Consider the following 72,089-nt stretch of genomic DNA (forward strand, 5'->3'; position numbering starts at 1 on the left):
TATGTAATATTATTGTACAACATGACTATATATAGGTATATGAGGTATTACATGATAATCATAACATAAAATATAATTATTTATTTATTAAATCATTTATAAAACGTTACATCGACTTTATGCATAATTTATTTTTATATGGCCTTAGAATTATTTGAACATTTTTGTAAATTTAATATTGTGTTTAAATGTTCCTAAATAAGTTTATAGTACTGCAGGTACCTACTAAAAACTTTTATATCGTTCAATATTTGTTACTTATTTAAAAGTGCTTTCCATAACAGTAGTTGAGTAAAAATATTAAATACTTTATATTCTTATTTTTATATATTTTATATTCCAGTTCACTGTTAAAATATGTTAAAATGTTACAGTTAAGATAGGGAATCCAATTCACTCCACGCCTAAGCTAATATTTACATTATACATACTTAAAAAAGAAAAAACGATTTATCTATTTCATAACGTATTTACATTGGTTTGAATACGCACTGAATACAATTCCTAAATAATTACAAGTATGCCACTAAGACTTGGCAAAGCACCAATTAATATAAATTAACATTTAAAATTTAAAAACTTTTAAAAGTATTTTTATATGTAAGAAAAAAAATCGATATAGAAATTGAAAATAATGGCGTTTGACACATTATATAGTTTGGTTAAAAAAAATATCAAGTAAAAAGACACATTAGACAAGCATAATATCGTATTATACAACATACATTTATTCCATTACGGCATCACCCATTATAATATACCTAAATAATACGATATTATATTCTTTATCATACCCTAGACAGTAGACAGTAAGCTTGAATGGCGATCGACTTTGTGAGGGTTGAACGAATGCTTAGGCCTTTAAGGAATCCAAACTCCCTAACACATTCCCAATAACAAATTGTACACCATAGGGGAAACCGAACAATACCTAATATATTATATGACTATGACTATAAAACAACGGTCGACTATTACAACTATTAAAGTCATTCATTACTAGGAAACAGCTGCTGCCTGCTGCCAATTGATTGATTATGAGAACATTTTGGATTATAATACAAATTTGAAAAAAAAAAAACGATGAACGACACAAAAGATGTTTGTAAAAATATAATATAATATAATATAATGTATTATATAGGTAATATTATAGCTATGTATAATCAAATGACTTTGAATTTATTTATGCATGACGTATAAATGTATAATTATTTTACGATAAATAATAATACTTAAGTACAAAGTAGGAAAACTAAAACAATTTAAATACAATTGCAGTGTTATAATATAGATTCATTATAAAGTACAGAACTCGATACCTTTTTCCATCCAAGCGACGTAATAAATTATAATTTGATTTTGATTTTTATAGTCATCAGCGATTTTAATAATTAAAGTATAAAACTCAATAAAAATAAAATATCTACTGTGAATTAGCATACAATAACAAAATTATAACGGATTTTTTAAGTTGATCAATTAATTATTTTTTATCATTGGTGTCCATTATATTTCTGATATAAATATTCTTTCGTAATTGGAGGGACGAATTTAAAAGTCCAGGCAAGAAGCTGAAGTTTTGAGGTATTCCTTTGAGCTCTGCGAATAATACGTGCTGTGGTATATTTCGTTCCACGGCGTGCTTTATTACAGAACTGTCCCAAGTTCACAATTTGAGACGTTATTTGAGGAATTCGATTTTTAAAATGAAATATAGAGGTTTAGGGTGAGTGCGGTGAACAGTCAATTGCTTGACCTAGTTTAATATTCACATACAATTAAATATTTTGAATATTATTAACGATTATCTGTTAAAATGAGATCAAAAAACGTTTTTCTTGTGTAGTCTTTTGAATTTTGTATAAGTTTGTACTACATTTTTGTCTTTTTGATTAGACTTGACTGAGAACCAACATATATACATGAATCCACGATCAAACCAACACTTGCCGCGGCACGTAATGTACTACTTTTGGGTAATTGCATCCTGTCCGATAAACAAGAGAGGGTGACCGCATTTCACATTTCACATTCACTGCTTACAAATACTTCTATGGGCGATGTGTAAAAAAATCATTGACTATTCAGAGAGGGACTTTTGTTATCCCCCCTTCACACTCCTTCCATTTTTCACTTTCAATCTGTCGCTCGGTCACGTGGTGTTAAAGGACATGGCACATTGGTATCGCTCTAATAAACCAACAACAATTTAATATTGGACAATATTAACTTCCTAAAAAGTCACTTGGATTTAATCACTCGCGGGAGTTGATGGGAGAAATTTCCTAAAAATTGTTTGTACAAATAATATAACTATATAACCTGCAGGTATCAACATTAAAAGTGTTACGTAGCGGTATCGATTTAACTACTGTGCAGTCAATTAAAGGTTGACTCTAATTAATACAAACAATGTCGTTTTATATGTATTGTATTCAAGGACAACTGCAGGGTCTCGAAATCACATTTATATTTTTAAAATATCTTCTTTTTTTGTGGCACTTCATAGTTTATATCAGGGCTTAAAACCGTTTCTGAAATTATGGGTAATCGGCTCCGGTAGGAGCCGAACATTTTTTGGTAGCCGTTTACCAGTTTTCTTGTTCTAAGAAGTGTTGTTAACCAGTTACAGGTTACCTTACTCCAGAATAATGTAGTGGCTACCGGTTACCGATTTTTAACGGTTTATGAAATGTGTAAATAACCGCTTACCGATTTTAAGTTTTAACCAGTTTAAATACCGTTTTTCACAAAATATTTTTTGTTATCACTTATCAATTACGAATTATTTATAATGTGCTTATAATACGGACTAAGATATATCTATATATAGTATATTTGTATATACTCTTAACTAGTCTTAAGAGGATGTCGGCGCACCATTTGTTTTCTCTATCTGGCCCACGCGCGCAACATAGACAAAATGCATTTACGAATTACGAATTACTGTATTACGAGAAACGGTAAAATAGAGGAATACCAGTAATATGAAATAATCACTAATCAGCACAGCTATAAATATATTGTTTTTAGTATACATCATAAATTCATAAACATATTAGTATTACCCGTATGACGTAGGTATTGGCGCATGGCGTGTACCCGGTATACGTATATTTTGACTTTGTGATTGTGTATAATATATAATTATATCATACACTTATAAGTTCAATATAACAGGCAAATATTTTTCTACAAATAAAATATAAACTGAAATAACAATAAATAATTGGTAATTGGAACAAAAAAAATCTTTTCTGCATTATAATGGTAACCGGGTATCGCTAAATGAACGATTTTCAAAAATGTTGATAATTGATTTTTGGTATACGACTTTATAAACTTTTGGTAATCGATTACCGATATCCGCTTTCCATACTGCAAATAAAACCGGTAAACGGTTTTAAGCCCTGGTTTATATTTATTAATTATTTACGCTACACATATGACATAACACAGATTCGAATGTAATTTTTTATTCTAAGGGCATAATCTATTTGAAAAATAGCAATCGTTTAGAGTACATTTAAAATGTTTTATAACCAAAGGGTGGCTTGTTGCCATAATAATATAATATACAAGCCTTGGCATAAAATACGAATTTAACAAATGTAAATAGTAAATACACAGTAAAACGCCTCATATTTGTCTAATTTAAGTTTTAGTCAATATTTTCAAGATGGCCAAATTTATTTATTATTCTGAACATTTAAATATACTTGCATACTAATATAGTAGTGTATAATAATGTTTGTTTACTCTATATATTATACTTATATCTAATAGATATTATCTATATGTATTAAATTATAAATGTATTAATATGTGATTTATAATTTAGATTGCTCATTAGTCATTAGTCATTACAAATTATCAAATCGATGTAGGTGTACGAGAAATTTTTACGTATGATGATGTCGAAGTTATGATGTCGAACATGAAGAAAACCACAAACTATTCAAACGAATTAAGAATATTCGTCGATTTTTGAAAGTGCCTACTATTTTTCAATACAATTTAAATTGACAAATTGTTTAAAGAAAAAATATCACAAACGAAATGTAAATAAATGATCCAACTGTGCGTATAAAAAACAAGTCACAAAAATAAAATAGATATAGAAATATTTTCAACTTTAAGAGCTGCGACGCTCAATCAAACTTTCTTGCGTGGTTTGTGCTCATTATGTCGACTGCTTCAACATGACGATCATAAATTGAATGTAATTATTTAAACAGACGATATTACCAGAAATGAAAAATTATATACACTTTCCTAATAAAAACTTATTGTGTAGTAAACTGTACGTCACGCGTTTTGTAAGTAAAAAATGATAATATAATGTTCCCATTTCTCGTTCTTTCGATTTGGTATAGGTACACTATGACAATGCAGTAATAAATAATAATTATATTATGAAAAGTTAATATCCATACACCATACAGTATATATGCCGTCTCAAGACTCAAAGTAAATGATTCAGATGAAAAAAGTATAGATAAATGTAGTTGTCAACGCAGCCAGTGCGATATTAATCAAATAACGGATGAAAGAAAAAACCGCGACCGCCAAAATTGACGAAATCTCATTTTTATTCGTTTTAAAATCAACGCGAACTATCGTAAAAAAAACCAAATCTGAAACTTATGCGTACGATAGCAATAGTAATATTTATATAATATATTGACACGGCCATAATCTTAATGCAAAGTATATAAAAATATTGGTGGTAGCGGGGTATACAGTCTACAGATGTAAATTGGTTTATATAATATACATATATTATACAAGTTTCAGACAACCGGGGATGAGCATAGAGGTTTGTGTGGGAGGGAGGGGCGCAGCTCCGTGTGATTGAATATTGCAAATCTCAGCTACCTCAGTGTGATATATTTCATAGTCGTCATTAGTTCTAACATCTGTATAATATAATATTATGTACCACCTATTATATTATGTATTATATATTATTATTCATTATTTTACACACATATAGTTTAAAAAAACAAATACATCCTTGCAAAACCAATGCGTTTGGAATCTAAAAAAGACCTAACGGCTATAATATAATATAAACAGGAAATATTGACAAATTATAACCATATCCTTCATCCTTTCGTAAAAAACTGTAATTTGCGTGATTTGCAGGAGTTCCATAAAATTGCACTATTATTTAGTCAATTTGTATTCCACAAAAAAATAATAACATCATACATATAGCTATAACATTTTTAGTTTCATGGGCATAATATTATTGAATCATGTTTTTATTTTTTAGAATTTGGTATTTATTTAATAATCGGCGTGGAGTTCTCACCCGGAAAGAAGTTGAAGGACTATGCGAAAAACTCTACTGGGAATGCAAAATATTTTCATTATAATTGTAGGATGTGATGGTCTTAAGGGCCCAATGAACTCAAAGAAGAAGAACAAGAAGATTATTACAGTTGGCACGTTTTAATGTAACTCTCACCAATGAAATAGTATTATTAATTTGATAATATTTTGGTAACGCGCGAGTGTGGAAAGCGGGTGGGTACGATAATATTATAGTTTTATAATATACTGTGAAGTTTACCCGCTGGCCCGATGCGAAGCAGAGACGACAGCTTATTAAATAATATTGAAATATTAAATAATAATATATTGTTGTAGTAAGTGGAAGAACGTGAACGCCAGCACTCCGCAGCCGTGTGTTCCTTATCGAGCGACTTCAATACGGCCGGGACACACGTGACGGGGAAAATAAAATAAAATGGTCCGGTACCGCGGTCGGTGTTACGAATAATTATGATGGCAACAATTAATCGAAATAATTAATTAATAAAATCAATTGTATAGAAGTAATATCGACGATATCACGTAAATCGTAAAAACGGCTTGACGAACACGTTGGGTACCCGACGGGCATAGCGCACTGTCGCTGTACACGCACCACGCGCGCGCGTTACTGGCGCGACGTATTCAAAACGCTCCGTACCGCTGCCTACTACTGCTACTTCTGCGGGGGAGGCGCCGCGCGCGCGAGAAATGGAGGGGCCGGTATGAACGGGCAAAGGTCAATAGTGTTGTGATCGTGTCGCGCGAGCCGCGTGCAGACACGTGGGACGCAAAAGCGCAGGCGCGCGCACTGCACTAAATAGTTTCCAGGCCCCGTCTATGATAGTATTAATATTTGGGCTCGGCGCACGTGCGATTCGCGGTCGCAACCTGTGCACGGTATATGGTATCTAATGAGGAATGATAATAATAACAGTAATATTGCAAACGTTGTTACTGTCGTTTTCATATATCTCGTGCGCACACTCACTCGGCACGACATACGCGTCAACCGAACCGGCACTGACTGAGACAGTGAGCCGTGAGCCGCGATTACTACCGATCACCGGTCGCTGCTGCAGTCGTCGGCGTCATCGTAATGCTGTCGGCCGTCGTGTCACGCGGGCGGGAGGCTATATTGAAAGTATTATGCACGCGCCAAACACCCCTCGTCGGTCGTTGCAGTCGTATGCATCACGTCCCGCCGCGACGGTGTTCCGCGGCAGCACTTGTACGTGAGCGCGCTGCATTTCTCATCATCTGCTTCCCCGTGGGGGTGCAGGGTGACTCTCGGCGTGTAATCCCCGACGGGGATGATGTCGTATAATGGTACATATTATGATTATTTTTATTATTATTTATTTATTTACGACGACGACGACGCGGTGGACGTAAAAATAAAAACGACTTTGCCGCGAGAGGGAGAGACATCGAGAGAGATTGGCGGACGCGACTCGTACGCAGTATAATATACATGATATTATATATTACGCCATTACGCGCACCCTTCTAGTCTGCGACTGCACATAATTTAATACCATATATATACCGAATCGGTCAGCCGCAGCTGAATTTTCATTTGCTGTGACGAGTGTCTGCGATCGTCGGGACCTTGAAAAAGTTTATACCGATCTCTCATAGGGGTGTGAATTTGTAGGAATGTGCATTTTATTGGTGATTGTGAAACGTAGCTTTATATAGGTATATCATTTGAAGTATGTAACTACGAATTCCTTTATGCAACTTTTATTTTGCATTTTTTTTAATTTTTAGTCATATTTTTGTGCATTTTTACTTTTTAGGTCATATTTTCGTTTTCCTAAGTTAATTTTCCAGTCGTTTTAATCAAATCCTATCAATAAAATGTTTCAAAACAAAAGATTTGTTTTGTACACAGGCTGTATATACGTCGATAAAATAAGGCAATTGCTAGATAACTACATAAGTTATTTGTAAGCTATTTATTTCTAAAATTTTTAAAAAATGTTTCAGGTGAACAGCATTAAGTAAAGGAAATTTTAATTCAATCAACATTTTTTTTATTAAATAAACACTTTCTTATGCATGTAATGTACTTATGTATAATATCCTGTACCTAATATTAATATAAATGTATAAATTTAACTAAAAATCATTTACAATTAATTTTATACTATAATTTTTGGTATTTTATATTGTATTTTTTGCATTTTAAGTGCATATTTTACTGCATTTTTTTGACATTTTTAATGCAGTTTTTAAGGTTCTTTAGTGCATTAAATGTACAGCCCTAATAATAATACCTATATAGTTTATTAATATGACAATGGACCGAGTATGGGGATAGTCGCTATAACACATGCCTATAATATGATAGGCGCGTATATACATGTGCAATTTAAAAAAAAAAATAAATCAAAGAGAAAAAAAAATGTTTAATATCATCTAAAAAATCTCTTTTTCGTTTTTCTTTTTCATTGTAGCACACTAGCTAGCACGCGTACTGCGTACGTGTGTATACATAGTTTGAAGGTTTTCAGGCGTTATAGCGTTTTTTCGGTTTGTCTATTGAAAATGGGAAATTACTCATTTGAAAGTGTCTTTGAGTATAATATTAAACAAACTCTTTCAATTTTTTAATGTTTTACACTCGTGCGTAGTGTTTTTTTGACACGCGAACTTCAAATTGTGGGTCAGTATTCACGATATTTTTTTAGTATGCTCCATTATTCTAAAAGAGAAGACACCGCAGTCATATTTTTATAAGTACTCTTGTGGTTTATTATCCAGGTGAACAATATTTGCCACATAGAGAACTGTTTTAATAAGCAAATTATTCAGCCATTAGTAAATGATTTGAAAATTATAAAAAAAGGTGTTTAAGACGACAGTGTTTTGTATTTTATAAATCCAATTCTCCGTTTTGATCACGCACCTATAAAAGTAGATAATGCATAAAAATCATTAGGTATACTCTATTCCAAAATAATTCATACAACTACTTGCGTGGTTCATAGAGTATAGTTGAGGAGTTAAAAAGAAATTTAATACTGTGAAAAAAATAGTTTCTAGAGACAAGAAACAGTCTAAAAAGCACCAAACTGTGTTAATTTATTTAAAAATCAATCGTCAAATTAAAATTTACCTGATTCTGTAATGTTACATTGATTTAATTATCGCGAACATCTAGAAGTCATTCCTAAAATAATTTAAAAATAATAATGTTTCAACGTATTTAGTTGGTAGGTTAACCTACATATGAGATCAAGTCCATGTAAATGTTTTTATTAGCATATTATATTATTCTGCTAATAATGTTTAAAGTTATTAAGTAAATACAATAAAAAAGTCTTGGTTTTATTACTAAATATTAAAAAAGTGTTTAGCATTATTCATTCAGAATTTGATATGGCTGTTTTTATTTTTTTTACATATTTTTTTATTAAAACAATGTTTCGTGATAGAAAAAAAATATTTTTGATACATTCCTTTTTTCAGAAAAAGAGTCTTACTATTAAAAAAATGATTAAAGGCTAAAAACTGCTGTAAAAAATAAGCGCCATATTATAATATAAATAAAATGTTTTGTATTTTTATAAGTTTATAACATTCGTGTTGTCTATGATAATGTATCTAAGTCATCCTATATAATATACAAATATACTAGGTATATGTAGTCCGATCTCCGATACAAGTTCGTATCATTATAAATAGTTATGAATAAATATACGTTAATATAGGTATTGAAAATGAACTGTTATTAGAGTTATTATTACTGCCTGAATATTACAATACTGATATAGTTGTAACTTTTAATTAAAATCATCATACAGACACAAAGTTTTTGTGTATATTTTTTATTTTTTACAAAAAAATAAAGATAAAAGTAAGTTCTAATGAATACTTGTCTGTAGTCAATGTTTTAAGAATTTTCTCAAAGGCATTTTAGAATTCTCTGACGTTTAAGAAAACTGCAATCATGTATAAGATCTAAGAGTAAAGAGTACCTATATATAACGTTCTAGAACTAGACGAACATAATTACTTTCGTTCGTCAGTGTGAAAAGAAGGATGGATGTCATGAAAGAAAAGTTATCTAAAGATTTCACAAACAAAATATACTAAAAAAAAACAATGTCTAACTTAGATGATGACAATAATTATTTACAAAACTTGTTAAAGAAAACTCATCGTAGTTATAGTGATTGCGCAAAGATGATATTTTCCAAGAATAAATTCTACTTTAAAAATAAAAAAGGGGAAAGTAGTAAACCACTCTGCTGTATACAGTAAGTGTCGAGTGTACCTCATGTCTTGTCATATTTTGGAGCCATGCAGAAAATCACTGTTTCGAATACGTTAAATTTGAGCAGGCCCGAAAATTAATGGATGTGTAGTTGTGTAATTTATTTATATCAATCATCGGTAACTACAATAACTGGTCGGCGACAATTTGTTTATGAACCAAAACATTTTACAAAAATATAAAATAGACGTGAAATTGGATCTAGTATTTACTATACTTTGGCCAATCTTACAAATTATTTATATTGATGGATTATTAATATTAATGACTAAAATTGTCAAATCACCATAATCACCATATTTATAAGCCCATTAGAGTTTGATCTTTAGAACACAAAGTCAAATAAATCAAAAACTACTTTTACGAATTTAGATTCTAATACGTCAACATTTTCAGAAAAAAATCCACTGTATAATTTACAATTAAAAAAGGGTGAGGGGCAATGGCTTCCGCAGGGGGGGGGGAGTAGGGGCAGTTGCACTCCCCTCGGCTTTTCTGTGCCAATTATCCTAATCATTATTGATGGTTTAAATGTCCAAAAAAAACTTTAAAAAAGCCTTAATCATTTCAAAATAGTGCACTAACTTATTTTTATTTTTAATATAAAAGATTTAATTAATTCTAATATAAATTTGGTATAAATTATAGTAGGTGTACATTTTAAACTTTTAAAGGATTGTAAAATGTTTTACAGACAGAACTGATCGTTTTGGACTTCTTTAATCTGAAAATTAATTATTCTTTTTTATATAGGTTTAGATCAAATATTTATTATAAAAATCATGTAAAAGCATATTGTGCAAATATTAAAACAAAGTGTAAAATTTAAATTAAAAAAAAAAACTTCAAAATACTCCAAAAATCCTCCAAAAATCCTAAAATGCAAAAAATGACCTTAAAATTTAAAACCGTAAAGAAATGCAAAATAAAAACTTCTTATTCTATTTGTGTATGTTTTAAAACGAGTATCGCGTAGCTATAGATTCGGAAAACAATACGAAGTGCATCGAAATCCTCTTGGTAAAATTTACCTAACATTATCAAATTAATGGGAACATTTTATTTATTTAAAAAAATAGGTATATTTGCTAATTTAAAATTACATAATATTTAATTAAAATGAATGCTGTAAGATTAGGGTTTAACTAACTATCCACGTATAATTCATAAATAATTTTTACATTCCCTGCCTATATGGAAGAAAATATGTCGCAAATAATACTGTATCAATAATAAGATTTAAAAAATTAAAATGCAAAATATTTTGCCCTCCCCTTGACAAATTCCTGCCGACGCCCTTGGTGAGGGGTGTTCTAATTTGAAAAACAGAAATTTATATCTCTAAGGAACACTCTTTAGGACCTTTAGGTAGTACAAAAATTCTAGAGAATATGAAAATATGGTCTTAAAGTATATTTAAAGATTCCAAATATCAGATATTGAATAACTACATTATTGAAGAAAAAAGGCTGAGCATGCTTGGTGAATCGTCCTGTATACTTTATACAGTTATTCGTTTTTGAATTATAGCAAAATTAGAAAATCAATTTCGTTGAAATTTTTATTTTGACCTTCCAAAGTACCACAAGATTCACATTTTTAACATAAGACATAGGTAATAAAGTTGAAAATCAAAGCTTTATTTCTACAATTAATCGTGAATAAATACATTTAAAAAAGCAGACACACAGCATTGTAAAATCACTACATTCACTGCTCCGCTCAGAATCTTAAACATTAAAAATACTGTAAAAATAATTTACAATACAATTTATATAATTAAGCATTCATAAAAGCAAAAAAATAAATACTAAGAATTTAGTAACAGAAAAATTGAAAAATTGATAAAACTTCGTTTATATAAGTTATTTTTTGTTTTAAATTAATAAATGTCAACATACTATATTAATATTTACCAACGGTGTGTACTATATACTCATTGGCCATATTTTGGCCAATTCTATTATTCAAATAAGATTTTTGACAAATTGCTGTATCTAACCATTTTTTGATGCGATCATACATTTTAGACCTACTAACACATACCTTCTTTATAAATTAAAATTTGTCTGGTGTGATTTGGACAAATTGTGGAGGGAACTAACTTTACACATAGAAAAACATCGTATGATTATAAATGTAAATTTTTCACAAATATATATAGTCAATATATTTATCATTTTTACTTGGGGTATGCTATACAAGAACATAATTCCAAATTTTCCCAATAGACTCAGGGTAATTTTTATTATTTCCAAAGTTACATTAAAATACCAATTTATTATTTTCCTAAAAACCACACCCAGTATTGTTTGTTTGCTTTTAAAACTATTCATAAAAAAGACCACGCAGAACTGTCATACTTAATTTAATTAAATATTTGTATTTTTTAGCTATAAAATGCCGGACAGGGTTAGAAACCGGCGATTCGGGCGTTGTTTCATTTCATCCATCTTGACATACAATTGCGACATAGTGCCCATGCGCCATTGTAGAATAATATTACCTAATAATAATAATAATTTATTATTACTTATTGAACGTTTAATTTTAATAGCAATATTACAATTAATTATTAATAGAAACAGTATATAATTTAAATTGTACTCTAAATAAATTGACAAAATAAATAAAATTCATTGTATATAATGAAATGATAACATTTTAATTTCAAAATTATTGTTATTACCTATGTATTATAAAAAAGAAAATGTATAATACAATAATTGTCAATTCGAAATTATGTTCATATCAGATACTTTTAGAAATTATTATCCAACAAAATTAATTAGATTGTAAATATTAAAATAATTAATTAAATAGTAGTCATATAGGTATGCTATAGTGAGTACTTTATTGCAGTCATTAAATGGATTTTATAAAATTTTCGAACAGGAGGCAGCGACAACTGCAGTCAGATAACAAGACTTTATATGAAGAAAACTTCATTTGACAAGTAATAGGCGCAATGCGTGTACTTGCAAGTTGAAGTGAATCATTTAATTTATAGTTAAATCTTCCGGAATATTATTACTCGTTGTTTTCTCATCATACAGGATTGTTTGAATATTTTTAAAATGTAAAATCCTTTATATTTTTAATTTTTATATTAAAATATATTGTAGTTTAGTTAGGTCATATTATCTGCCCTATTGGCTATTGTACAATATATTATGTTATGCCTATTTTACTAATAACATCGATTTTTTCTCTTAATACAATTGGACAAACGATATCAAATAAACTACAAAATATTTTGATATAAAATAATGGATTTAAAGCGTAATATTAATACAGTTGATCCATGCAGCTAATCCTGTCAGACAATGGACAAACAATTCAAAATAAGCTATTTACCTATTTCTCCCGGTTTCAATTTGTTTTATTTTTTTATAGGTTCTAATGCTAAAATTACAGTATGTGATCTCTTAATTTTATTATTTCCAGAAGATTGAAACCAAAATTAGATTAAAATAGGTAATTGATAATTTCCAAGAACATTTAAATATTTTGGAACGTACTCATATCGTCATATTCTACTATTGTAAAGTAATTACTAACTCTTTTTTTAAATTTTTAATTGGCCAAGAAAAAGAATACACTTTGAGTTTTAAATAGTTATTATGTTAAATTTTGCTGATATGTATTTAAAATAAAAAATAATTCATCATTTTGTTTTTATATACGAGTATAGGTAACCAAACTCTATGAACAATTGTATTGAAAGAAAAAACTATACATACAACTTAAAATTGGTTACCAAACATCTGTATTATAAAATAGTTAAATGTGATCTATTCTTTAGGTAGAAAACTAAGAAGTTGATTTTAATGGGACCGAGTCAAGTGCTGATATCCTGATCTATTATGTTTAGAATTGAAACTGGTTTTGTAGGGTAATGGCATTTTACTGCATGTCTGCATTCTTTTCTGTTATTAACTAAATAATTTACAAAAACATTCCTTAAAATATTAGTTCAATAAATAGTAATATTATAATTAGTTGAGTACCAATGAGTTTTGGACTATAGTGTATACTACTATTAATAATTACCTACTATAAAAAGAAAGTGGAAAAACGGTTTCACGCGAGAAAAAAAATAATCGTAGCTATTTTCGTTAAATTTAGATTTAAATTTTACTAATCATATTTGTAATATTAACTAGGTACCTATCGACAGTTTATGACAGCAATGACTATACCTTGGTGACTAGGTATTCTATTTAAGCAATAGCATAGAACAATAGAGTGCATCTAAATTCTAAATAGGTAGGTAGATAGGTACCTACATGTTAAATGATAATATCCTCGCGGACCAGGAAACTCTTCGGTCTTGTCAATTCTAATCCTGTTGTAAATGTTTTTTTTATAGCAGGTATAGGTGCACAGTGACTACACACTGTTTTGCGTAATACGCTGCAGCGCAACCGGTCTATTATTGTACTCATTGTAGGTTACCTCACGTTATTTAAATAATGCTACTGTAGTCTATAGCCCTTGTATGGCAAATTGCAAAGGAGATTTAAAAGAATTATTTATTTCAAAACAGAAGTGGCAATATTGTTATTGTATATAATATATATGATAACAATTACATATAGTGTTGTACCACCGAAGGGTTGAGCCAATATTTATCATACCATCCCAACAAACCTAGGTAGGTCAGAAACTTTTCATTTTTTTTTCAAGTTATATCTAACGGATATATAAACGTAAAATAGGGAGTAAAATATCCAGTATAATTGTATGCATTACTAGCTGATCCTGCAGTGCACTTTGTTGACCGTTAAAAATTCCTACTCTATATTAGACTCGCTTGTGATAATGCGAGCAATATATTATCACTTATCAGGTAGGCGCATACTCTATATGAATAACATGTTTTATTTTTATTTTGATTTGTGAACTTGCGCGATGATAAGTGCAACTCAACGAAATTGGTAGATTGGTAGGTAGTTCGCACAAATTCGATTGGATGCATGATGCTTATACCGATCTGTCCGATTAACCAATTGCAACCTAAAAATAAAAAAAAATAGTAATTACTTTTTTTATTGTTTTTTTTTTTTAATCGTTGGTGTCAATACTGATGCTTTAATATTAAGCCGATGTCACCCTGAAAAGTGTCCATGCATATATTTATGTGTATTTATTATATTTAAACTTATCCTTGTCTTCCAAAATCTTTAAATATATTATCTAATAGGATAATTTGAAATCCGACGTTTGAATATGCAGTGAACATCGCAGCTTATTATAATCATGTTTAATGTTATTAACAATTGTACATAGTTATCGAAAATTCTATGTTCCGGCCGGATGCGTGTACTAATTTATGTAAATTACCTCGGATATTGTGAACAGTAGATATACACAGCATCAGTTCAAGGGCTATTTTAATATTTTATAACTGGTCCGTTTTTAGAGTCAACAAAATAAACTGCAAAAAGTGAGCTCGAGCCCTGAAACAGACGTTGGAAAACCTCATAGTCCTGCCGAATTGAGAGATGAGAAAGGTCTATGACTTGTACAAAAAGGAGTTCAATCTAAATCATAAAATTGTAAACGACATTATGAATACAAAAGTTTTGTAAATTAATAAAACCTGTTAACAACGAAACATCATTGGATGACTAATTTTTAAGTATTTAAGTAAAAATAATCATTAATAACGCATTTATATTTTTACTAAATATTTATATTTGTTTTAATTAATATACATATAAATAGTTATATCTAAGAGTGCAATACATAATATATATATATTTATATAATAATTTATATATTATATTATATAGAAATAATAGATTTCATTACACCTATAGTTAGGTAAATGATAATACAATAACAATTAATTTGTTGATATGAAATGCCCCAGTTGATAATGTTATTTTTTTCTATTTTTTCTTTGACGTTATCATTGAAGTCTCATATACACCAAAAAGATAAAATTAAGAGGCGTCCGCTTTATTTGGTGGTCATTTTTTAGTACACTTAAATTATGCTATAAGAATCCCCCGGTCCAGTAGTTTATCGTTCTGGACACATCCTACACTACCACCGAAAATATTTATCTATTCGTGCCCCTGAATCTAATATAAATAATTATGAAAATATATTAGTCACCATGACGTGGTATAATATTGGTACCTTTAAAAGAGTCTTTGAGGACTTAGGACTTGTATTTCGTACACGCCATCTCTATCCTTGATAGATCTAAAATCGATTAAATTGCTTGTCTATACGAATTCTCAGATTTTTACGACACAATTATAAATTAAATTCAGCACCGTGGTTTGGAACCGCTTATACCTTTCTCGTACGATCTTTTCTGGATTAAGGCAATAAGGCCCCATAGTATACAGAGTCCTTTTCTACAGATTGAGATAACAAATACCTTGAACAGGTCCATAAATGGTTTTATGGCTATTTAATTTGTTTAATTTCTTATCCGACATAACGTCCCATGTTACAGTAAGATAGTATTAAGTAACAGTTCAACAGTTGTGAAAATTGACCATCCTCTGAATTACAGCCGCTGTTATGGAGGTTTTAAATTTCGCGATTTTCTGGAGCCGATATAGAGACGAACTATATAAGATTTGATCAAAATGTTTTGCTAAAACCACTGCTTGGATTCACTTCGGCTTCTCAAGTACATAAAAGCTCACTGAGTTTCAATAAACTACATATATATATAATAATAATATTTATTTTTGCACTAATAGTTTTACAATAGATATAATAGTATTATAATATAATATAATATGATACATTGATATGCCTAATTAAAATAACAGAAGTTGGTCAATTTCAAGCCACTGGCCGTGTGGAAATGAGAATTCACAGAACAGTATTAAATCGATAATAATACTAAGTTCTACATAATATATTATGTGAGTAGATACTTACAAACAAATAACAATCAATTAACAAAAAATACAAATGCAATGAATAAAAAATAAAAAATAAGCAATAATAATATCGATTAAGTTAATTATAAGTAATTAATTAGGTATACTAAGGTCTAAGTTATATCATCTCATGAAACGTAATTTACATTTTACAAGATAACACCACATGACATTCCATAATATTCTGACTTTCGGTTCAAATGTTTTTCAATAAACAATCTTTGCTTAGTTAGATCTATAATATCTATAAATTGTATTAATGTTGACATCTCCATGTTAAATTTAAAACATTTCAGTTTGAATGTTAAAAACAAAATAATATGTTAAATAGCGTCATAATATTATAAATATAATATTTTGCACCAAAGAAATGAGATTTGTTTGTTCACATTAAAGTTTTTGAAACTTATTATTTTCACATCACCAACTATACGATCAATTCAAAATCGGAAAAACTTAAGAAGAAACGTTGGTCATTATGTAGAGTTGTAGACCACCGGGGAACGTCCATTTCGTGGAACTGGAGTAACACATAAAGAGGGTAAGGGGTCATGTGTTCGAAAGTCATGTGTTCGAATGCTGTATGTTCGAACGTTAAGTGTACAAAAAATTGTCTGTTCGAAAGATTATATGTTCGAAAAGTCGTATGTTCGAAATTATCGATAAATTAAACACGAATTTTACCAAAATATTTAATATTCGTTAATTCGATTTTCTGCGTAAAAAATTAAATTTAAAAATAGGTACCAAAAATTCGTAAAATAAATTAGTCGTTAATAAATGTAAATGCTAAATAAAAAAAAAACTAAAAACTTAAATTATACGATATTCCTCTTAGAAACTCAATAATACTTATGTCTAAATTTTTTAGTCTTAGAACTAATTTTTTAATTCTTTGTTCCCGTTCTTCGTTGCATGTTTTTCTTTTTTTACTTGTTCGGCCTTGAATGATTTGCTCTATAGAATTTTCAGTTTCATTCTGAATTTTTTGGAACTGTCTCATCAATTTGTAAACTCCTGGTTGTTTTGATACTAATCTATAAACATTTTTTAATAGTTTAATTAGTTGTAACAATTATGTTATGGTTATTGATATATTGTTCCTATACCTATTAAGTCGACCGTGCCATGATTCAGCAATATTTGTTGTTCTTGGCAAATTTGCATCAATTCTTGAAGCTACTGACCACATGTCAATTGGAAATAAGGGGGGGTGTCGTTGAGGTTTAATACGTCCACGTAGTCTCATAGCTGGTTTACCATAAATGTAAGTATTTTCGAAGTATTCTAAAAGTGATTGTTCTCTTTCGTTATCACTAAATAATAATTTCACAATTTCCCAACCTTCGATTACCTAAAAAATATATTAATATATTTAAAAAATTGCAAGTTCCCACGAATAATATTATTATTAACATTGCATGACTCTGAAATATTAGATAGTAATAAAATAAATAATAAAATTAAAAAAAGTAAGTGTTATGTAATTTTTTTTAATACGTACTTTATTTACTGGAAGAAAAGAAAGAGCAGGTAAATGCCGACAAATCAAATTAAATTCCAGGTCTTCCATATACTTTGTAGATAGCCCTTCTTTTTGAATATGGCGCCAGATATTTTGACAAAAGTGAAAAAAACAAGCAGAATGGGTTACAAATGGAAAGACGTCATTGATCGCGTTGATTGAAGCTTTTTCAAAGTCCGTTATTATTTCAAGTTCCTTATTACTTTCGAAATAAATATTATTTTTAATCGCAAAATTATTAAACTCGTTTAGCACTGTTTTATAGTCATCTTCAGTTTGGTTGGTCATCAGTACGTATACCAATGGTACACAAATGTTGTCATTAATACCTCGTGAAATTGATCCATGTATTGTAAATATCTGTTTAAAAATTCCAGGACAAGCTTTAAAGGTTCCATCAGCGAGCCAAAAATTTGATTCCCTCAAGTATATACAATTTTGAACAGTTGTAAAAATCATAAATTTATTATTTCCTTCGATTGCATTTTTCAAAAGGAAAGGTTGTCCTGAAATTGTATTTTGAAGTTCTAAGGAAGGTATAAAATTTAATGAAACTGGTTCTAGTTCTTTTCCTTTTCTTTGTCTTTTTACGATTTGCTTGGATGCGTTTTTAGTTACTTGAGATGAAATTATAACGTTGGAATTTGCAATTTCGTTTTGATATATTTGATTTGGCGAATCTTGTGAATTTTGAGCACATTTTTTAATTTTATTTTTTAGAATTTTGCAATGGTGTTTAACTGTATCTGGTGGGTGAGAATGGTCATTATTAATAAAACAATTGTCTTGTTTATGTTCACCGTGCTCAAATATTGTCCGAAACGTTGCTCCACATCGTTTTGTACATTTCCAATAATATATATTATTTTGATCTCGTATTCGCAGTCTTTTCTTATCAAACATGTATTCATAATTATTTACAAGTAACATTTCCTTGTCATGTATACTTTTAAATGTCTGTATACTAGCCATTTAAAAAAAAAAAACCACTTACACAAATTGTATAAAATATTATTTAAAAACAACGTTCAAAGGAAATTGTATTCGATACTTTTGTAATGATGTATCGAACTGTACTGATAGATGACAAAAAATTACTTTTAATAATATCTATAATGCTTTCCCCACGTAAAATCAATAAAGATAAGTTTGTGTGAAATCCAATATAATGAAAACTCGATTAATGTTATTAGGGTTATTTTTGTTTAGTTTCATTTATCGACAATTTCGCACATACTACCTTTCGAACATATAATCTTTCGAACATATAATCTTTCGTACAGACAATTTTTCGTACACTTAACGTTCGAACATACAGCATTCGAACACATGATTTTCGAACACATGACACGCTACCCATAAAGAGACATACTTCTGCAAACGAAGGACAACGAGAGGACTAGCGGGATGTCGGATCTTGATGCCATTTGGCCGATGGCGGGGAAGAACGAGGTTCTTTGAGATGACCGAGCCACGTTCTCGTTGGGCCTTTGCGACGACGGCTTAGCGGGGTGTACTTCAGTAATGCGGCCGAAAGCGGGTTAACCGGCGGAGGTGGAGGATGAGCTCAACGGCGATGAATACTGAATATGGCATGCAGCGTCATTTGCAAAAAAAAAGATCAGGGTCAGCAGAGTTTGGAGATCAGCCAACGCCGAAGGACCACTGGAAGCATACATTATTATGTAATTGAATTGTTGCTCACCTGTGTTCGTTCTGCTGTTAGGCAAGTGGTAGGGAAAAGCGGACGAGAAAGCCGAATTGCAGATCGAGGTGCGTGTGTCCGAATGTGTTGGAACCGGAGATGGAGACCTGATCAGGGAGGAATTAATGGAAGTGACGGTGAAACTGAATTGGGTTAGAAGCAAGATACCTACGTGGCAGTTCACAAAGAAGCGTGACAAGTAATTTTGTAAAATTTCAATACATAATATATACAAAATATATTGAATATCAAAATAAGTAAGTTATAAGCTTACATTATTATGAACTAAGAATGTTACAACTTATTATAAGCCATAAGAGATATAAAAATGTCGAAGAATCGTGAAAAAAATCAAAATTGTTATTTTTGTTTCATAATTTCAGCATTCGGTTATAAATTTATAACCGGAATTTTTACAACCAAATAATCCAAACCTAACTAGAATTATAGAATTCCTGTCTCTCTTCTTAAAACGTCCACTGCCAAGCTCATTACCCTTTTACCAGTTCCACCGTCAAGTCCAAAGTTCCTCCTGCAGTCACCGTCTCCGTGTCCGGCGCACGGGGCACACCTCTCGGTCTGCAACCAAGCTTTCCGGTCCAAACCGCACGACCGCATTGCCTATACCAATAGAACGAACACGTGGACGAGGGCAGCAATACCGGCGATTGTGGTCCTTCGGCAAGGGCTGATTTTCTTCTATAGCTGATCCTGATCCTGCTCCTGCAGTGGTGGCTGCTGCTGCTGCATTCTATATCCGCCGCCGTCGAGAACCATATTCTCTTGGGCCGTCGAGATGGTACTGCCGGCTGAACCTTAGTTGGCCTCACATTGTAGTGCACTGCGCCGTCGTTGCCGCCCAACGAGAACACCCCATGTAGGCTTGGAGTCCTGGTCCGATAGTCTTGGTCCGCAAATCCTATGGTTGTCTTTCGTGCAGTATGTCTGAAAGGCGGAAATGGAGATTCCCCGATTTCGCACCAGCAGTTCTCCTTAAAGATTTGAACGGTTTCTGGAAATGATCGTCGGCCAAAAGCTGCTCTGTTTCAGACGTAATAACCTGAAAAGTTTGACAAAATGTCAACGTTTGATAAAAATAAAGAAAAATTTACATTTTAATATTGACTATATATATTTTTTTTTCATAACTTATAATAGGTACCTAGTATTAATATAGTTACCAGTGGTGTATTGGTAAATATATTTATGGGTATACCTATGCACTAATAAAATTTGTATGTACCCCTTTTTTTTTTTTTTTTTTTATTTATACAATTTACAATCTGTTACATAAAAGAACGATGAGTAAAAGTGATGAATGAATAATGGCTTGAGTGAAACAGATTAAAGAGACCTTTCAGTAAAGGCACTTTGACAGTTACTTATCACTTATGTACATATAGGTATATGGGTTTACAATAGTATTATTTACAATTTAAAGTTTTTTTTTTTTTATATTAGTAGATCCCGACACCACCGCCTTTTTAATCTTTTTCTGGGGTTACCAGGTATATTTGCTGACGCAAGACCTTTGATTAAGGGATTGGTGTGGTTTTGAACATTTAGATTGAATCGCCTATAAAAAGTTTTGGCTACGTCAAGGACGGGTGGGGTACCTATGTACTCTAAAAATTATTTAATCGCTACGCTCTGAACAATACTAACTTCAGTTTTTAAGTCTTTTTATTATCAAATATTTCATTTTGGTAAAAGAAACCTTAACTTACAATATGTATTATATATTTATATTATTCTTTATTATACATAAGTATTATTACCTATAGGTACAGTATACGGGCATACGGCCATACCTTTGTTAAAATGTATAATAGATAACATTATACCTACCAGGCGCGGATCCAGAACATTTTTACGGGGGGAGGGGGGGTCATCAAATATTATTAATAGAGATTATCAGGGTTTATTATGATAATATTTTTCGACATCAGGATAATGATGATTACTGATTAGGTTACCTTTAAATAGACTAAAAAATAATTAAAAAACATTTTTTTTTTTTTATATTTAGGTTATTCAATCTTACATCTCATTTTATTGCTTATAAAATATTTAATTACATTACTTTTTCTACATTTGAGCTAAATATTACTAGAGCCTATAAGAATAATTTAATGTGAAATAATATAGTATTTTCATTGATTATAGAATAGATTTAATCTATAATAAATCATATTATTTTTTTCGCAAGCCTCTTTTTTTTTTTAATTTTGGGGGGGGGGCATTGCTCCCATGCCCCCCTTGTATCCGCGCCTGATACCTACTACATTATTCTTATTAGAATTTAGTAAGCCATATGATACATTGACACCAAAAGCCAAATAGAATTTAACTGAGCATAATATTATTAATTTTTTATATCTCACATTTTATTTTTGATGTATTCTTTTTTTTTTTTTTTTCATTGAACTTAAGCCCGGCGACTAAGGCCATTAGCTGTTGTAGGGGTTATGAACTGTGGTAGGGGTAAAGTTGGTACGGTTGGTTTATTTTTACGATTATTACGGTTGTTACGGTAGGTAGAAAACACGTGTATGTGTGGCAAGGTTTTGAACTACTATGAACTCGAGTGGTCACCCATCCGAGAACTAGTAGCTGTGGCCGTTACTTACTCACAGTCGCATTCCGCAACTGGTAGCAGCCAACGCGCCACGCCAAGCCACTTTGATGTATTCGTTACATCATTTATCCTTGCTTTCTTCGGTGTGGAGCAAAAAAAATCAACATTCAACATTGTTATAACTATAATTTTACAAACGAAAATAATAATTTGTCTTTATGTGGAGTTACTATGTTAGAGCTCAACACGCACGAATGCACGATGATAAAAAATAGGTATCTACCTACTGAACGAAAATTGTAAATCATACTATGCGCGAAACAAGTAACAACCATTCCGTTGTGGGTTGTACATTTAAATAATAATAGCTATAATGACTGTCGACTGACGCTGTGACATACGAGAACTTCATCAGTGTTCTTCGCTATTTTCAGTTGTTAAAAGCAGCATAATAAGCTCCTTTTATTTTATTATCTATTTACTATTTAGTGAAAAATTATTAAATTCAAAATTAATATATTTCCTAAATATCAGTTAGTTTGAAGGGCCGGATCGAAAAGCTATAGGCTGGACTGGATACCCTGATCTAAACAATAATTAAAAGGTGATAATCTTTATCGTAGTAATTAAAGCTTATAAGTTATAAGTTTATAAAATTATAACTAATGTTTCAATTAATTGCGTACAGTTATACTACATAGATATTTTTTATAGGATACATGACAAATGAAATAACTTTAGTATTCTAATCAATATTTAAAATAGATTATTTTCTTTATATAAACAATTACAAGTACAGTATAACATTTTTTTATTCATAGTACCAAAAATTTAAAATTTAGTTAAAATATCAATATTTTTGAATTTTAATAATTTTTTTCAAAACATTATTTTGTGAATTTTTAGTCATAAATAAATCTCAAACCACATAAATTTCTTATTTTTTTTCAACTTATATCAAATTTTAATTTTCCATTTGTCAGGTATTTCTGTCATACTCTGTAAATCAAAATATTGTATAAATTATATTCATTTGTATATAATAAGTTATTATGTACCCAACTAAACCCCATTAACTTAAAATAATACCAATTTTTTTTTTTGGAAGGGGGGGGAGGTTGAACACCAAAAGTGTATAAGGCACTGGTTTCAATAGTAGTTTAAAGAAAAACAAACATAATATTTTTTTGTTTAATAGCTTGAACAGTTTTTTTTCAATGAGGATATGTGAAGAACAATGATTAGGTATATTATAAAGAGACTAAAAAAAATAAAACAATTTTTTCTGATAATAATAAATGTCCCGTTTCATGTTTGATAACAGCACACAACAATTATCTATTTCAATAGGTACATAGTATTGTATAACATTATCTAATAACCTAAAATAAATAAGTAATCAGAAAATTTGGGTATGAAGATTTCACATTGAATTAAATATTAATTACAAAATGTACACAATTAAAAAAGAAAAAAAAAGTGTAAACAAGCTAACTTAAAAAAAGTCATATATTATACATAGTATATATTTACATTTATATATTAAAATAGACAAATACATGAACGTACAAGACATATATAATATATATATCAGGCAAGGACACTCAAATAAACAATATCAACAATGTGGAAACAAAAAAATTACATTTAAAAATGGTATTTTTCTTTTTTTTTACAGAATTGCACTTTTTCTAACATCAATGTATGTCTGTGAAGGTGACAAATAACATGGAAAAAAACAGTTTACAAGAAAATACAACCCACATAAAAATAAAAACATCTAAAAATCTAGGGCGAGAATATTTATCTTAAACAAATAAACAAAAACTTAAACTTCTGTAATATTGTTTACAAAACTAACGTATTGACTAGGTTTAGAGTCATGGCCACACAAAAATGTATGACTTTAATATTTTTTTTAACTTTAAATGCTCAAATAGTAAAATTTCCAAAATGGTAAATAAAAGTAAACAATTAAATCATAATTTAATGAGGCTTAAAATAGTATTTCACTGTATTTTTTTATTAACTTTTATTTTTCTACAAATAGAAAATCCCAAACGCTAGAGTAATGTATAATAAAAACTTCTAAGAAACTTTAAACCACGAACAAAATTACATTATTATAACATTTAAAAATTGTATAGAAAAGATAATTTACCCTATGCTTTTAAAGAGTAAATTATCTGGACCGAATGGAAGTGATAAAAATATATATTATTTTTGTACACAGGTTTGTGGGCAGAACAACAAGGTGTATACATAAGTATATACCATCAATATATTACATGCACACACATATATTATACATTTAAGAATTAAAAATACCGACAATCATTACCCTATATTATTTAAAATTTATTTGCCAAGGTCATCGAAGCACAGGTAATGTTGAAGTTGTTCTCATTGGTCCGAATTAGACATGTTAGCGCCTTCTTCTTTAATTTCGCCAACTGTAGCATTGATCAGTTTGTTGTCTTTTAATGAGATCAACTGCAACACTTGTTCGCCATTTTGCCCGGTGATGGCTACCAACTGATGTGGCACATTAATGGTTTCTACTTCACAATTTGATGAATCCATCCCACCACCGGGCTCAGACTTGGGCATATGATGCATAACCGGTGTGACAACCTGAAAATAATAATAATTGGCAAGGTAATCATTTATCTATTTGATCTGTAGGCTAGAAAACTGTACCTGTATGCTACCTTCGCTGATTTGTTGACAAACGCTTTGGTATAATGAAGTACTAACAGGGACTGTAATCATGCTTGATACTGAAAATACAACACTGTACATATTATTAAATAATCATTAAAAAATACGAATAGCTGATTCACAAATAATGAATGTTATACTTATTTACTAATATATTAAGGCTTTCAGAACTGGATTTTTATTAAGGGGCGAAAAATTCAGGAAATTTCTAAATGAGACACTGCGGTCATACAATTAGCAATATGAAAAAATAAAATCTAACTATTTCAATAATTTAAAACGACTTAACAATGAGAACAATCACACATCATAAAACTTTAAATAATGCCAGAAAAAATTAATTTTAAAACACTAAAATATGTATGAATATACAGCAATAGCATACATATATATACATATATAGCTATTTCTGAAAATATAATTTTTTATATATGAGCCCGTAGAACCTGTGTAAGAGGTTCATTTTTCAAATAGAAAAAAAAACAAATGACAATTAGGGGTGAGATTTTTGCACCAAAAATCTGTTGGCTCCGACACTCGTGCAGAAAACTCAAAATGCAAAATAGATAATATCTATTTTATTACACACGATACTGGTGAATGATATAGTAAATAACAAAGATACCAAACATCTTTAGTACAGATAAAATAAAAAAAAAACAAATAAATATTAAAAGGTGTTAACTAAGCTGAGAACTAAATATCTGATTTGGATTGTTGGAGAATAATCTGAACAGCCCAATAACATCAAACTAAACCGGGGGAAGGGATAATTTAAAATTTAGTTTTTAAATGTATTTAGCTAACATTAAACACTTTTTTCAATGTTGTCCAATTGCAATTTTTTTTTAATTTAATGGAATTTCTTAAAACTCAAAATTATTTAAATTATATTTTCTTATAAAAATATAAGCATATTTACCTTGTCCATCTTCACCAGTAATAATTATTTGACCTTCTTGATTCAATGTGGCTTCAGGTACATTATTTAATATATCTACAGTAACACCATCTTGATTTTGGCCTTCGCCAAGGGTATGAACAGAATGAACTGTGTGGCCATTTGGTCCTTGGGAAGCATTTATCTATACATAAAATATATAAATATATGATCAATATTCTGTTACTAATTTTTAATTTATTAAAACAATACTTACAACTCCTTGAACATGGGCTTGAGTTCCATCAGGTAACGTAATAATTGGGTTATTTGGATCAACATGAAATATGGACATTGACCCATCAACATTACTAATAGAATGCAGGAACGCCGGAGAATACTGTACCTTTTAAAAAATATTCGTTGTAAATATTTATAAATTTAATTTTAATAAATTTCAAATTAAACCTGGGTTAGTTGTTGTTGTTGTTGTTGTTGTTCCTGTGCATCTGGCGAATTTCGAGCTTCAATACTAGTTGCTTTAGGATTGAATTTGAGCACAGAAGTAACAATTGATTGACTTGCAACATTATTAACAATTGTTTTTGCCTCATCTTCTTCACTAAATGTAGGCAATAAATCTTCTCGGCCATGGTATTTATAACAGTTTATAACAATCTGTCGTAATGCTCTTGTCCAAGAAATCTGGTAATACAAAAAAAAAAATATTAAAAAATGATTCTAAATGCTTATTAATAATTACTTACTTTTTGTTTCTCGTCCTCACATCGAGCATCCATCCTCACATTTGCCCAAGGTAATTCATTAGGCCACCAAGGTGGTCTGGTACTTTCTCTGCCCCAACCAGGTTTCCCTCTACCTAATAAATATAATAAAACCAATTATTTTGGATGAGTATAATAAAACAAACATTTTTCATCGACTTAATAAAAATCTGTTTTTGCATGCAATATTTAAAAAAACTGTATTCTAATATTCAAATAGAATTAAATTTTAAAAATGTTAAAAATAAATGTGAATTAGGTTGTAGCTCTATAGACTTAATCTAACTCTGATAATAGTTAGGTGGTTAGACTATATCAAATTGTTCAAATCATAACTGTACATTTATCTGAAGTGAAATAGGAACTTAAGTTAACCTCGAGTCCATGAAAGTATATTAAAATCACAAAATATCTACCAAATATCAATATGTATAATATTCATATGAAGTACATGTCAATAAAGTGTTTATCCTTCAAAGTTTCACCAAAAATTGAATTTTCATTATCATTTGCATTATGCCATTACCATGGATTATATCTTAAATAATCAATTAATCTTACCGGTGGAATATTTCAACATTAAAGGTATAAAAGCTCTTAATTGAGCCTGGGTCATTTTTTCGACAGGAGTTGGAATTCCATCTAAAATAAGTGGTGGCAGCTCATATAGAGTGGGGTCATCTGGAATAGGTGGTGGTGCATGTTGTGCTAATGCAGTATCCAGTTGGTCCATAATAGTGGCACGTAAATTTTTTACCTTAAGATGTAAATGGTTTGCAATATTAATATAAATATTTTACATTATAAATCTTAATGTACTTACAACATCTTCTAAGGGTTTTGCACCAAAGCATTTAAAACCCGTGGTTTCCTTCCCAGGAGTCGCTACTAAAACGATTGCTTGTTGACCAACTCTGGTAGCAAACTCATCAATGGTAACCTTGAATGCAAAATTTAAATTGTACATAGTAAATTTGTATGTTCTAATACTAAAAAACTCACTTTGAGTTTACGTAGTAACCGGTTGTGCTGTCGTTTTCGAATGGATGGATTGGTCTCAAATGAATGTGGCCTTTTTCGCTTTTTTGATGACACAATTGCAGCAGCAGCAGCCATTCCAACGGGTCCTGATCGACACAAACCATAACAAAGACCCCTAGTGTTCGACGATCCGCTATTGCGTTTTTCTACCAGCCAAACACAAACACACACACGCAAAACAAAAAAAAAATAGTGCAAAACAAAATAAAGACAAAACATGCATAATAATTACAAAATTAAACCATTTTTTTTTCTGTTCTATATTTAAAATAAAAATAGTCTATGTAGAAAAAAACTATGAAAATAAAAAAACAACATAAAATCAATGTCTACTGTTTTCATTATTTTTATAGTTGTTTTCGAGTATTGTATATCAAGATGGTCTAGTGTTAAAAAGAAGCAGTGAATCATAAAGAATAATAATAATAATAATAAAAAGTGCCAATTGTTAGAACACAAATATTATAAATAAAATGTTAAGCTAACCTGCTGCAGCAAGCTGTGCAGTCACATCATCTCCCATTGCCGCAGACATCAAATCACTTTTACTCTGGTTGGAGTCCCCATCACAGTCATCAGATGATAAACAGCCATCATCATCTAGATCGCTGTCTCCAGTCATATTAATATCATTTCCACTACGATCCATCATAATAATGGTTAGTCTTAAAAAGACCTGTAAATTACATTTTAATAAATTATTTACTGATGACTCAAACAAAAAATTATATATTTTAATAAATACCTCACAAGTTAAAAATTCAGTCAAATATTGAATTGAAATCTTTGAGATTAAAAAATTTCAATTCGCGATAAATTGTAATGTCAGGTTGAAATCCAAATTGAATAATCTACGAAATAAAAAATATTTATAATTTGCATGTTTTTAATTAACTATAATTAATTTAATATATAAATCTTTAATGTGCATTATATAGGTACCATAATACATGATGAGCTATAATCAAATATCAAATGATGCATAAACATATTATTAGTAGGTACCTACTTCAATATTTATATAAATTGACATAATTTTTCATGTTTCTAGATAATCTAATTTGTATTTATAACATTGTTGAATACGCTAAATCATGTAGATTTATGGTTGTTAGATTGAACAAAATTATTGCCTAAATCATTAAAGTTTTAACATTTTTGTCTAAAGTTGTAGTTAAGTAATGTTGAAACATTCAAATCATCTTCAAAAATAATATAAGTGAAATGAAAATTCATAATTTTTGCTTACCCACATGTATAATGTAACGAAAATAACCATAATAATCATGGTAATAAGTTAGAAGGTGGTACACTATATAATACTAATGGTTGATTCATTTAAAAATATAATAGTTAACAATTGGTGACAATATCGCTACAAGTTTAATATGTTACTCTAAAACATTAATAGTATTACTATAAACAAATACAGAATGAAATGTAAGACAAGAATAAAATCATTTCAAAAAATATCCAAAATTTCATAAATAATAAATATAGTTAAAAAACTAATACCACTAATAGTCAGATAACATCTATTGTTGTTTAAAAGATTGAATTTAATTCCAATTATTGTTATCTACAACCTAACTAAGGATATTACAGCAGCAGGATATCAAAAGTATTTTTAATGTGATAACAAGTTCAATAAGTAAACAATATATTGCAAAAACAAAAAAAATATATAGTAAGCCTAAACTTTTCACGTTTTAAAACTATTTTAAAAGTTTAAAAACTTATTAAACTATTATTAAAATACTTTAAGTAGGCAATAGGAGTAAGTATTATTATCAAATGTGGAACTGTGGTAAGCACAGATTATGATAACTGAATTATTGAATGGGCGATGATAAGACCAAATAATTAAGTTATCAATAATTAAGTTCAGGTATATTTTATTATAATATAATAATTAATACAACATAAACATCACCGACATTTGTTTAGTTTCGATTTAAACCATATATTTGTACAATATGAATTATAAAGGTATCCTACTAGTAGCTAATACTTTTATATTTTATTCATAGCCACGAATGTAGTCCATTTCCAAAATTGATTTAACAATTAGTTACAGACACGAATAAAGACAATTATATTTTTTTATATTTCTGGTTACAACTTACAATTCAATAATTGTGAACATTTTGTAAGGCATCGCCGATAGGAAACTATTTGAAATAACGGTGTATGATACCCAGTAATGCTAGCAGTTAAAAACTTAATTAGATTTATAAATCATTATGATAGAAACTACCGATAACGAAAATAACACATTCTAGGGTACTTTCGTACGTTAGGGTATTTTTTCCCCCTAACTTTTAGTATACCTTGATGATATATTAGTAATTTAATTTATTACATAATTTTGAAATTCGCAGCACGGGAATTATGCACATGAGTTTAGACGCCGTCAACACGTTCAAGAGTCAAGACGAACATTGTTGTTGTGTGCGAGTATTTCCGAGATAACGGATGCATAAACAACGCCAAGTGCAATTGATAGTGGCGGGACAAAGGAAACCGGACGATATGGAAATGTCATAATAACGTTAATATTAGATAACGTCCGTTTCCAAAAATGATGGAAATTTGATACGATTAAAACGAATGAAATCGTAAAAATTATACTTCGAAGTGGAGGAAAAAATCCAAAACGCTCATTCGTATCTCCGATATCGTGTACATGAAGTATGGTGGGGGGGAGGGATGTCGAAATATTTTTTGCGTAGATTCACTTGGCGCGCTTAATCAAGTTTCGCAACAACACCATCTTTGGGGGGGGGGGGTATCGTGTCTGAACCAAGAGTTGGTAAGACAGAGAAAAAATTGCAACAAAATTGCCCAACACATTTTAGGCTCGACGGTTTGAAAAATCGACGATGCGTACTAACCGAGGAGCTCCTACTACAATTAATGTCAGGTTAATACCACTTCGAATACTACCATCCATACAAGTCTTCAACTAGTATTTCTGCCTACAACTACTAGTTGTTACTACTACTACTACTACTACCACTACTACTACTACTACTACTACTACTAATAGTACTACTAATACTGTCGCGGAGCATGACGGCATACATGTATATTATAATAATAATAATATTATGCCGGGCGCAACTCCTAAGGCGCAGCAACAACAACGTCGCGGCGGCGTCGGCGTCGACGGACTTCCTAGAGAAGCACCGCCGCCGCCGCAGCCGCAGTGTGTATCATGTGTTGTTCGTGTGTGCCGCGTCGATTAGATTACGCGAGAAAGTAACGGAAAACAAAACGGTCGCGCCCGGTCCGACTGAATATACCGGTCCGAACGCGAGCTCGGGGGGGACCCACCGATGTGGCAATCGGCGTCGCGTGAGGCCAACGGTTCCGTGGGCAGACAGAACGGGAAAAAAAGCCCAAGAGGCAGCACGCATGATATGGCGTATTAGAATCGACGCGACACACCGATGGTGACGATAATGAATATTACCAGAGTACGGCTGCGTACGCACCTGCGTGACGGGAGAACGGCGGCTGCGGCGTCGGCGTCGGCGTCAGCGGCGGCGGCGGCAGTGCCCGTGTTGGCCGAGTCCATCGCCCGTACGCGGCGCGCGCGAAAAACCGTCGACGGCGTCACCCCGTCCGGCAACGACTACCTCTTGGCCGCGACCGACCAAGTCTTTTTCACCGGCACAGCGTCTCTGAAACGGCCCTGTTCGAGGACACGGACGGCGCGTGTACGGAAAACCACTTCGGGGTACGTAACGCGAACACGGGCAAAACTGCGATGTAACGACAGAAAAAAACTCGCCGCGTATACCTATGTATGATATGACGTTATATGCGTATAATTATTTCATGTATAATATGGTTTGTATTGTATAATGGTGTACGTGTGTATTATACCGTGGAACACACGCACGTCACGGGGACGCGGGCTGCGCGTTGTTATCGATCGGCCCCGTCCGTCCGGCCGATCGATGTCGTCGCCATTTTGGTTGTTCAGCCGTCGTCGTCGTCGTCGTCGTCTACCGTCGTAACTCGTAGCAGCAGCAGTCGCCGCCGCCGCCGCTGGTCGTGCCGTGCAATCCGACTAGACCCTCACAACACACCCGATTGTCGGACGACTCTGCCGTCCGCGCTGAACGCTCCCAAACAAGTCACCCTCGAGACGTTAATAATATATATTATAAGATACCCTCGTATTATGTAATATTAGAATAATATTGTTTTATAATGTACCACGCTTAAAGGTATATTATAATGGTAATAATAATAATAATAATAATATTATTGCGCTTATTGCGATAACAGTTTTTAGTAGCAGTCGTCGGCGTTGTCGTCGTCTTCGTCGTTGTCGCAATTAAATACGCGTCTGCGCACCGACCCGTTCACGTCACTTTCGGATATTTCGCCGCCCCGGCGACACGTCGCGCCACTCGAGACAGTTCTCGCACCAGTACGGCTGTATCGTCCGCGAAAAACCGTTCGCCGAAAACCGCGGACGCCAGATCGTTTTCCCGTTCAATCGTCGTTTCGACACCCTAACAGCGGTGTGTGTTCGAGGCGTGAACACGCGCGCGCGTCGCAGTTGGTAGGCCGTGCGGACCCGTACGTGTCGGTGGTTACTAGTTTTGCGCGCGTCAAGTGCTGAGCCGCGGCAGCCAGAAGACATTTTGTCACTCGCCATACACCATTGGTGCGCGTGCCCCGCCATCTACCGGTAAATGAGACAATTCTCGGTTTGGTTTTACCCGCCAAATTTCGAAATCGTACCCACGGTGCCTTTATTTTGGGTCCGAGCTCCGTCTGTGACGACTTTCCAGCGTCAGAGAACCTATCGTTCTCCGAATGATTTTTTATTTATTCGCTGGGCACCAGTAGGCTATTATTCGTATTCCAAAAAATAACTGAAAACTGTGCCATCTGGTTGACGCACTAATAATTAGCTTTGATGTCACATCGAATCAGAATTGTTTAGAATTTTAATTTCTAATTTTTTATTAATTAGTGTTGGTGGTTGTTATTTAAAATATTATGTAATCAACTCAATAGAAATTATTATTTATGCTTTGCGAGATAAATTTTAAACGTTTTCGATTTGATAGACAGATAATTTATTAATGTACATCTGACACTTGTAAGGTTTAACTGATTAATTTAACTGAACTATTTCTTCATTTTCTATAGATAAATGGAATATTATTTTCATTTTAGATGTTTGTGTTAATGAAGGTAATCGATCAATGTTAGTAACCTTTTTTTATTGGTTAGTTGTTGATAACTTAAGCACATAATTCCCAATTGATATAATATATTTTAAGTATACTTTACAAATCACAGATCATTTATTTATACATTTTTTAACACTTAAAATTTCATATTAATTGTACAGTCAATGCCATCTATGATGACTTTTGGGCACTTCATCATAATCATCCATATCATCATCATCATCTTCACAAGAATGTGGATATTCTGACCTATGATTATCGTGTTTTGGCTTAAGTATTTCTAAATAAAAAATTAAACTCATTAACAAAGTTAATTTTAGTTAAAAATTTTAAATTTACTTCTCTGGCAAAATTTTCCAAACCATCCTTGTTGACATCGACAGATTCGATTTGCTGTACAATATCCATGACGACAAGGCCGTTTGCAATTATAATATTGTTTTATTGGTTGACCAATTTCACAATGGTCGCCTTGAAAACCAAATATACATCTACATTTGTTCACTCCTTTACATTTTCCACCATTTAAACATGGTATAATACATTTAGCTAAAAATGTTGACTATATATTAGAATTAATCATTTTACAAACAAGAAAAACTTACAGTATTCACATCGTAAACCATAGAACCCCTTAGGACATTGACATGTGTCTTTTTGTATACATTTTCCACCATTTAAACACTTTTCTGCACAAATACCTGAAATTTGTATGCAAAATTATAATACATTTTGTTTTTATGTTACTTTTGATCACAGGCAAACAATATTAAAATGAAAATGGTTGTGCAAAAAATGACATTTTCCAGTATAACTTTCCGACGAGGATTGCATGGTGCTAACAAAAAATTAGATAGTCTCATAAGAGTTAATCATGCTGGAGAACTTGGAGCTGATCGTATATATGCAGGACAGATGGCAGTGTTAGGTGTGTTGAAAAAATGTACTATTCAGTATTTTATCAATTGTTCTTAATTGGTTGTTTTTAATAATTTTGATTTTAGGAAACAGCAGCGTAGGTCCAAAGATTAAAGAGATGTGGGAACAAGAAAAAGTACATAGACAAAAATTTGAACAACTTATAAACCAGAATAGAGTACGGCCATCACTGCTATTTCCTTTATGGCATTGTGCCGGCTATGTACTTGGAGCTGGTAAATATTTGAAGACATAGATCTTCAAAAAAGAAAAAAATGTTTAATTAATATATAAATGGTATTTATAGGTACAGCACTTATGGGTCCTAAAGCTGCTATGGCTTGCACTGTTGCTGTGGAAACTATTATTGTAGAACACTATAATGATCAATTACGAGAGCTGATGGATGATCCTGAATCTGATAAAGAGCTACTTGAAACCATTAAAAAGTTTAGGGATGAAGAACAAGAACATCATGATTGTGGAATTGATCATGGGGCTGAGCAAGCCCCATTTTATGATGCATTAACAAAAGTCATCAAAACTGGATGCAAAGTAGCTATTGAAGTAGCAAAAAGAGTGTGAAGTTATTATCTATATGAGATCATATTATAATTATGGTTAAATATTTGAATTATGTATATTTTTAGAGAATAAACATTTATATTAATTGGTTAAAACTATTACCTCCTTCACAGTGTGGTCCTTGAAAACCTAGTGGACATCGACAGACACCTGGTGCAACACATGTCCCATTATTCATACACTGTGGATAGCACAATGCTGTTTTGCAGTACTGTCCCATATAACCTTCAGGACACTGACATATTTTGTCTGCATTGCACCAACCATTGTTCTCACATTTTTTATCACATACTAAATCAAGACCTTTAAATAATAAAATTATAAACATTATTACACAGTGAATAACGTTGGTGTCAATTCTGAATTCTGATTAATTTCCAAAAATAAATGTTAATTTATTTTAAAATAATTTATAAATAATTTAGTCAGATAATCAATTGGATAAATTCAGAATTCAATACCATTAATTAAAAATCACTAAAGTGTGTATGTTATAGTTCATTATAAAATCAACTAAATGTAAATTATTTGATACGTTAATGTTTTCTGAAAACAAAACACCTGATTAATGTTGACAAAAGTAATATGGTTAGGGGTTCAAGGGCATCTGTATAAAATATAGAAATAAATAAAAATAAAAATATTTTTTAGTTACATTTTTTATTTAATAAAAATTATCTTTGTTAAACAAATTCTTTATAAAAAGTCTAATAATTGGAAATTTAAACTAAAGAGCAATATTATACTTCATCATAAATATTTCCTCTTTTTCCTTTCAAATTTCTACTGATGCCCTTATTGTAGGTGAAAGTGATTATGCTGATTAGACTAGACTATTATCCAGAAACTAACTGTCACCCTCCTATATTTTTTTTAATTTTAAATACTTTGGATGATTTAACATAATACATGTTATAAAGCTAAATATTATAATGAATGGACAAAGATGTTTATTGATTAATTACGTTTGGATGAAAGCAAAGCATGTTTCTTACTTGTACTTTTACTTGTACCTCTAACCATACACTCTTTTCTGAGTTTCACTTTTAATGGTGTATCGGGTAAAGCACGACCTTTCCTGTTTCGTATCAATAGCCGTATGTTGAAACTAGCAATGCCAGATCTATTGCCGGAACACGGCAACAATATACTAAACACTGAAACCAATAGAAATACATATTTAAATCACATTTAATATTAATATAGTATGTATTTTAAATAGAATTGTATTTATTTTCTAGTATATTTATATACTTCGTATCATTAAACGATCAACAATTTTAAAGCTAACTGGAATAAATAACATGAAATTAAAAGAGAGCCAAACTAGACGATTGCCTATGGCCCAAAAAAAAGTAAAAAACATAAAAATGATTTAGTTACACTACACATTTTTAGTATATTTTTTGTACTTAATATTATTTATTTTTACTGAAAAAGTGAAACTGATTACATATTAGTAATTAGTTTATTCTATAGTACTACTATTAATTATATTCTAATATTATTATGAACAGACAGATATTCAGGAAGTAGTTACCTTTTTTAACATAATTTTTAAGAAGATTAAAGGGAAAAGAGAATTGAGATGGAATTTGGATAGGTACAGCATATGTATTAAGAGGACGTGATACCCGCATGTGTTGTCTCCGTCTTACAAGTGCGTAACATAGCAAATTGTACACTCAGCAGAACACGTGTAGCTCCGTTAATAAAAAAATTAAAGTGAATTGACCTCTTATAAAATCTAAAGGTAAGATTATTATCTAGACAACCTAATAGGCTTTTTATTATATTTTTATTTTAACGCGAGTTATAAGTATTTTAAGATGTATAAAAAATTTTAAATTTTAAAATACTCATAACTCGCGTTAAAATTAAAATATAAAAAAAAACCTATGAGGTTGCCTAGATAATAACCTTACCTTTAGATTTCATAAGAGGTCAATTCGCACTAATTTTTAAACTAACTGAGCTTCACGTGTTCTGCAGAGCGCAAAATGTGCTATGTTAGGTACTTGTAAGACAGAGACAACACATGCAGGTATCTCGTCCTCATAAAATAATGTATTACAGGCTACAGCTTTCACAGCCCATACTTCATCCGTATATTCGTATATTCATGCATATTTTATGAAATACTTAGTAGCCTTAATAACGCCACACACCTATTTAAGGGGTTTGATGTATGCAATCTTGATACATTTAAATTAACACTATTATAGTTAAAAGTCCCATACTCTTATGTCAGTATCAACTGACAATAATGGTTGTCCCATAAAAACGAGATGATATATAAAATAACTTATTTACAGTAGCTTTACCAGATGTTCATACTATAGAGAAGAACTTTATCCGTATCGATCGTTTTTATATACCTAAATGGCTATATACCATTACACCAATACTTCCTTGTTTGTAGTAAACAGATGAAAGAAAACAAAAAATAATGAAACTACGAATGAATTATTTGGAATTTCTTTATGTTATATAAAAAAAACCCCCGAAATAGGTAACAAATGAGGTTTTCCTTTATGTATTGTGAAAAATTAATAAATTCATAAAGTTACTAAATACCCGTAGTGTTATCACTGTGTTTATTCTACGCTACACCATTTTCATGGGTAGGCAAGGAAGCAGGTGGTGTAACTTTCAAGCTAAATAATAGACGTATTTTCATTTCAATATTTCAGAATATACTAGTTAAAGCATTTTAAATAATAACATACAAACACGTAATGTATTAGCTTTAAGTTGACAAAATGGTCAAATAAATTAGTAACCTAATATAGTTACTATTTTTTAAATGTGTACCTATGTTTATAAAAATATGACATTTATTCATTTGTCTTGTACTAAATCTAAGCATCAAATAGCCATGGGTATATATATATCATAATGTATTTGAAACATGTATAGGAAGGGGAACTGTACATTTTAAGTTAGATATTTATTGATTTGTAGTAGGTAGGTATATAGGTATTAAATTAGTGTTCTTATAATAATTAAACCTTCGACGATGTTCAATCTAATTAACCATTGTTCGATAATAATCCCAATGATAAGATAATAATGTCTATAATTCTAAATAGCTTACAAAGTCTTAATTATTGACTAAATGGAACAATTCGTATGAAAACATTTAATGTATTATAAAATCAAAGATTACCTAGGTACAAACAATTATCTTTTAAAATGTAATAACTAATTGTATTTATTGTTATATTGATGATATTTCATGTCTTTCTATAATTTTTTAATCTATGTAATGGTGATATACTGTGATATGGTATATACTGTATAAATAATAAATAGTTACCTATACCTAGGTATAGTGCATAAATCCTGAAAGTTGATCTGCAATGTAGATTAAAGTATGGGGGCACTAGGGCAACGTACCTACCTACTTATAGCTATACATAATTAGAACCACTAATTATATCATCATCAATATTCAATATAATAAATATAATATAAATCAATAATCGTATTAATTAAGAAGAATTATTCAATTTTTAAATAAATTGTTTGATACGTTTAAAATAGTATGGACTATGGACTAGTACACAACTGACAACTCAACAAAACATTAGGAGGGGGGGGGGGCGTACTTAGGTTTTATGTGTCATATTTATAAAATAACGAATAATACAGGTATTTTATTTGTGCATAATGTGTATTGTAATATTTTATTCAATGGGTCTTTTGTGTCTTGTCATTTTTGCGAACGCCTACCGCTTCATAAAACCTAATCCATAATAATATTATCCTTACGAAAACGGAATCTGTGTTTCGGCAGGGTGCCTTACACAATAGGGTGTAAGTAGTAGGTATGTGCCTACTGTAGTTCAATCATACAATAGGTACATTTATTACCGATTATGGTCAATTCTTTGAAATCTATAAAATCCTCTTATAGTCCTAAGCTCTAAAGGAACATAATATTTATGATTTTATGATTGTGATGTATATATGTACTTTGCTATATAGCACCTATACTTATACCTACACGGCTACACACTAGGTACAAGGCTAAGCGCATGTTCTAAACACAATTGATTTTCCCAAATTTGACAGTCAATTAAAGTCGGTGTCCAGTGGTAAATACTTTATCAAGTACTTTCCAGTATCCAATTTATAATGACTTGTAGTTACTAGTTACATTTAAATTAAGTATATTATATTATTTGTATTTATAACCACCGAATTGAATCTATTACAGTATTACCTATTACATCATGGTTTTAATGTCTTACGTACAATTATAATATATAAATATATGATCAATATTTAGTATAGTCATATAGTACACAAAATTTGAATAGTTATATTATTATACGATAAAAATATGTGTACTGCGGTGTACAATTAAAATTGTTAATGTTCTTGAATAGGATATATTTAATAAAGTATAACGAATAACGTAATTATATAAGGTACCTTTATATCAGAATTAATATATATTGCAGTGGCAACAATTTAAATGAAAAAAACTTACGTAGCCCGCTACTCGATATTTTCCACTACGAAGAAAATGTATGAATCATATTAAATATGTTTTTTAAATTTTTTTTGCACATGCTATAGTTTTTATGGTGATATACAAAGTCTTACGCAAAATCGGTTAGAATATAAAAATATCTGTACCCAACCCAAAAACATATTAGGTTAAAAAAATACTAATATCTACTATTACCATTATAATCAATGATAATTTTGAAAAATCCTTTCTATTAGTGCACCTTTACGCATGGCGGTACTGTCAAAATATATAGCCTTAACGCTAGCTATCATAGTTTATTCTCTACGTTGATCAGTCAGTCAGTTATTCAGAGAGGACAAGTTCGATTATACGTATTATATATTATATAGGCATAGGCATAGACTAGCTGTTCCACCGGCGTCACAAAGATATTTCGTTTTTATGTTTAAAAATGTATGTTACATTGCTATGGGGGATTCAGTGCTTTGTGCCGTTGCATATCCGGTGCTTTTTTCATGCAAAAAGTGTAAAGTCAAAGCCTGTGTTAGAGTATTAGCGTGATTAGTATACCTAAACCTAATAGTGATTCGTCTTTAAACTAATTTTACATGCACCATGGAATACATTTGGCACCAATAGGATTAACTGAAAATATAAAAATTATTATTTAAGACATGACTAAGTGGTGAGTAGGTACTTAAAATAGTAGTTACAACTAAAGAGAAATTTAATTTAAACAAAAAATATTAATACATTACTTATAATCATTAAATATGTACATATACCTATTGCTTATCACGAATGACATCATGAGCATGTATGTAACTGTGAACCTATCGAACACACTGTAAAATACTTTAATTGTAATTTTTTTACTATATTATCTATTACGTATATACAGTATACATACAGCCATATAGATACCTATCTAATTAGTTACTACTTACTAGTAATTATTAATTATATAGGTACCTATAAGTACAGCTATGTACTAGTGACTGGGGATACTTATCCTAGTATCAATATATCATTATGGATGGACAACGGTCTACCTACTATTATAATCGTGTATATACTTATGCCTAGTTAGGAATATTAGGTAGTTGGTAAAAAAAATTAAATAGTTTCAAAATTGACGTCTACCAACTAATAGCAGGCAGTAGCTGAATGGGTAATCGTTAATCATTATCGGACAAAATTATGCATAGGATAAATTCATTTAGATAGGTACGCGCTTTAATAACTAATAATATATACCGCATGACTATCGGTGAGTGGTTTCAGAGAACATGCGTGACAAAAATTCCATTTTCACATTTATACATATTATATAAATAGATATGGCGTCATGGCGATATTTCATTTCAATCAGATTTAATTTGTCTTTTAACTTTTTAGGATTTCTCATGGACTACTGCACTGATATTAGCTGAAAATCACAATTAAAATATTGAGGACTCGTTACAAACATTTCCTGAAAGGCCGTTGTTGTTTCTTCGACATGGTTGCGAATATGATGTAGTGTAGCCTCTAGTTTAAAATTACAACCTTATTATATTAGTCGATATCAATAGGTATTCTTCATTCTTTTTTCCCGAATGTCCGTAGATACAATTAATAGAACTATGGATGGATAACAAGAATAATGCAACTTTTAAGTACATTTAAATTAAATAAATCAGAAAAAAACAAAATAATATAAATCATCATACAACGCATTTATAACTTTTAGTCACTTATTCAATTTTTTTTATTAAAACTTACTACCAAGTTATTAAAATGAACACATTTTTCATTTTTGTAATACTAACATAATATAATTACCAACATTCAGAACAAAAAATTGAAACGGTTAATATATATTTTTTGTCTCTTTTCTTTGAAATAATTATATAGTTATACTCGTAATCATTTCTTTGCGATTTAAAAGGCATATTGTAGTAAATGAGAGAAAATTCAATTTTTTCAGCCATTAAACAGAAATATATCTATTGCGTAATGCAATATATTTTTAAGTTAATGTCTTAGGACAAATATGTACAGGTTTTAAATAATATATATTGAATATTGTTTAATTATATAAATTTATATTATAATAAATTAAATATATTCTTCTGCCATGAATTTGTATGCAATTTGACTTGTGTCCGACTATTATATACTTAAGGCCGCATTCAGAAGTGCAATGTGTGAAATTGAACTGGCTGGAAAATGTATGGAGGGTGGGACAGGAAATAGTACAAAAAAAATACTGACAGCGAAGTTAAGTATTTCAACTTAAAAGTACATAAATTAGTTCATTCACTAAAAGAGAAAAATGTTAAATTTACAATCTAAGCGCCTTGAAAATTACCCTAATAACATTTTTAAAAAAACTGATTGTAAAATCATAATATACATTATATTATGTTGTTTATAAATAATAATATATTATTAAAAAAGGTATTTTGTAGATTTACCAAAATATTTTGTTTTTTAAACAAATGAAAGTGTTTAAATTAACGAAACGATGATTGGTTCAAATAAATCCTCCATAAATTAATTCTTAATTTTATTTAATGCATTTATAAACATCAGTAATATATTTTATTAGTTTATTATTTAAATTAATAAATATTTTACTTCTAAATCAACAAACATTTTACTATCGTTATATTAAAAAATATTTTGTTAAATCAACCTATATTTTTATTGAAAATACCGATATATTTGGTTGAGTGACAAATTATTTAATTATATAGTGAGGCTCCCTGATTATTACCTATATTGGTACTTACATAGTCGTAATATAGGAATTATTTATTATTTTCGACTATTTGAATTATACAATTTTTGTACAACATCATTATTAAACATTGTGATATGTAATATGTAATATGTAGAAAAAATGTGAAGGAAAAATCCGAGGCATCTGTAGATAAAAAAGTGACGTCCTAGTTGTGGCACTAACGCCAACACTGTAGGTGGAGGGAGGGCTTATAGGTTGAAGAGTCCCGTATGATTGGCGTATAATATTTTTTTAGATGTTTCATTCTGTCAATAATTATCAATAATATTGTTGGAGTGGTCGTAATTTATTCAGGTGTATCTACTCATACTAATGAAATATAAATTTTAATTGTGGTGTCTGTAAGTAAACGGATGACTGACGAGTGACGACAGATTATTTTATATATCATTTATCATTTCCATGGGATCATTGCTTTCAGTGCAATAACTGATTTCATAAAGGCGGCTACCTATAAATGCTAAAGATTTTTCATGTAGTAACAGTTCTAGTGATTGAACTGAACATTGTATGTGGATATACATATACCAGTGAAAATATAGGTATGGGATGACAGGTGACATCCCACAATCAGTTATTGACACAATGATACACTAGGTACCTCATTGTACAAATAATTTAGTGTCGAATATTAAGCTACTGTTAAGACTGTCTGACACATGATTACCTGCAATTACTTCAGCTACATCAAAGTGAACGTTTTCAACACTGAAACGTATAAATCACACATAGTTACTTAAGATCAGGTATAAGACAGTTTGACAGGGGAAAATCTCAGTGAATTAGCTATATAGCTATCATAAATAAAAAAATATAGACAAATTGATGTTATAGGTAGATACAAACATTTTCAAATAATTTACATAGACGTATGCATTTAATTGACTAAAGAAGATAAAAATCAACAATTGTAAATTTTGAATGTCTATTATTTTGGTGGTTAAATGTTTTTATTTTATTTTCATATATTTGTAATAGTAAGTACACCGTAGCAGCAAAGCTGGAGAGCAATGAGCACCCTATAATTTATTTTTGTAAACCTCTTGTGTCTTCTCCCGAGTACCTATACGGCTATACATATTTATTTTCAAGCCCTCATTCCGTAGTCACATTGAAACATTGAAATATCCTGCGTACTACCCCACATCAAACCTAAGTTATGACACATAAAGAGGACGGTACCCGCATGTGTTGTCTCCTTCTTACAAATGCGTACAACATAGCAAAAACTGTTTTTAGGTGGAACATCTTTACTCCCTCTGTATTCATAGTAGAATTACCAAAATTCCACAACGCATTGAGATAAACTTTATATGTGATGTAGGGTTTTATTTTTTTTTGAATTAATATTATAATAATATATTTTGCTATACAGTTAAATTTATGAAAAATGTCGAGAATATTCTGAAGTTCGAGCGAAATTCGAATTGAATTGAAAAGAATATAATATTTTTACATCGACATAACCACGACCATAGTGATTTTGTTTCGTTAGGACTACACATTACCACTTACCAGTGACTCACGGTAATTGATATAATATTAACTATTCTAGCCATTCTTGGTGTCTCGTTGCTAAAAACTATTTCATTAAACAGCACAATTATTACGTACATAGATATTGGATTTGACTAGGAGTAACCCCCACCCATCAGATGGTAGGTATTTGATATATTTTAGACGAAATATGTAGATAAGTTCACGACTTCAGTACTTCACTTATAATAATCTGATTTTAACCAACCGCTATAGAAAAATATATTTTCCGACCACTGGACGGAATAGTGAATACGTCATTTTTCAACGCTTTAACCGGTATTAAAAATTAAACTTGCAGACATGATAAAATAGTATATTGTGTGGCAAGGACGGGAACTAGGAAGTGAGCAATTTCAGTCACTGGTGACATTTGTGGCACGAGCCACAGGCGAAGATAAAAAAGCCGAACAAAAAACGCTGGAGGTATTAATTGGAGCTTCCTCATGATGAAACGTACACAGAGGATCAATTGAGAGAAAGGAAATACGAATGAAAATAACAGAATATATTATCATTGTATGACTGAGATGTAAATGTGGGTGCAAAAGCATGGTAGGGGTAACGGTTTGACATTTAGTATATTGCCATATGACATAATGAAGGGGAAGACAAGACCATTTGGGATTTGCCATCAAGCATTTTTAATACATTTTAAACATGGCTTAGTTTTTGTGAAATAAGACATTTATTATGGGTAGTAGTAGTATAGTGAAGACGTGCGTATTGCAAACTTATAAATTGTAAAATTAATAATGAGTAATGACTATTTGATGTGTATGACAGTGCCACATGTATTTTAGTTGTATAGTGCTGACGGTGCTGTACTAAACACTAAAAAGTGTGTAATACGAAAAATAGGCAACTGGTCACAGCAACAGGTCAACGCATCGTTAGATATTCTTGGTTTTTATGAAACTCCGTGAGCACACCACTGAGGCGGCGACGGGCTGCAGGATGAACGTGCTAAAAAGTATTATGCTTTACAGTATAAATAGTAAAAAACGTATATTATAATTGATTGGTTTTAGACGTTTTAGTACATAATATATTTGTTTTTGTCTCATCTTGTATATATGTTATAATTGTTGAGCTATCAGAGCTATATACTAGTAGCTATTGAATAATTTGGAGGGGATGTGTACTTTGTTGCCTTAGGTGGCAATTTGTTTAGTCCATTTTGGGGGTGGTTAATTTATATTGATATATTATTTATTATGTATTAATCATTAATGATTGTATGAAAAAATTATTTTTTCTTATATATATATTTATAAAAAAATTTAGGTAGGTGTATAATATACACTGTATAATATGCTATATTTTTACTAATTCTATAATAGTAATATAATACAACCATTGATCCCCATTTAAGTTAACAAAAAAAACTTATTTTTTACTAGCATTCATGTGTGAGTCACATACCTTTTAGCTTCTAGATAGGGATTGAAAAAAACCAACATTTATTTTTAGTTGAATGATAATATAATATAATAATATATTATTTAACCCGATTTTGTCCATGAAAAAACGAAAAAATATCAAATATAGCGCTATAATAATATGAGTCTCTTGGTTTAAATGTGCCTACCTCAGTTCACGAGTAAATCGGCGTCGGTGTACCTCGCTTTGCAAACAAATTGGTCGAGGTAAACGATTGTTTTTAAAATAGATATGTTTCCCCGGTGTATAAAATTTCCAAATACTGCCCTGTTTATACGACACACTTCAAATACCTACGTTTAGCCTAGATACTCTGATACCGACCCTTAATATTTTAATAACAGTCTTAGTTTCTTATACAACTTTTGTTGAGTAGGTAAAATTTTTTTTATACTTAATGGTTTGAACACGTCATGATATATACTTGTACGTCTTATATTAATATAATTGTTATAAAAGATTCCTTGAAAATATGTATAGTATAAAATCGTAGACCTCGGTGTATAAATTCGAGGCCCATTAAACGGGTGCTTTGTACCGCTAACGTCTATACTCTGTAGTAAGTAGTTGCGGCACTGATTGTATATTTGTATATTATATACTATTGTGTATTTGTAGGTATATTTCAAAGGATTTATATTATATTTAACACGTGGTAACAGCTGTTTTAGTTTTATAGTTCATAAAACTAAGAAGTCGTTATGTATAGAGTATTTTAATAGCACACTATACATACCTTGTTAATAGTCAAATAAATTATAATTAAAATTCGACTTTTGAGTATAATATAATACTAAAAATATAAATTATAAACATTTATTTTACCTTTGGGCCTCTTGGGTATTTTCCCATCGGTTTTCACGGTTACTGTAGGTGGTTCCAGTATGTTTTTGTCGTCCGAATCAAGTGTGTCAAACATGTAAAAATAATTCTTATTTCCAGACATCCATGTGAAGTTCACATAACCCACCTGTGTGTGATAAACTTAAATATACAAACAACAATAATTTCATAACTCTCGTCACTCACCTCAGATGGAATGACTGGCAAGTACTGTTCAAAATTTTTATCCAAAATGTATGGCGTGACTTTACCTTCCATAATTGCATATATTGGCATTTTCAGACCTGAAAAAAATAGTATATCAAGGTTTGATACTACAGATAGATGTGTTGATATTTTTTTAAATGGCTTCTAGACGTTTGAATCACTCGAATCGTTTACTCTTCAGTGAATATTGCAATATTGAGTTAAGATTTAAAGTCAAATTGAACTCTATACAAATGCAAATAAAATTAGACTCGAATAAAATCTTACTTAAAATTTGAAGACTTAAAGACAGCTTAAAAGACTCTCTGGTTTTATTTTGACGTCTTGCCAATGAGCATCATTTATCTTTTAGGCTTTGGCAGTTAATATCAATATACGAGTATGGTTATATGATCTTTTTTAATGTTTATTTCAATATTTTAAACTTGATCGTTAATATATTATGTTGCACTTCCAGGAATCAAATACTATTAAGACGTACTTATGAAATAATAATAACCTATTTTAAATTAAATATATATTTTAGGTTCTAAGTGGAGCGATGAATGTATATTGGTTTTATAATGATGTATTTTTTTTTGTGTTTGTCATCAGTTCATTACCTTTTGGGTCGGTAACATTGCTTCAATTTTCAACGTTGAGCGTGGTTTCTGTTCAAATTGGATTTAGTTGGTACTTCGAGGGTTAAAAGTTAAAAATTTCAAGCAATTTTCAAGATAATCGGAAAGTACAAATATTAAGGAAAACTGCAATGCTTACGTAAAACCAGTTTTTGACAAAAAAACAAATAACCCTAGATTATACTTGAAATGTTCATCAAATATTTATATTACCATTTTATATAGGTACGTGATAACATTTTCAAAATATATAGACTGAGAAATTTACAGGCATAGAATGTTTTTATTTTTTAAATTATCATCGATAAAATACGTTTCAGTCTGTCAAAAAACATAAAAAGTAAGATACAACGTGTTGAATTTGAATTCAATGATATCGTATATATCTATATAAATATATAATATCATAGTAACCGAAAAATGATTCTGAGCAAAAACAGTCTGTTATAGCCTGAAAACTACTTAGCATATTTTATAATATATTTTAATTGCTATTATAGTACATATTCATAGTTCATTTTACCATTATCTATACACTTTTAACCCAGTATTAAATGTGGCCAATAGTTTTCGAGGGGAGCAATAATTTAAATTATTCTTCAATTCGTGACTCGTGAGAGGTTACGCCCCCCTATTACAACTAACAAATGTTACGGCATGCGCATATTTATTTTAATCTATTTAATAATCGTATAACTTATAAATTAGGTATAAACAACTTTTGTTATTTTTTTATTCATACAAAAAATATTGCTAAAAGTATTTATGACAGTTGATAGGTCGACACCTGTAATTCTAACATTTCTTTAAACTTGGCAAATTATTACTATTTTTTTTTTTTAAATTAAATATTATCAACTTTCAAAGATAAGATTTTCAAGGCAAGGTATCATAATAAGAAGGGATACAAAGAACAGATATTATTACGATATTCTTATTACTTAAGACATTTTCTAAAATAAGCAAATGCAATGCATGTTGATACAATGATATTACTATATTAGTAGTTATATTATGACCAAAATATAATATTATATATGAGTGAGTAGGTAGCCGTAATTTAATCATGGTTTGTGGGGTGCACTGGTACGTAATAAAAAATGTCTGTATTTTTAATCTAAAGAATTAAAAAAGTTATCCTGAAAAAATAAAATTATAAAATTGTCTTGCCCTTAATAAAATGTTATTATATAGGTATAATTAAAATAAAATATTTTTTTAATTTAAACTAGATTTATTTATTTTTAAGTTAATATATAATATAAAAATATAACCTTTAAAATGTTAAATCGATTATATGTTTGAAGAATATCGATATTATAAAACATTACAACAGTGGTGTATAAGTGTCTTAAATAGTTTAATCGTATAAATTAAATAAACTATTGCAATATTACAATGTATAATTAATTATATACAAAATAAAATAGTCATTCAATTTAAATTAAATATACCTATGAGGCTATGAACCCAAACCTACTCATACTTATTTTTCCAAATTTGTATTTTTGGTGTAATAAACACTCACCTAAACGGTATTTGTATATTGTAGATTGTACATACTATTCACCCAAACAGACCACATTTTGGGTGGATTCGCCAGAACGGTCTAAGTCCATACTTGGTTATGAAAAAGGTATACAGGGACGAATGTAAGATATGATTGGTTTTTGATTTTTTTGATCCGGATGCAACATATTATCTATTAAATAAAATGTAGGATGCAAGTAGTAATGTACATGCACCAAATTGGAGTATTATTAAGTATTTACGGGTTTGAATCAATTGCACAATAAGTACACTAATTGTTCTTATAAAGGAATTATTCCGAGTACAGATAGGGTAGTAGCAAACAATTATAATATAATATTTTACTGGTTATAATAAGATATATGTTTTTAAACAATATACTTAGGTATTTACCCTTTCATAGACTTTTAAGTGTTTTTAGAACCTAACTAATAATTGTTATTATTGAAAAACGATATGACTTTTGGTAATTAACAATAATTTATAAATTAGTATAGGTGTTAAATGATAATTATTCATTTTTATTAAATATATTTTATCAATCCTCAGAAAAATATAACTTATATTTGATAATATGTATTCAATATAAAAACAAATTTAATAATGCAATTGAAATATGATGAAAAAACATAATGAAGGAACTTTATTAGTTATTAACCTCAAGGATCATGATATGATAAATGGGCTTACTTTGTAGATAATTAGTAGAATCAAAGAAGATATGTAAATATGTGTCGTAATATTTTTAAACGAGTGGACAGAAAAAAACTTAAGTTAATAAGAGCAATAATTAATAAGCCGGAAATAAGCTTGTTCAGAAAAAAAATTTTTTTTTGGGTATCAGAATACGAATTAGAAAAATAAAACAATCGAACGAAATACTAAATATCAATTAAGTGTTATATTTCTATAATCATTACTATATCTCGCAAATCCCAATAGATAATAGATATATATGGATATATGGTATGTACAATATAGGTATGTGTTTATAAAAAAAAATACTTATACATTGTATTGTTTAAATACAAATTGTAATTACAATTTGTATAGGTACAGAACATTATTATTATGAACAATTCATGTGGATTAAAAGACAAAAAAACTATTTTTTCTGAACTCACCTTTTAAACGTGCGTCCTTGAACAATATTTATTGCTTATTGGTACATGAATATAATTAAAATGTTGTAGAGTAGCCAGTATATCTTATACCAACCTATAGTATATATAGAATACTACATTACTACCTATATAATGTAGACTGTAGGTACTATAACTTCTAAAAATACTTGTACTCACATTAATTTTAAAATTACCTATATTTATTATAATTCACTGAACTTTTATAAAAAGTTCCTTGGCAAAAACCATTAATCTATAATCAAAGTAGATGCTTACTCAAATTTATACTTTTTAAGTAATTTTTGGCAGAGCTAAAATATGACACAGAAAATCATATCATAGTATGTTTTTATTAATATTTTATGTTATTGAATGTTAAACAAGATAATAATATTAAAGTGATTATTTATGTAATTGATGGTTGATAATAGTACACCTACCTATGTATATTGAACTTCATGTAGTCTATTTTATTGTAAATAATTATTATCTATTGTTATATAACGTCGTAAAAAAGTAATTTATACATTATATACCCACTGGCTACTAATATAAGTCATATAAATTCATAATATAATTTTTATTTATTATTCTTAGCAAGATATTTATTTGAAAAAATGAATAATCTAAATTAGTATTAAGTAATAACTAATAATATAATAATAAATTCAGGTTTTGCACGTATAGTTTATATTAGGTACTATTAGTGTTATTACTATTATAAGCATTATTAAAATATGTTTCTACAGAACAATCAGTAGGTATCATTAGTTTCAAACACGTATACGTCATCCATTATCTTTGCACACATAGAATACATGATGTTTCAAAGTGAATATTGATTATTTTTTTAATTTTCTTATAGGAAATCTACGATATTAATTTTAAAAAATGTATTATCCTATGTCTTTTAACTATAATATTTTATTAATTTCATATTTTTATCCCATTTTTTGTGTTAGTGATTCTCAAGTGTAAGTTTATTTTGGAAGTGGCTTAAAATAAATATAAATTTACATTAATAGGTATTTGTATAAATATGTATTTTAATCAACAATTTAAATTTCCTGTCTCATAAATGATATATTTCCAAATTTCCGATGTATATTTAACAAATTGATAACATCTCTTTCAATATTTAGAATAGCCAGAGATGTATTGGTAAATAATGTTTTGAGTAAACTACATATTTTCCAAAAATAATAGCAAAAAAATTGTTTCTCCTTACGCTAGAAAATTAGTAAAATACATATTTTTGTTGGTTGATTCCCAAATAACACCTCACTAAAAAATAAAAAACAAGAATAATATACAAATTATCAATATAACAATATGGATAATATTAATCTTTTTTTCATCTACTGTAAATATTTTCAGCAGGCATCTGTTTACACATCAGCTATATTTATGATAATATTGTATGGTTCTTGTGCGGTGTGTTGGTAGGGTGATGAATCACGGTTAACCACAGCATTTAAAAAGAAAAAAATTACAATTCAAAATGGAATAAAACAAATAATAAAATAATATAGCCATTGCCCACCCATCCACCATTTTTCACTATATACTATACGCAATTCTTTATAACTTATAAGTATTGTTATGAATTTGTGAGTATACGAAGTGTATTGCTTTATACGCTCTATACGCCCCTGAGAACCGCTACATTTTAGAAACAATCTTGCAGCATACTTTTTTGTCAATTGTTTTCTTCAATTAAGGAAACAATTAATAGTAGACAATATACAATGTATATTTTTGGGGGCTTTGGAAATATTTTGACCAACAAATTGCGCCTATGACTGAGTGTCCGGAATTTTATGATAAACCACAAAGCCCAAGGGTGTTAATAGCAGAAAAAGGTTGAGAGTCATTGACTTACCAGAACACAGATCAACGTTCGGCTTTCAAATGTCATACTCTAATAAATGATGTTACCGAAAATGATGTTACTTATAACGATAACCCGATCATTAGAAACCAACCGGGTCAACTTTAAATAAATATAATAATAATATAATACCAGGAGTATCTTTTTTTACTCCAATAAATTACAAACTTAAAATAATTGTAATAAATAAATTATTATTCCCATATTAGTATTGTTGCATATTCAAACGTTTGAAAAAATACTCTCTTTAACAATTCAATATTATACTCTAGAATGTATCTACATCAATTTCAAAATTGTAAGGTATCTACGTTTTAATTTTACTACATAAGGGATATAGTTGTTACTTAATTTGTTCTACTTATTATGTAGTGTATGCCCTTGGACGTTTATAATTAAAATAAGTACATAAATAAAATTATAATCATTTAATAGGTAAATTTGGAAAAAAGTTGTGCAATGCTTCATAAGTCTACTTATAAATGAGATAAGATTAAGTTTAAAAAATGTTAACGAATAAAATAAATAAACTAACCACGCTCACAAACCTTTCTCGAAATATGGTTCGCGTAAAAAAATCAACCCTTAAAATATTGTTGCACCCATAAGATATAGGTATAAAGTTATAGGATATCGTAATATAGTAAAGGTTATATTTTATATACAGAATGATTCATGATTTGTAAAAAAAAAAGGTTTTTTTAAAATTTGCTTTACATTAAATATTAATCTTCATTAAACAATCTAATTGTTGATTAAACTATATTTCTCGTAGCTATTTATTTCTATTTTTTTATAAGTCATAGTTGTAGTTGACAACTCCGAAGAAGAGTATTTATCTGAAAATATCGATGTACGTATAATATCGAATATTCAAACATAATTTTTTTTATTTATAAGCACTTATAAGTTTAGATAAACCATAAACGAAGTGGTGCATCACAATTTCGAGGGGTGTCTCCTATAGCTACATCCGCGGTTCTGCCACTTCACTCTTCATATTATCTAAACTTTAAATGATAATGAGAAATCAATATTGGTTCAATATTCGATGTACATGTCATGTATCAATCATGTTTAGAAAAATATTCTACTAGAGAATATGTAGTTTAAAATATGGGCTGTAGCCACTCAAGAAAAGTAAATAATCACAATGATAAAAAGAAAAAAACTTTAAAAATCAGATCTGTCCGCAAAATAACATATGACGACACGTCGTGTTATAATCTGTATAAGTACTTAGGTACTTACAATTATGTAAGACAAGTATATAAAAAAATTGACCAAAATCGTCTGAAAAATTGAACGTAAGGGATGTTAACAATAATAATCGTCGTCGATGCTCACCACTGTACATTTTCACTTGCTGTTCGTCGATCCACAGGGACAGGTCGTCCTTTTTCGTCTGTTGCTGCTGCTGCTGTTGCTGCTTGTGCTTGAGCGTGCACACGACCACGGCCGTAGCGCACAGCGGCAGCAAGTACAACGCCGCGGCCGGTAGACGAGCCATGCGGCGGCGTCGCGCACGTTTCGCTAGCGATCGCGCGGGTGGTGCGTGTAAACTTTGTAAAAATGTACGATTAATTATTACGTGTGACGTGACTTGGTGCGCGGACGGGCGAGGCACGGACACCTGTGCTTATGATTTATGTCACTCGTTCGACGTGCACGTAAATAGGTACCTCCTCGTGTTTAGCGAGATGATGGCGATCGGACGTGTGCGCAGCGATTACGACGTGAAGCGATACACGATTTCACACACCGACTATAGTTTTGCAAAAGGAATAACAGGGTTTTCGGAGAAGGGACGTCGCCGGACCCGTTGAAAATGATCTATCGTCACGATCGGCGGCAGTGGCGGCGATCGTCAAAACAGGTGCTCTCCGTATTTATTATTTTTGTTTTTTTTCCGTCTCTCTCACTCCCGTCGCCGTTGAGGGTGTATGAAAATCCCGTCCGGTGCGCGGGGTAATGGGTGAACGGGCCACGGAGGTGTATTTAGCCCGCGGCGAGGTTCTGTCAGCGGTGGCGGTGGCGGCGGCGGCGGCGGCGGCGGCGGTGGTGTTCGGTGATGTCGGCGTCGATGGTGATGGTAGTGGCGGTGGCGACGGTAATAATATTATAATATACAAGAATAATACAATGGTGTATACAATATAGTGTATGTATTATATATAAGTATATAACCGATAGTGGTGCGAGCGCCGCGCCAACTGGTTTTCTCGCCTAACCTAACCCAACTGACCGGGTTCGCGCGTCGGCCGGCGGAACGTCTGCCCCATCGTCGCTCCCGCTCGCTGCCGACGACGACCGCGACGCTCGCGTATACAATGCTGCCGCCTGTCGCCGCTGCTGCGACCTGCCGTGACGGGCGGCGGCGTCGGCGACGAGACCGGCCGGACCAGTTGTTGTCCGTGTAGAATACATCGCGGTGATGCGGACACCGAGGCGGCCCTACTCTTTTCACACACCGCCTCCGCCATCGTCTGCGTACATAATATCATACTTATTTATGTATTACATATTTGATTATATTTTATCATATGTGTACGTATAGGTACCAGTGTACCACCCACGGCCGCCGGTGATACCACGACGTTTACCACACGACGTGTTTTATTATGATAATATAATATATTATTTGCAATTAGGCGTTATGATTATCATCGTTGTCAATAAGTGTATACGTGTGCTCGAGCTGTTAACTTTAGCATTATAATACATTTTTTTACCTGTTATCAAACTTAAAGTTAGGAAGTAATATTTTTCCTAATCATAACTTGGGGACGAACAAAAATGTCGTACATAAAAACAGAATGTATGTACCTTTAATAAGGTCTAATAATTGGCCAAATCGCACTGATATCAAAGCTAACATTAATATTGCGAAACAAACATTTGCTATATTTTAGAGATAAAAAACATATAGGTAGATATAGGGCTTAAATACGAGTTAAGACTTTGCAAGCAAGATTGATATCTATTATATCTGTGCCAGTATAGAAACTTATGACTTACCGAGACGACACTTATAAATTATAAGTTATAATATTATATTATTGTAGGTATTGTGTTTGGAGGTTCACCCGTCTCGATTTTACCCGGTGAATCATTTTTTTCCCTACTTGTCTACGCTAAAATATAGGCTTACATAGTATATTGAACGTATTATGTTTTATATTACATCATTTTCGCATTTCGCAGTTTCGCACATCGAGCGTGTAAAACTATATTGCCTGAAAAATGTCGACGACTGCTTGTTTTAATTCTTTTCGCTAGCGTGTTGATTTCCACTCTATTTTGACTAAACATACACAAATTATCGGCATACTGCTACAGTATATCTACATGCGTAAGTTACAAAACGAATTTTCATCTCACAAGGTAGACGAGATTTATACCTTGCTACTGCGTATTTGATTATTATTTGTTTATTAGGTATTTACAAGTTACTAATAGGTCTCTGTTTGAACAGTATAGGTGCTTATAATTCCTTATACGGCTTATTTTATTGGCTGATTTAAGTTTATTCGCGTGCTTTATTATAAATATCCAATAAACATCGACGTGATAATATTGGTTACCACTCTAGTTATGCATCACCTATATGCAATTTACTTTTATACTTACAACTTATGTTAGCACAATGCACACGGTAGAAATTATTTTTGTGACTCACTCTGTACGTATTTGTTTGACTTACTACTTTTGTATTGTGTCTGTAAATGGAGTGGTGAATGGTGATGATCACGTTACAAGAACGATTATTATTAATAACAGAAACAAATTAAAATGTCCCTATCCGGCTGCAGTAGTTATAGACAGATTGAAAGAGAATGCACCTTTATATAATGCACTGTGCAGGGAATATAATTGATTATGAAAGAGAGGGTGAATTTTTCGTTTTAACAAATGTACGTACATCTGTTAACTGTTAAATGATCATACATGCATATAATATGTATATAAATTAGGTTTATTATGTTTATAGTATTGTTCTTGTCATAGATCGACTTTATCCGTAAAATCATAAAATTTAATTTAAAGGAATTTACGTTATCAATACTTACAAAATGTCAGTATTTTGTTATTTAGACATAAGGTACAGGTAATGAAAGCAGACCATGCATTAAACGTGACGAATATCGCGTCATGTAATTATGTAAACGTATAATCATGTATTAGAAGACAAATAATCGATAAAAAAATCATAACATAATAATAATAATATACCTATTATAAGTGAAAAATAAATCAATTATTAGTATACGATTGCTGTCACTTATAACTACCTGCATTATTATATTTTTTTTATAGACTGGTAAAAGGTATACAATGAGTTCAGAATTCTCAAAATGGGTATACCTGCATAGTATATGTATACAGCCTACATAATAATTTATACTGTTAATTCAAAATCCAAACCCCAAGGGGTGTGAAAAAGGGTGTTACCGCCAATATCTTTTCCCACAACTTTTTTTTTTATTTATTTAATTTAATCCTCGGCAGCAAAGGCCATCGGGGTCGCCACATATTTTATTATTGCATGTAAAATATACCACATTTGAAATATATATATATAAATTATATCCAATAGGATAATACTGTAATAGCTTAGAAATATTTTATTTAAAAATAATTTAAATAAATATAGATTAGTAATAAGGTAATTTGACAATGATTTTTTTTCATTGGTGGTTGGTATTTACACAATAGTTTATATAATTAATGTTTAATGTTATACATGATGATTGAACAATAAATGAGGAAATCGCACTACTTACAATATACTTTATAGTAACTTGTACTAGGTATATCTAGATGAAAAATAACCAGTGAAAGAATTGAATTAGGTAGGTATTATGTATTACACTTAAAATAAATTCAACCACATTCATTATAATACTTGAATTACCTACCTGATATAGTGATAATGATAAATATATATAGTATAGATATAGGTATATAATTTTTTATTAAAAATTTGAAGATTAATTCAGTAAAATGATATTTTTATTTAGCATGTATAAAACACTAAAATGTCATACTTATTATATAAGTATCTAGGACCTAGTTAAGGAATATATTTTTAAGGCTACACTGTTATGAAACATTGACTCTGACCAATGGCCACCACTAATATGTAAGTATAATAACCATACTCAGGTAGTAAATAAAATTTATCATATTACCGATAAAATATTCTAATATAGGTACACATAATTGTATAATATTGTTTTATATTATACTATATTAATAAATAAATAGACCAATTAAAATCTATGAAAATAAATACATCACATCCCATATTCTCAGATGTTTTACAAATATTTGTAGTGGGTAGTTTTAGAAATTAGCATAGAAATAATATATTACCCACGTTTAACTAATTATTAATGTAATTTTATGATTTTTGGTCGTTCTTATTAAAACTTTACTGAGCTAAGGTAAGTTCGAAAATCCTGGTTAAGTTTAAAAGAAAAACTGTTTTTCTAGAACATTCGTGATAGTTTAGAATTATGGTTAGAATAAAAATAAAGCACAATCATCTCCACGTAGATTCACCCAGAGTTACCAACGATGTATATAAAAAAATGTAAAAATATCGTATAACCGTCACCTACTGAAAGCAATAACTCTAAAAAAAAATTAAAATTTAATCAATAGGTATGTATAGTAATGAAAAAAAATTTGGTTTATACTTAAGACTTACATAATACAAATATCATAATAACTTATATTTCAGTAAATATCTTACTGGGAAATTATTTTGAAATAATGAAATGTATCATGTATAAAATTATAAAAGTAAAGCATTTAGAAGATCAATAACTATGATATTCAAACAACGAATGATAAACATATTTTAAAGCATATTGTATTGTGTTATTAAGAGTAGGCACTATGTTTTAAACTAACATGATGATGTAATTGTTAGTTAATTTAAGATAGGGGGATTTTCTATTGCATTACAACAATATATATATAAATATATTATTATACATACCTACCGAAACAATCTATACCATGTCTCAATGTCTGATATTCTATATTATTCATATTGTACCTACGTCTGTACTATCTATGGGTACTTTGATATGGTAATGTGGTATTCTTATCAACATATTATATGTTCTTCCATACTATTAATTATAATGCCAACATTAATAGCGTATATTATTTTGGTGCTTATGGGTAGTTAGTTACATTTAAAATGTGTTAAACTGTTAACTATTTAGAAATTGCTTGGGTTTCTGAAACATTTGACATAATCAATTCCAAAATAATCTATTTTTGTGTTATCAAAGCTTATAACATTTGCAAATTATGCGAATGATGACATCGAGGCAGGCGAATAAACTCAGTAATAGCCTTTTTTAATACAATAAGAATAACAAAAGTATAAAATTGTATAGATACAAAAAAGGATAACGTCCAAAGCGTCACAATATGTTGTGGAGATAAGACTTCTGCAGACACAAAAAACGCTGAATACACAACCCATACTATTCTTTATGTGCATACACAATATAATAATAATATAATATAATATATATACATACAATAATACACAATGTAAAAAAAAAACATGTTTAACAGGACGGCTCCATATTTGGCTCATCGAAACAGGTTTATGAGAGTTTTTACCCTGGGATAAAATATGTTTCGTGCAATAGCTTAGATCTTATAAAATTAATTATAAACACTTCTCGTGTGGTAAATATATCTATACCTATAATAGCGCTGCAGCGACTATTGTCTTGCAAACTCTATAGACATTTTGGAAATAATTTTCAAGATTATAAAACGAAACGACACGATGATACAAACATAAAATATAATATGAATGATTCAGAATCATAAATATTTATTTATTCTTACTTTATACAGGCAGCTACCTGTATGGCTATTGGGTATTGGCTATAGATTATAGAAGCGGTGGATTAATGATATTTGCTGCGTATGTGCTATTTTCACGATTTTAAAAGTGTAACAGAACGGATCATTATGGTAGCGTATGTTATGAATATAGAATGTGGTGCATGTATAATAATATAAGACTGCATCGAAATATACGAGTATAGTGCATCTCAGCCGTGATGAATACTATTCAAATGTAGCCGATAGATATGCCTCGATAAGTTCATTTTTCAAAATGGTTTAAGAAATATAGATAGGAAAGTATTCCATTTAGATTATGTAACTTATATCATTGAGCATTGTATATATCAAGATTAGACTCTGAATCTTCTTGTCATAGAATACTAAGGATTTTCCAAAGTTATTGGAGAGGAGCTACATGTTAATTAGGTAAAGTAACAATTTTTTTCAATAAAAATTATTATAGTAATATCATTCAACATAATATATAGTATATAATTACTATACATTTTAATGTAATGTAATTGTTGAGTTAAATAGATAATAAAAGCTATTAAAAAAAAAGTATAAATGGTTCCAGGAAGATTGGTACTGTTTTATGTTACATAATATATTAAGATATAGGCATGTTATATTCTTATTATAATCATATTTTTATATTCATATAACTATGGACTACAATGTAGTTCTATTATATTTTGACCAATCATCTGATTTTTCAGGATGCCTTTGGAAAATAAAATAAATGTAATACGGGTATACACAACGATTTTTTTAGGATATGATACTCATTATTTTGAAAATATTTTTTTTTACATAATTTTAATATTTTGAAAAATGCATTTTTCCAAAAGAAATTTATATTTAACTGTTTTTAACATTATCATTTTTTTTTTTAAGTTTTTACCTCTTTAAAATTACAATACATAATATACATTTTAGATTCTGAGCGGAGCGATGATTGTATTGATTTTACAATGATGGGTGTTTTTATATTTATTTATTATTTTTTTTTTTTTGTGTCTGTCATCACGGTTTCTTGCAGTAAAAGTGCTTCGATTTTCTTCAATCACAGCTTTTCTTGTAGGAAGGTGAATCTAGTTGGTGTATTTGGGAGGTCAACATTTCAAATTCCCAATAGTTTTAAAAATCAACTGGAAAAACAAACAAAAAATTAAGAAAAAACGGGAATTTTTAAGCAAAACCATTTTTCGAGAAAAATCGATTTTGGTTTTTAGTGTAACTTTAACAAAAATGATTTTAGATACATGAAATTTTCACTGAATATTTGTGTAAGCATGTTCTTTACATCATACAATTTTGATTTGAGTTGAACTATTTATAGGCAAATGACATTTTCGATTATTATTTGTTTTTTTTTAAACCCAAGTCGATCAAAAAATTTTCGCTGGGTCAAAAAACTTGAAAATGTAATACAAGGTTCCTTGTAAGCTATTGTTAATGAAAATTTTAAAAAAAGTTGAGCGTAAATCCAAAATATTTTTTTATGAGCGTTTGAAGTTGAAATTTTTACAACATTGACTATTCCTACTTGATTTCTCTTGTAACGATTTTTTTATTTTGTTGTAAATAAAAAAATGATTTCTGTAGACACTTGAAATTTACACCAAATGTTTATTTCGTCAATTCATATTATTGATTAAATTTTCAAAATATTCTGACTCGTTTAAGGCTGTTGGCGGACATTTCTATTTTCCTTTTTTTTCATTTTTTGTTTTCTATAAATGTCAATAAAATGTTATTGGTTGAGTCAAAAAGCATGAAAATTTAATACAAGACTCTTAATAACTTGTTACAATAGTAGTTGAAAAATATTAAAAATACATAGGCACGATTTTTTATAAGCATTTAAAGTTCGAATTTTAACAATATTTATCAAGTTGAAAATTGAAAACAAGGTTCCACGTAAGCAGTTTTTTCCATAATTAAGAAATCTAACAAATTTATGAATACAATATGAAAGATAAATATGTATATTAACACAAAGAATAACGGTTATCATTTTGTTGTAATTCGGTTCCAAACTAGCCTAATTTTACATAGGTATATTTAATATTTTTCCAACACCACTAATAATTTAAGAATAATATTAATTCAACTTCCTGGCTACCACATTAATAATAAATAAGAACAATATAAAATATCCTAGATCCTGGAAAAATATTATATATACTTATGTAAAATTGGGCTGTTTTGAAACCGAAGAACACCAATTACAGGTTACAAAATTAAATACTTACATGGAACCTTGTTTTCAATTTTCAATCTTTAGCTATAAAAGTTGAACATTTAATACATTTTTAATTACAAAATCATTTTTCAATTTGATACATTTTGACAAAATTTGAACGTTAAATGATTAGGTATTAAACTAAATCGTGTTTTAAATATTTTTCAACTGATATTTTAACAATATATCAGAAGCCTTTTAATAAATTTTCAAGCTTTTTTAACCGAACAAATCAAATTTTATTGACATTTTAAGAAAAAAATTGGAAATTGGAAATGTCTTTAAACAGCACAAAACGAGTCAAAATATTTTGAACATTTTATCAAGTATAGAAAATAGTAAAATAAACATATGGTTTAAATTTCAAGAGTCGACGATTATTCGTTTTTGAATCACACTAAAATAAAAAAAATCGCTACATGGGATATCAAGTGAATAAATATAATTGGAAGTAAAAATTCGAACTTCAAACGTTCATAAAAAGTTATTGTGGATTTACACTTGACTTTTTTTTTAATTTTCACTAATAACAACTTACAAGGTACCTTGTATTACATTTTCAAGTTTTTTGACTGAGCGAAAAATATTTTGCCGAATATAATTTTAAAAAAACTAATAAAACTTGAAATTTTCTTATGTCTATGAATAACTAAAAAAAGAAGTGGCAATATTTCGAAAACGTTATGGCAAATAGAAATTGCTTGTATAAACATTTAGTGAAAATTGTATCAATATACTGTTATTTTTTTTTTAGAACTGCGCTAAAAAACAAAATCGATTTTTTTTCGAAAACTGGTTTTGCGTAAAAATATCAGCATTTCCCTTATTTTTAGTTTGTTTTTTCTACCACTTTTAAAAAATATTGAAAACTTTACTGTTGACCCCCCGAGTACCAACTACATTCACCTTTCTACCAAAAAACGTGTTGTTAAAGAAAATTGAAGGATTTTACTGCCTCTAAAGGTGATGACTGATGGCAGACACAAAAAAACACACATCATTGTAAAATCAATATATTCATGGCTGAGCTTAGAATCCAAATTGTATATGATCATCACGATTATAGATAAGATTTCATTTATGAACGTCAAGTTGCAACCAGAAAAAGAAGAAAAGGACACTTTCCACAAGTAGTAGGATTTTTTAAACGGCAATTAGGTACCTACTTCTGACAATATTGAATAAGTTCGGTTTCCGTCTTTACTAATTTATCTGCCATGATCAAAATATTAAAAAAGTAAAAATCAAAGAGTTTTATTTTCGTTGGAGTCAATATTACTTATTTAACACTGCAGGCTGTAGGAAATCTTCACAGTTTACGTACATATATTATGTACATCTTAAATTTGTTGAAATGACTAATTCCTTACATTATTATTATTTTATAGAAACAAAACAGACAAAATACCTAAGTCCTATATAGAATCTATGTAGTGAATTTTTGATTTGAGTTATGAGTTATTATTATATTTTAGATTCTGAGCTTAGTGATGATGGATCCATTGATTTTACAAAGGTGTATTTTATTTATTTTTTGTGTCTGTCATCATCTTTTGGTACAGTAAAACTCAGTAAAAGTGCTTCGATTTTCTTCAACAGCATATTTTCTGATAGGAAAGTGAACCATGTTTGTATTTTTGTAAAAAAGTAAAAACGTTTCGATAGTTTTCATAAGCGGCAGGCAAAACAGACAAAAAATGAAGGAGAAATGAGCATTTTTGTCGAAAACAGGTTTTCAACAATATTGATTTTGGTTTTTGATATCTCTAAAAAAAAATACAGTAGAGGCTTGATATTTTCACTGAATGTTTATATTCAAATTTTATACACACCAAAAATTAGGATAAATGTCAAATTATTCTAAAATTATTTAGTAAATAAAAATGTTACGTTCAATTTTAGATTCTGAACATGAACAAATTGATTTTAAATGACGAGCGTTTAAAAAAAAATCCCAGTAAATATCAAAAGCATCGGAAAAACGAAAAATAGGTTTCTTTTTATTTCTAAGATTTGAAAAATTAAATGTTGTTACTTTTAGCATAAACAATTTTTAATAAAACATTTATTTTTATGAGGGGTTGAAATTCAAATTTCTACGAAATTATAGATTTTTGCCGAAAAATTAACGATCTTATTATTTTGTTGTGATTCAAAAACGAATAATCGTAGGTATTTGAAATTTTCACCCAAGTTTATTTTATCATTTTCTACTATACATGATAATATTTTCAAACTATTTTTACTCATTTTGAGCTATTTAAACATTTTGTTTAAATTTTTTTTTCATTAATATCGATAAAAAATCGAGCAAGATCTTTTCGTAAGATTTTAGATTAGTTTAGATTTTGATGATATTCATCAAAACCACGAGGATTTGTAAATTATTTTGCTAACCAAAAAAATTTTAAATAAGCCGAACATTTTATACACGTAATCAAAAACTCAAAAAATTATCTTAAACAGTTTTTGTATAGGTATTTGAAGTTCAAACTTAGATGAAATTAGATATTTAAATGAATAATAAAACAACAATTTTAGTAACTTAATGTTATTTAATATTTAAAAATATTGTCCATGGGTACTCAAAATGTTAAAGCATATTTTTATACTTTATACACACAAATGCACAATGACGTTTTAAAATGCATTGTTTCTGAAAAAAACTAATTAACTAATGTCTTAATAGCAGTAATATCATAAAATATACTTAATACTTAGTAATATAGCCTTATGCTTCCCGGGGGCAATCTTCGCTCAAAACACCTTTCATCTACAATAATTGTATAACGTTGAATTACAATTGAATGCAGCCATTATAGTGACCCACACAACATCCAATGTGTTGCAGAGGGGAGCATACTACTTGCGTCCGAAATTATTATCAGTAGGTGAGTTGCGTCCCGCAAAAAAAAGATTCAAAAAGATCATAGCGTATTTGCGTCCAGGTATACCTTTTTCTATGACCTAATTGCGTCCCGAAAATATCGATATAATCGATATAAAAATGTACATTGATGATACAAATTTAATTTATAATAATAACAATGTAAAAATGGTTATAATAAATTAATAGTTCAATTCAATTGCAATATTAATAATAATAATAATATAAAAATTCATGTTATACATTTTTTCATCAAAATAATAATAATTGCAATAATAATAATATAAAAATTCATGTTATACATTTTGTCATAATAAATATAGTATAATATAATAAAAAAAAAATTAAAAAATGCATGCTAAACATTTTGTCATAATAAATCATTACCGAATCATACTGAATTTACAATTTATGAACTATCGGTTTTAGTGACACGATACTATCGATTTTAATGATTTTTGAAGATAATATCAATAGTAATAATATGGCTGACTTGCGTCCCCCAAAACGGGACGCAACTTACCGGTCAAATTTACTACTTGAAAAATATATTTTTTTAGGGGACGCAAGTAACATGCAGCCTTGCAGAGTGATATCCACTGGTCCACCTTTTTATAGCTATATAATTTGAACATTTAATACAAGGTTTCTCATAATCAGTCATAAATAGCTCATACTGGAAATAAAATATCTAAAATATGTCTAAATTCAATATTTTTTATAGATATTTAGTGAAACCATTTGAGAATTACGTATTTTCAATAAAGATATTAATAACGTATTGATCTGAAATGTAATAATGATTAAAATAATGGATTCTTTATTTTAAGGGGCATCATCCTATTCATTCATAATATTACATGTCCATGTATGATTGGTTGTATTTTCAGTTGCCTTATCGGTATTTGTCTCTTAGGTTTCATTATTTTTTGTGTTTGGCCACTGTTGTATTGGTCTCTCTCTATTTGGCATGTTATTTTTATTTACTTCTCGTTCATTTAAGTAAAATGTTTTTTGTGGACGCTAACATTTATTTGGTTAAAATTTTTCGTTTTCCATTTTTGGTTTGTTTACCTGGTTTTTTAAAGTCATGACAGTCATTATTCATCAGCCAGACTTATTAATATTGGTTATAGGTATGTTTCCAGGATAGAGTTTTGAAATGCTAGTTATCATTTCTGGAGGACTTAATTTAGTAACGTCCAGAACCATATCTCCTGAAACAAATTACAAAAATATTCTTTGTATGGTTTTATGTTTTTCATGTAATTGATTACTGATTAGTGCGAGGTGTCGTACCTATATACAATGTAAATCGGTATATAAATCCTCATTCAAATAATATTATGTAATACAGTATACTTTTGCGTAAGTATAGTTGGTATATCTACAATAATAATTAAATCATTTTTTTTTTGAAAAATAAACTGGCCGAAACCCAGTTGATGCTGGCTGATTAATTATACGATGGAGTACTCGCTGGCTAGTAATAAACAATATTTTGTTTTAAGTTATCTAGTACGAAATTCGGAATCAGCTCACTTTCAATTATTTTGACTACCTATATACGAGCACTATTATAATATACACCAGCAATAATTAAAATGGCTGACTCATATAATACGGAAACCGCTCTCCAAGTCGAAACAATAATATTAAGGACTTCATAAACACGATCATTAGTGACATCGAAAATAAAACAATGGAAACAGAACTACGCGCATTCGAAAACTTTGACGAGGGCCGAGCCATTGGAGATTTGGCGACACTTCTCTATTATACGACACAGCTCGGGGGCGTTGACCCGTCAACCATCATCACCCAACTGGATGACGATTCCAGTACTGGGCCAGTTCAGTTGATTCGAGATGACGTGGTCTCAGCGCAGGTGGAGTAAGCCGCGGAAGAGGTAAAGCAAAGTGACGAGGCGTTGGACGTCATGCCGGCCAAGGGAACGGAGGTCAGGAACTGTTTTGGTGACTTGGTAGGTTATCTGGATCCAGAGGCTACTCCAGCAATACGCTCAATCCCACGCGTGAGGACCACGACAACCATCTCCACCGCGTGGAAAGGCATCACCAAAGTCGTACGTGTATTCTGTTATTGCTCCTGAAGATGAAGGCGTTGGAGAGTCTCTTCCCTGGACAAAGGCAGCGGACAAGGCGAGGCGAGGCGACGTGAGGTTGAGGTATATAGGTACGCGATATAGCACTTTTGGGTTGATCGGTCGTAAATTACCAATATACATGTTCTCCTGCCACTGACAGTGGCACAACCGGATCACCGATACACAAGACCCTCTGGCGGCGAGGCGGGGCCATCGGCTCCGGCTGACACGGTGCCGACCATGGCAAAATTTGATTTGTCTTGATGCCAACGGAACGACAGGGAAAAAACCACTGAAAGTATCAGGATTGCTGTGCTGTCCACCGTTTCTCTCCGTTTTCGCTCATCCCACCGGCCGAGTCACAATGACAACGCCTCCGAACGCCGCTGATACGTCGTTCTCGCCGCTCTCGGCCGAAATGATCGGTCTCTTATGTTCTGTTATGTGTGGCTTAAGGAATTAATTACGAGAAAGTTTTTTTATAGTCTGTAGATTTAAGTGTATAGGGAATAAAGTGGGCATAAGTCAAAAGATTAATGCTATATATTATAGAGGGAATTGAACGGCAGGTTGTAAACCTATCACTCAAGTTCTAATATCTGATCTTTCAGTAAACTGAACCTACCTATTATCTAGTAGTGCCAGCTTCACGTAATTTATTTGTAGCCACTACATCTCTGTGACACATTCTTAGGTGAAATTATCTATGATTATGGCCAGATAGCGCCACACATTGGGTCGTATAACTTTAATTCAGTATTTACTTATTGTAAGTTATTTTAAAAAATTTGACTTAATGACGTAAAGTTCTAAATGGTATAAAACAAAACTCATACAATCATTATAATTTGTAAAATTAAGTTATAAAAACGATAAAAAAGACAAAAAGCAAATTATTTTCGAATTTTGTGTTAATCAAACCAAACTTGAAAAAATAAATCAGAAGCATTCTTAAAGAAAAACAACTATACAAAATACAAAATATAATAAACGCTTATAAACTTATAAACCTAATTTCTATACCTATATATAAAACAATAAGCTGACTAACTGATCTATCAACCCACAGCTCAAACCATTGGACGGATATAGCTGAAATTTGGCATACAGATTGCTATTATGACGTAGGCATCTGCTAAGAAAGAATTTTTGAAAATTTAACCCCTAATTTTAGAACATGTTATGTCTTTAACAATAAATATTATTATCGTTTATAGCTTGACAAGAGGGTTGAAATATTACAGTGAATCCAATAGGTCAGTCCTCGGGCATATGGTCAAACTTTGAGTAATCATAAATAGATTGACGGTTTCTAAACTTTTCGTTGCTTTCACCTAAAATGTCCATGTATATCTTATTTTATTTGTAATGTGTTTATTATTTAAATACAAAAAAAAGAAACATTTCAGTCATAGGTACCGATAGGAGTGGTGCTTTTCGTGATCTCCATAAGTTGAACAAGTTTATGGGCTTTCATCCATACGTTTCATTTTAAATAAGATTCTGCATACATTTTGCCGGTGAGCAAAATGCATATATTCGATAAAGTATACTAAAAAAAAATATTTAAGTTTTTATAGTATTATGTTCAAAAAAATGTAGCGAAAATTACGATATAATTGTAAAATCTACAGTTTTCTTAAGATAAAAATATAACTAAAACACTATAATAAATTAATAAATTACACACAATACTTTTCTGCATGTTCCATTCTAACATATAAGAATAGTTTCATAGACCTTAGTAAAATATTAGAGTCATTATAGTGTTACGTTCAAAAAATTGTGGTGAAAATTACGATAAAATTGTTAAATCTACCGTTTTATTATGTTCAAATTCAAAATGATATTACTATAAAATAAATTGAAATTGAAAAAAAATTTCTAAATTGAAGAATAGTTCATCTTATAGTAGAAAAAAAGTTATTTCTTAACTTGGTGGACAAAATGTGGTAGAAAAACTATATTTACTAACCAAACTCTATGAATTTATATTTGTCTGATACAGATAATATGAAGCTGAATTGTTATACATATATGTTATGGCCAAAATTCGAAATCGGGAAAACCTCAGAAATGACCGGGCACAACGCGAACTGCCCACAATCCATGTCATATTTCGGCTTTTTACAGTTCAAACATAGTTATGACAAACCTCATTTGGGCGAAACCGTATACTGAATTTTATCATCAGGTTTTAAATGAAAATGGAAAAATTTTTTAGTCAACCAAACTGAAAAAAAAACAAAATTTTAAAAAAGCACGGGAAAAGCTGTTGATGGATAAGTGGCGCATGCGAAAAAAATGAAATCAATGAGTGAAAATCAATTTCTTCCTCTAACAGTCGAAGCGACATTGAAAATTCCTGTGCCTTGTGTTTATAGAGGAAAAGTTGATGCAAATAAAGTGTTCGGTATTACTCACGATGTATTCTATAAAATAGGAACCAAAATTGAAATTTTTTCATCACTGCCATATGCCAGAAACCAAATATTCCAGTGCAACGAATAATTAATGATTAGCGATGATGTACCGAATATCGAAACACCATTGAGGAGGACTGCTACTTGCTAGTTAGCTAGTATTCAAAATTCATTAACTGGAGGACAATTATTTATATTTTATTCTTGCAAAATTAAGTGCACTACAAGAAGATGCAAATGTAAACAACAAAATATTTTGTGTAGTTCTAAATGCCATGGGTCTAACATGTGTAGCAATAAATAAACAAAAATGTTATTTTTTTATAATTATTTATGTGTATTAAATTATATTTTTACAATATTCTGTGATTATTATTTATTTTATTTAATATCAGTGAAGTTATTTAAGACGCTATGATTTTGCCCAAATGAGGTTTAAATGTATTAATTTTTTTAACTATTTATTTTAACATTATAAGAGTACCTAATATTATTATTTGTTTATTTTCATACGAGTACTTAATATCATTATATTTAAGTGCTAAGTCTATTGAATTATATTTGTACAATAATATTTATTTTTGATTATTTGTATTTAATATTAGTGAACATATTTAAGACCTATGGTTTAATCCTTAGCCAGTATACGCTTTTGTCAAAATGAGATTGGTCATAACTAGATTTGCCCGGTCAAAAGCTGAAATATGACATTTTGTCCAAGGATTGTGGGCAGTTCGCGTTTTGCACGGGAATTTCTGAAGTTTGACCGTAACATAAAACTATAAAACTTAGCTTACTTTCCAATATTTTTCCAGAAAACCCATTTTAAAACATAAAAATTGCCATCCTATCATAATTTTGGATGGTTGTTTTGTTTTTGAACTTAAGCTTATTAATATTGTATTTTTTTCTTAAACTTTCTTTGAAAAAGTTATATTTTTCTGATAGAATAGGTCGTGTTGAATAGTTACTTATAATTTTTGTTGAAGTACTGTTACATTACATAAAGTAGGCGCCACCGTGTAATCGGATCCGAGTTCGGTCTAGATTAAAGGTGCTCAACCTTTTTTGATCCACGACAACCAAAATTATTTGTTTTGATAAAACGACAACCCCCCCCCCTTCATATCAACATTTGTGTTAGTGTATTATAAATATTTACTTAATATTTTTAATGCATACAGCCTTCTATTGATAAAAACTAAATCATTAATCTTAGACAATATTAATATTTCTTTAATATGATTAATCCAAAACCTAAACAAAATGTACTGAAATTATTAAAATAATAATTAACATTTTAATATTTTTAAAATTATAAAATTACTAATTGACTAATAAAATTATTTAATTATTTTAATGAGAGACCTGAGCTTGCATTTTAGACATAATTGATTCTATGTTTGGTTTGATATTAATTGACACTGCTACTCTTAAATCGGCTTCAACATTTAATCATTATTAATCTGGAGCGATATTTGTTTTTAATTATCGCTAGTATTTAAAATGCTGTTTTGCATAAATATGTAGATGCAAACAGTAGTAAAACTGATAAAGCTTGTTTTGATAATTCTGGCCTCTGGGTATTCACATTTGATGGAAATCCAAAATGTATCGCATGTATTTTCATAAAATCTGATACGTAGATTTCAATCTATCGAAAAGTCAATAACTTCTTCGCTTATTTTTAAATTTCCTAATTTAATTCCATTGATATTAAAATTAAATGTATTTCTTAACCAACCTAGATTTTCTTCTGGGAAATCTTCGAATACCTTGCATTAAATGTTGATTGTAAACTTATAAGATGAGCAGTTATAACTTATAATCCTCCGTTAACTCATAGTTCATAGCAGAATAATCTTTTCTCGACCATGAACCTCTGTCGTTAACAACATCATCATTATTTGACTGTCGTTCTCTACGTACTACACGCATTCTTTGGCATCATTCTGAGATCGACCAATGTTTAACTTTCATCCAGGAATTTTAAAAAATGAAAGAAGTACAATCAATTATGCCTTTAAATGATTAAACCAGCCAACAATCAACACTTAATAAAATAACAATCAAAATCGAGAAAGGACGTGTTCTACCGAGTACCGAAAACGATAGAAAACTATTACACAGTCCATACAACGAAAATAATATCAGCGTACGGCAATGTTAAAATAAATACGGAAATCTATACCTATATCTGTGGTTGTTGAGTTTGATTGTTATTTATTTTCAGCCAGCTACTATTTCTTACTAAAAAAGGTATAGGTATACAATTTACACATTTATTTTAATTAATAATAACTAATCATTTATTATTTATTAACTATTTGTGTACTTCAAAAATATTTCATCTAGTACTAATAAAATTTTTTTTTTTAAACTATTTTATAGACCTTTGTTATGTGGTTGATATCATATATATTATAGCCTATAATTATATTAAATACTATCTCAGGTATCCCGATATCTACCCGGTCCATCACTAATTAATTATCTATGGATAGTATTTGATAGTTGTAGGTATTTATTGACTTTGAGTTTAATAAAACAAAATGTTTACTCTTAATAATTGTCTTTATTAACCGAATTTTAATAATTGTATCATTAATTCTACTCATAGTATCGATTTAACCTTGGATTTTAGTTCAGTATGTCATCACCTATGTCTTGGCTCTTCTATTTAATAATACATTTTATACACCATCCATAATATGATTAAATCTTTCAATAAGATTTATAATATTGATATTGGTTCGTTAAAAATAATGTAACCCTATCTGTACGATCCAACCCCATAGAAACCGACAATCGTCTAAATCCCGTATATTCACACCCTATACAGATGATGTATGATTACGGCTGAGTTACCAGATCGCCAGAAAGATCCTATTTGACATATTAACATAGGAGGAGATCGGGAGGGGGGGGCTTAGTCCCCCCAAAATAAATGATTTGAAGTTAAAGACCCCCTAAGAATATTAAACAAACAATACCGTAATTTTGTATAGTTTGCAGAACTTTTTTCATTATTTTATATTCTTATATCCACAATTATATAAGTGTACCTAGTACATTACATACACACTATTTACCAATTTATTATTTACGGTAACATACCGAATTATTGTGTCACAATTCACAATAATATTATATTGTGTTTATATACCTAATAGTGTACATATTTTGTACCAATTGGCCATCTATATTGAATAACATATTATACCATTCTATTTTAGATGGGAAAAATATTATTTCTTTTCCTAATTTTTGTTAATTCTCGAGCAGCGATAGCTATTATAGGACTATCGCTATAGCTGTATTAAACCTATCGTAAAGTTTATCGCGATTGAATGAATCGTTAACCGTATTGACCATTTTATACTAAATTATATTTTACTTATTGTTTGATGTTCTTGTTCACATTTCTTTTGAGATTGTGATTTAGATTTTTAATAAATAATTTAGTTCAAATATGTTTGAAATATTTAAATTTAAATAGTTTATTAATTATTCTTTTTTTTATGTTTGTAACTATTTAAGTTGTTATAATAACGAGTCAACGAGAACAATTTTTATGTAAAAATTAGTTTGTTGGGGGTGTGGGGGCAATGCCCCCACGGGTCTGTTTATCATCAAATATTTGAGCCCCCTTAAAATTTCACAAGATCTCCGCCTATGCATATTAACAAAACAAATGATCCACAGACCATGTGAACAATTAAATGCAAATTATTCATGTATGAAAAATGGAAAGTGTAAATATAACTATCCTCGATTGTTGCTTGATGCAACGAGGGCAAATTCTAATGGATATCCTTTGTATAGAAGAAATATTATAGAAAACAGGGGCTTAAAACTTCTATAAAAATGAAAAGCATAAATGGCAAATAAGAAACAGTCAATGTAGATAAAATGTTGGATTGTTTCTTTTGTCTATTTGTTTCAAAAACAATGAAAGCACATATTAATTTTGAGTTATATAATTCTATTCTTTCGGTAAAATACATGAAATATATTCACAAAGACAATGTTCACGTTAGAAACTAAAAATATCGATGTCATTTAAGAATATCAATCAGGACGATACATAAATACAGCGATTTTTGAGTGTTCAAGAAATACAATCTTATCTGTGGTAGGGTATCTCGGGCCGGAACTTGGTAACCTTTGTCCACACTCCACAATAAACTTGTGAAAATCCAACGGCGTCCCTTCCTCTCCTGCCCGTGTGTAGCAATCGGCTCAAGTCCATCGACAAACAAGATATATCAATAGACTGTTGTCGAAGCGATCGGCATACGGACGTCGTCGGTGTAAAGTTTGTTTTTTGGTACCGTTCGTGCCGTTAAGCACATTGTGTTTTTGTCTCAACCGTCATAAGAACGAGTGATACGCACTTGTCCGAAAAATGATAAGAGTGGTTGTTCTAGAGTATAACTGCGGTTACACTGTGACCAACTTGAGGTGGTGTTGCATAGAAAGTCGAGGGATATTTTCGATTTGCGGAGCGGGCGACCTCAAAACTGATCTGAATTCATCTCTACGATTTAATACTTGTGGTCAAGAATACAAGAATACAACGTCTTAGAATAATGG

At 30.1% G+C, this 72,089-nt stretch overlaps 5 protein-coding genes across 16 annotated transcripts in view; 1 reads left to right on the forward strand and 4 right to left on the reverse strand.

Moving 5' to 3' along the window:
• The window catches only part of LOC111030574 (protein rhomboid-like), an 86,904-nt gene extending 80,570 nt beyond the window's left edge, over window positions 1-6,334 (reverse strand). The window contains exon 1 of the mRNA XM_022310127.1: window positions 5,582-6,334. The gene's annotated coding sequence lies outside the window, so the exon portion shown is untranslated. The remainder of the gene's footprint in view (window positions 1-5,581) is intronic.
• Window positions 6,335-17,267: 10,933 nt separating this feature from the next.
• Window positions 17,268-19,018, reverse strand: LOC111030577. The gene is made up of 3 exons (XM_022310131.1): window positions 18,026-19,018; window positions 17,631-17,875; window positions 17,268-17,558 (listed from the first exon to the last, which is right to left on the reverse strand). Exons 1-3 carry the CDS (start codon window positions 19,016-19,018, stop codon window positions 17,327-17,329), a joined length of 1,470 nt encoding a protein of 489 aa, XP_022165823.1. The 3' UTR covers window positions 17,268-17,326.
• Window positions 19,019-24,314: 5,296 nt separating this feature from the next.
• Window positions 24,315-31,367, reverse strand: LOC111030585 (DNA-binding protein Ewg-like). 8 transcript variants are annotated; one of them, XM_022310144.1, is made up of 12 exons: window positions 31,254-31,367; window positions 28,507-28,607; window positions 28,243-28,432; window positions 27,718-27,902; window positions 27,539-27,655; window positions 27,277-27,472; window positions 26,698-26,810; window positions 26,399-26,635; window positions 26,208-26,336; window positions 25,973-26,135; window positions 25,030-25,109; window positions 24,315-24,963 (listed from the first exon to the last, which is right to left on the reverse strand). In XM_022310144.1, the coding sequence occupies exons 3-12, from the start codon at window positions 28,406-28,408 to the stop codon at window positions 24,733-24,735; spliced, it is 1,617 nt and encodes a 538-aa protein (XP_022165836.1). In that variant the 5' UTR covers window positions 28,409-28,432; window positions 28,507-28,607; window positions 31,254-31,367; the 3' UTR covers window positions 24,315-24,732. The 8 variants fall into 8 exon arrangements, with proteins under 8 accessions (XP_022165836.1, XP_022165833.1, XP_022165834.1 ...); XM_022310141.1 differs by having other exon boundaries at window positions 28,502-28,607; XM_022310142.1 differs by having other exon boundaries at window positions 28,502-28,607; window positions 31,232-31,254.
• Window positions 30,952-34,564, forward strand: LOC111030587 (5-demethoxyubiquinone hydroxylase, mitochondrial). Of its 5 annotated transcripts, none has more exons than XM_022310151.1 (4): window positions 30,952-31,565; window positions 33,735-33,903; window positions 33,980-34,129; window positions 34,201-34,563. In XM_022310151.1, exons 1-4 carry the CDS (start codon window positions 31,209-31,211, stop codon window positions 34,476-34,478), a joined length of 954 nt encoding a protein of 317 aa, XP_022165843.1. In that variant the 5' UTR covers window positions 30,952-31,208; the 3' UTR covers window positions 34,479-34,563. The 5 variants fall into 5 exon arrangements, with proteins under 5 accessions (XP_022165843.1, XP_022165847.1, XP_022165846.1 ...); XM_022310155.1 differs by having other exon boundaries at window positions 31,319-31,498; XM_022310154.1 differs by lacking the exon at window positions 30,952-31,565 and adding an exon at window positions 32,184-32,464.
• LOC111030586 (protein shifted) lies at window positions 32,937-52,453 on the reverse strand. Its single transcript, XM_022310150.1, has 8 exons — window positions 52,291-52,453; window positions 45,758-45,855; window positions 45,554-45,698; window positions 35,474-35,635; window positions 34,581-34,781; window positions 33,581-33,676; window positions 33,315-33,524; window positions 32,937-33,255 (listed from the first exon to the last, which is right to left on the reverse strand). The coding sequence occupies exons 1-8, from the start codon at window positions 52,451-52,453 to the stop codon at window positions 33,137-33,139; spliced, it is 1,194 nt and encodes a 397-aa protein (XP_022165842.1). The 3' UTR covers window positions 32,937-33,136.
• Between the last annotated feature and the right edge of the window lie 19,636 nt (window positions 52,454-72,089).

Source organism: Myzus persicae, unplaced genomic scaffold (genome assembly GCF_001856785.1).
Source record: "Myzus persicae strain clone G006 unplaced genomic scaffold, MPER_G0061.0, whole genome shotgun sequence".
NCBI classification, from domain to species: domain Eukaryota; kingdom Metazoa; phylum Arthropoda; class Insecta; order Hemiptera; family Aphididae; genus Myzus; species Myzus persicae.

What these genes read in the sequence shown, in the direction of transcription:
- LOC111030577 (XM_022310131.1), bottom strand. Translation starts at nt 19,018, where the DNA reads ATGGCTAGTATACAGACATTTAAAAGTATACATGACAAGGAAATGTTA. An exon ending in CTTTTCTTCCAGTAAATAAA is followed by an intron (nt 17,876 to 18,025) that starts GTACGTATTAAA and finishes TATATTTTTTAG; the next exon opens with GTAATCGAAGGTTGGGAAAT. An exon ending in TGGCACGGTCGACTTAATAG is followed by an intron (nt 17,559 to 17,630) that starts GTATAGGAACAA and finishes AAATGTTTATAG; the next exon opens with ATTAGTATCAAAACAACCAG.
- LOC111030585 (XM_022310144.1), bottom strand. Translation starts at nt 28,408, where the DNA reads ATGATGGATCGTAGTGGAAATGATATTAATATGACTGGAGACAGCGAT. An exon ending in TGCACAGCTTGCTGCAGCAG is followed by an intron (nt 27,903 to 28,242) that starts GTTAGCTTAACA and finishes TTTGGCTGGTAG; the next exon opens with AAAAACGCAATAGCGGATCG. An exon ending in TACTGGTGAAGATGGACAAG is followed by an intron (nt 25,110 to 25,972) that starts GTAAATATGCTT and finishes TTGTATTTTCAG; the next exon opens with TATCAAGCATGATTACAGTC.
- LOC111030587 (XM_022310151.1), top strand. Translation starts at nt 31,209, where the DNA reads ATGGTGACGATAATGAATATTACCAGAGTACGGCTGCGTACGCACCTG. An exon ending in AACTCGCCGCGTATACCTAT is followed by an intron (nt 31,566 to 33,734) that starts GTATGATATGAC and finishes TTTTGATCACAG; the next exon opens with GCAAACAATATTAAAATGAA. An exon ending in AGGACAGATGGCAGTGTTAG is followed by an intron (nt 33,904 to 33,979) that starts GTGTGTTGAAAA and finishes TTTTGATTTTAG; the next exon opens with GAAACAGCAGCGTAGGTCCA.
- LOC111030586 (XM_022310150.1), bottom strand. Translation starts at nt 52,453, where the DNA reads ATGGCTCGTCTACCGGCCGCGGCGTTGTACTTGCTGCCGCTGTGCGCT. An exon ending in GCAAGTGAAAATGTACAGTG is followed by an intron (nt 45,856 to 52,290) that starts GTGAGCATCGAC and finishes TATTTTTTTCAG; the next exon opens with GTCTGAAAATGCCAATATAT. An exon ending in AATACCCAAGAGGCCCAAAG is followed by an intron (nt 35,636 to 45,553) that starts GTAAAATAAATG and finishes TATTGGTTTCAG; the next exon opens with TGTTTAGTATATTGTTGCCG.